Consider the following 72,089-nt stretch of genomic DNA (forward strand, 5'->3'; position numbering starts at 1 on the left):
ACGTGGCTATAATCACGCATAATCGTCTATTTACGCGTCGTTGCGCGTATTTAAATAAAAAATAGAGAGATTTTTAACAGCCCTAAAGTGGCACCAAATGGATGATTATGTTGCTCCATAATTACAAGTGGTGTAAATAAACCCATTTGACTAAAAAGGTCAGAATGCACTCAACGTGGACAAATATTAGCATTTTAAAGCTGCAGCGAAGCACTTTCTCCCGTTAGGACCCATGAAAACGTCACGGTTTATACAGAAATATCGAGATTTATATACACTACCGTTCAAAAGTTTGGCCTCACTTAGAAATGTCCTTATTTTATGAAGGAAAAGCACATTTTTTTCAATGAATATAACATTAAACGAATCATAAAAACACTCTATACATTGTTAATGTGGTATTTCCAGTGTTCTAATGGTACATTGCGTTTGCTGATGGCGTTAGAAGACTATTGGATGATTAGAAAACCCTTGTGCAATGATGTTAAAAGTCATTATTTCTAATCTCGTCAATGTCTCGACTATATTTTCTATTCATTTTGCAACTCTTGGAAAACACAACAAAAATGCGTATAGATGAGCCCACACTTTAGAACAGTAGTGTATGTATACAATAGTTTGTATATAAACAACAACAGTGATGAAGGTATGCACAGAGACAGAACACTTACAGGATACTTTGTCTCTCGTCAGCTCACAGTTGCTTTGATCCATCGCGTCGTCTGTAGATGTTACACGACCTCAGTGTGTCGGAGCACAGGGAGTATTCGCTGTCCGTCGCCTCTGAAAAAAAAAAAAAAAGAAAATCACAGTGGGATTTGTGTGTTTTCTTTTTTAACCTCTGATGTTACAGCACTGGAATCCAATCATCTACCCCCCCCCCCCTCCATTCTCTTCTTTAATGCATATCCTAAAAAGGAGAGCAGGGGCCGAAGGTTGGATTTGGCCGCAGGGTCTGGGTGTGTGTGTGGGTGTGTGTTGGTGTGTGTGTGTGTGTGTCAGTGAGGGTATATACAGACGCCCCATCACTGAAGCAGGTCTGTGGGTTTGACCTCCTGCGGATGCTACAGTGTCTCCTCTTGTCCTTGTGTCTCTCGTCTCTTCTCCATCGTCCTTTTCGTCCTCGACAGCAAACATGACTTTCTACAGACACTCAGGTAAAGACGAGACAAAGACGGTGGCAGATTAGGATGATAATGAAGCTGTGTTCCACCGGCTTCTGGCAACTTATTTTACTACTATCTGCACTTTAAAAGCTTTACATAGTACTTTACTGACTTAGTTCTTAGTTAAAACAGCATATTTATACCTTTTTATTAAGATAAAAAGTAATTTAACTATGCTTTTTGTCAGCTGACGTTCATTTTAATTATGGAAATAATTTGAGACGTAATAAGTTTGAGTATTTAAATGGAAAAGTTATTTTTGGGCTTGTTTTCAGTTGCTTTTTACAAGGTTTTTAAAGAGTCGGGAAATGATTTGTATTCATATGTTGCACAAATCTGTATTTACTCTAAAATGTCTCCTATCATCTCTCATTAATTGACTGGAAGGCAAAAAGAACAGTCTGTTTTAATAATGACATTATACAGTAGAGCTGCAACTAACAAATTAAATTCAAATTAACTTTATTTATATAGCACCTTTCATACATATTAAAAAAAAAACAGTGTAAAAACTTTTTAAAAAAGTGCTTTACATTAAAACAAAGTACTTTACATTAATGATCATTTTCGGAATCGATTAATACGTCTTTTATTTTCTCGATGAATGGTTTGGTCCATAAAATGTCAATCAGTGTTTGTCAAACCTGGAAATGACGATGTTTCTCCAATGTCTTTGTTTTGTCCACAAACCAAAATGATTCAGTTTTAATGATTTCTTTGTTATGTGGAGCAAAGAAACAAAGAAAATATTCACATTTAAGAAGCTAAAACAATCAGAAATCTGGTTTTAATCATGAAATAAATCTTCAAACCGATTATCAAAATAGTTGACGATGATTTTGTGCGAGGGTTAACCCACCGACCCGAGAACATAAAGTCTTTAAAAACGCGTGGCTGTTGTTTTGGCTGATACTCTACTCCGCATCATTCTGCTCTTTAATCCGCTCTGACTCACGTCTCAAACTGGTCTCACTCTGACCTTAACTTACCCCCCCCTCACCACCCCCCCCCCAGAGTGGTACGATCCTCTCCCGTCCACAGCTGATGGTCTGAACATACCACGGCTGTTTGACGGGGGAGCAGCTGTCGCACTTTTGTCTGTAACAAAAGATTAAAGCACTCGACTCGTGTCAACGACTGGAGCCACAATAATATCTCTGCATATCTGCACATGGTCGTCAGCCTGTATGTGAGGATCAGTGTTCACCTGAAATAGAGACTGTAAATACATCTGAATAGATTCATTGTTATTGAAGTGAATCGGTCACTGGATGATTATTGTCTTTCTTTAAAATCAACCTTTCAGATGCATCAAATTCTTCAAAGTTCAAATACAGACCATTGTTTACATATTTAACACTTTAATACGCAGTTTCCATTTTTTGGCCTGTTTTTGGACTTTGATACTTTATATTAGGGAACACATATTCACCATTAACTAGGTGTTTACTAACATATATAAGTCACATACTAGCCCTTTATTAGTAATCATTAAACACATATTAACACCTTATTCTACCTCTATTACGACATGAATTAAGATTTTTCCTACATAAGGTGTTAATACATGCTTAATATTTACTAATAAAGGGCTAGTATGCGACTTATATGCATATTATTAAGCACCTAGTTAATGGTGAATATGTGTTCCCTAATAAAGTATCACCAAAATTTTGAATTTAGCACACAATCTGGTGTTAAATTGTTAATACACTAACTTTAACATGCAATAAACTGTAAATAACTTCCAGATATTGAACGTTATTCTGGGAAATTGGACAAAAGCACTTTTGCTTAAAATGCTTAAAATAAGCAAAAGGGAAAATAGTCCATATGGACATTTTGAGGCTGAGGTGTTAAAGAGTTATATTGACTTGAATTTTAAAAGTTTTGAATTTCTATCTCTTTGAATATCATTTTCGTATGTTAAAATGTGGAGTTAAAAAAAAAAAAATCAAGGCTTAAAATATTAAAATAATGCATTCAATATTCAAAGTGCTCACATTTGACCAGGCCAAGTTCAATAACAAAAATGCCTTTTTAAAAAAAAAAAAAGACTTTCAAAATTCAAAATCAGTTGAGTCCAAGTTGTTGAATCTGAATTTTGAGACTGAGATTTGATGAGTATTTCCATTTTTCAGGCTTAAGTGATTATAAATTGTATAAATTGAGAATGTGGAGGCACAGATTTACTTCTATAATTGTGGTCTGAGTGGGTTCTGTTTGTTTCGGTGTTGGCAGAGTGAGCGGTGAGTCCTGGGGCTCAGTCCAGTCTTTATTCTTCTGCACAGCTGCTGATAATTCTGCTCGTCCAAAAACACACCCATCCATCCACACACACACACACATCCATCCACACACACACATCCATCCACACACACACACACACACACACACACATATTGGAAAGCTCATATCTTTCACATGTCCGTGGAGCTCATCCCACTTAAATAGCTGCTGTAACCTTTGGTAAATATTTACCCTCCTCGTCTCCATGGTTACGCAGACGAGATGTGGTTCCGCCCATTGTTCCCTGTGTCGCTCTGACTGGATTAAAGTTATTTAGCGTCGCACTGGACAAATCACTTGAGCTGAGAGTTCAGCTGCTCTGTCGCTGACATCCTGTGACGTAGATGATGCTTAACCATGTTCACACACACACACACACACACACACACACACACACACTTGTACTTGCTGCATACTGAGGACCAGCATTTCCACTTTATAAATCAACACAATTACAAATATCTACTTCATGAATGACATCTACAAAGAACTACTCCTTGCAGTACCATAAAATGTCTGCAGGTGGAGCCCCAGAGCAAAAAGGGCTGGAAATTTTGAAAAAAAAAATTGACACAAAATTTTTGGTCCAAAATTTGACAAAAACGTCATTCTATACTATGTCGTCCAAAATTAGAAAAAAAAAATTGGGTCCAAAATTTGAAAAAAAAAATTGGGTCCAAAATTTGAAAAAAAAAATTTGGTCCAAAATTTGAAAAAAAAAAAATGGGTCCAAAATTTGAAAAAAAAAATTTGGTCCAAAATTTGAAAGAAAAATTATGGTCCAAAATTTGAGAAAAAGTCGTCCAAAATTAAAAATTTTGACAAATTGAGTATAGCATGTTATAGCAACCTAAGGAAGTGATTTCAATGAAAACAAAGTGAGGACCGGCCAAAATGTCCTCACTCCGTAAAAATTACCTCACTTTGTTGGTTTAAAACCCTCACTGGTCCTCAGTATGCTGCAAGTACAAGAACGAACACACACACACACACACACACACACACACACACACACACACACACACACACACACACACACACACACACACACACACACACACACACACACACACACACACACACACACACACACACACACACACAGGGACCACGTTTGGGACTTGGCACATGGAAAAATGTCTCCACAAAAAAGGTGTTTTTCCAGGGGGTGGTCCACACAAACATAGAAAGACAAGACTATACACATGCACACACACACATCTACATGTCTTTACCATATTGTGGGGACCACATTCGGGACCGGGCATATGTCCCCACATGGAAAAATGTCCCCATAAAAAAGGCTTTTTTTCCAGGGGGTGGTCCACACAAGCATAGAAAGACAAGACGATACACATAACACACACACATATACATGTCTTTAACATATTGTGGGGACCACGTTCGGGACCGGGCATATGTCCCCACATGGAAAAATGTCCCCACAAAAAAGGTGTTTTTCCAGCCGGTGGTGCACACAAACATAGAAAGACAAGAGCACACACACACACACACATATTAATGCCTTTACCACATTGTGGGGACCACGTTCGGGACCGGGCATAATGTCCCCACATGGAAAAATGTCCCCACAAAAAAGGTGTTTTTCCAGGGAGTGGTCCACACAAACATAGAAAGACAAGCACATACACACACACACACACACACATATACATGTCTTTAACATATTGTGGGGACCACGTTCGGGACCAGGCATATGTCCCCACATGGAAAAATGTCCCCACAAAAAAGGTGTTTTTCCAGGGGGTGGTCCACACAAACATAGAAAAACAAGAGCATACACACACAGCAATGTGTTTTTAACACATTGTGGGGACCACGTTCAGGACCGGGCATAATGTCCCCACATGGAAAAACGTCCCCACAAAAAAGGTGTTTTTCCAGTGGGTGGTCCACACAAGTCTAGAAAGACGAGAGCCTACACACACACACACACACATAAACATGTCTTTGCCACATTGTGGGGACCACGTTTGGGTTCCAGGAAACACTGGAATGTTGATGAACAGAGAAGCAAAAGAGCAACAGAACTCACACTTGGAGCCAATAAAGTGACCTGACTAAAATGCAGAGTGGGTGTGTGTGTGTGTGTGTGGTCAGACTCAGTGAAGGAGGTGGTCCAGGTGGTGGTGTGGGGGTGTTGGGGGTGTTGGGGGTGTTGGTTTGGGAGAGAATGAGCCAGACAGTCTAAAAATATGAGCTCTAAGCTTCCCAGTGAGAGGGTGATAAAGTCTGGAGTCCAGCAGACGATAAACAGACGACTGTGGAGAGACTTTTTCCTGCTTTTCTTACGTCATTCTCCTCCTCATCACAGTGGTATGTTGATGCTGCTGCTGCTGCGAGAGCTTTATGTCACTGTGTGTTTATGAGAAAATACTGAGAAAAAGATGCTCTAATTGAGCATTTTAACAGTGTGTTTATTTTAGTCATTGTTGTGTACTTTAATTCACCTAATGGTCTTAAACATTAACATCTAAAGTACTTAGATGTTAACACAGCTCCATGTATGTGTAAAGAAGTCGGGGGGGAGAAGTTGGAAGAAATCGTTTATGTTTTAATAGAATAAGTTAACAATAAATGTTTATTTATGTTATTTTATCTGTTTAAAATTGTGATTTCCTATCTGAACAGAAATTGCTTATGTTTTAAAGAACTCTAAGGTAGTTTCCATTTCTTGACATCAAGACAAAGACTCAAACAAATGTTATTTCAAATATGTTTTATATTGTTCAAATTTCAAATTTAACACAAAATCTGGCGTTTCTGTACAACTTCAATGTTTTTTATCGATGCTCCTTCATTTTAAATTATGCTCTAATTGAGCATTTTAACAGGCAGATGTCAACATGTATATTTCAGTCTGTTAGTCGTCTAATTACGTACTAAGACGTTCATACAGCTCCTTGTATGCGTCAAGAAATCTTTCATGTTTTTTTTGCTCCTTTTAATAGAATAAGTTACCAATAAATAACAGTTTATTTTCAATATTTCACTGTTTAAAAATGTGATTTCCGATCTCAACAGAAATTGCTTATATTTTAAAGAATGTAGTCTAAGGTTTTAAGTTGTATGTATGTGTATTTTAGTTTGTTTGTTTGCGATTTTTGTCGTTTAATCATTGTTTTTGTTATTGTAGTGTTAATTTTTTACATCTTACACATGAACTGGAAAGAGAAAAATAATGGTTCACACACTTAAATTGGTAAAACCTTAACTAAAGTTAGTTATATAGACTCTTAAATACTTAAACTAAAATTCACGTAGATGATTCAAACTATTAAGTATTTTCTTTTTCAGTGTCTGTTGAAACCTCTTGAAAATAACATAGAATCATCACTGTGTGTCCTGTTCACTCAACTCTACTCAAAACTTATTCGGGGTTTAAACTCTGTTGCTATAAAACAAAGAGGCAACACTGACCTCGTGTGGTGACTCGTGTGATGTGACGTTGACTCCTCAGGCCCCAGGTGTTACACCACCTCCACCATGACCGACCGCTTCGACTGCTACTACTGCCGCGACAACCTGCACGGGAAGAAGTACGTGAAGAAGGACGAGAAGCACTTGTGTCCAAAGTGTTTCGACAAACTCTGCGCCAACACATGTGCAGAGTGCAAACGTCCCATCGGAGCTGATGCCAAGGTCAGTGGGTTAGAAAGACATGGATGGATGCAACTATAACATATGTATATATACATATATATATACATATATATATATATATATGTATATATATACATATAAGCACACAAAGTGAGTACACAATGTGTAAATCAGAAAACATACACTATTATGGACAAAAGTATTGAAACGCCTGACCATCACACAAACAGGCACTGTAATTATTCACAGACGTGCAAAATCAACTACTATTATGCGTCATCCTTAAGGTATTTTATATATTTATTTATTTATTTGAATTAGGACAATGCATTTTGAACAAAGCATGTCACAGACATGTTCATTAGGACACCAGGGAACTAATATGTCTATTTTACAGCCCATACAGGATGAATTTGTTCAAATTTATTAAAAAAAAATAATATATATATATATATATAATAAAAAATACTATATGTTTCCATGTGTTGTGCCTTTGTAGATCCACTGTGATCTGTATCGTGTGTAAAGGGTAAATTTGGGCATAATATTGTTGAAATTGCGCCTGTTTTTCAGGTTTTTTCACAACATGTTTTGTTAATGTAAAACAAAGGGAAACATTTGGGCTTTTACTGTTGTTGTTGTTGTTGTTGATGTTGTTGTTGACAGGTTATTATGCTTTTATTTTAGTGGTCACGGCCCACGTGAGACCAAATATAGAAACTCCTGAATTCTAAATAATAATAAAACTTCACAAAGTTTTCAGTGCTCTAGGAAGTATGTATTCCTCTAGTAGGAGCTGAAGAAGATTTTTCAGTTATGGTAATGCACGATAAGGAACGGCTAAAAGGCTAAAATAATACAAACACGCAAATGTTTTGTTGGCTGGCGTGGCTGACAGTCACAACATCGAGCTACGCTAATGCTAATTGAAAATTAAAACATTTGTATTGTGCCTAATGAGGCTGCACAGTGTTGGTATTATGTTAAGCCTATGCTAATGCTAATCGTAGCCTCACTAGCTTTGGAAACAGGTTCGCCAAGATAGCCGCAAAGTAGTAGCATGCTAATGCAAAATAAATACGTGCTTGCGTATTGGTGCTGTCAAAGTGCATCAGGGCAAATGGATCATTTCCTGAATTTCAAAAATGTATTTAAATTATTCCTGAAGAGATTTGCAAATATTTTCAACGGATCCTTGTTCAGGGCGATGGCGACTTTTATGATTAAAATTTTCAAGTGATTCCGAGATAATTAAAATTCCTCCAAAAAATTTGAAAATCAAGGATGCACACACCATCGAGCCATGCTCAATACATATCCAAAGACTTAAGACAGACACACAAACGCAACTTGCTTTATAGATAATAATAATAATAATAATAATAATAATAATAATGCATTATATTTGAAGGCGCCTTTCATGACACTCAATGTCGCCGATAGATATATCCCAGGATTCTGCTTCTTGGTCCAAAAAACGTCTAAAAATTAGGTGGTGATAGACTTTTGCAAAGGAGTATATATAACTATTCTTAGGGCTATTCACAATTGTTGTTATTTATATAAAAAAGTAGGCTAAATTATGGTTTAAAAGTGTTAAATGAATCAAATTGCACCGTGATACCGAGCTAGTGTTTAAACAAATATTGAAAAGACCACTTTTTAACCATGAAACTGACGCTAATATACTATAAAAGTGAAAATAAGAGCATATTTTCATGTTGTACTCTCTCTACGACTGTTCACCGCTCAGTCAAAATGAGCTAAACGTAACAGAAAAAAGACAAATATTATTATGACCAAATGGGCCTTAAACACTTCCTCCTTAACGTTCACCATCTGAGTTCACTAACTCCATCATGGCTGACCACGTCCCATTTCACCTCCTGTAATTCCTGCCACATGCTCTCGTTCCTGCCGTCGCGGCCTCGAGCCTGAATCAACACGACGAGTAAACAAACTCCACGTTCATTTCATTTATTCTGCTTCACTCCCTCCTCCTCCATCCCCCTCCATCCTCCTCCATCCACCTCCATCCCCCTCTCTGCATCCAGGAGCTGCATCACAAGAACCGTTACTGGCACGAGGATTGTTTCCGCTGCGTCAAGTGCTACAAACCTCTGGCCAGCGAGCCGTTCAGTGCACGCGACGACGGCAAGATCATGTGCGGCAAGTGTGGGGCGCGCGAGGACGGCAACCGCTGCCAGGGCTGCTATAAAGTGGTCATGCCGGGTGAGTACGAGTGTTCTAAAACGACAAAAACAACCAGATTATAACAAAAAACACACTATAAAAGACAGTTTAAATGAAAACACAGGGTCTCTGCAGGTTTCAACAAGTCAAATTTAAGACTATTTAAGACTTTTTTAAGACCGATATGAATACAATTTAAGACCCATTTCAAATACATACTGGCAAAAAAGTACAAAAGACATGAAGGAAAACTGGAGCCAACAAATGGTTGAACTTGCATTTATCCATCTTATGCAAGGAATTGGGCTGAGCTGTGGGCTTTCGTTAAGTTTTCTCCGCTGCTATGCTAAGCTAAGCTGTAACACAACGCAGAGCGCGCACAGCACACTAGCTAGTGTGCGCACCTTGATAAATTGTCCCCGGTCAGCACAGATGACCTACTTTAGTTCCACGTTGTAGTTATTGTTGTTATCGCGTCCTCAAAAATAGAAACATTTCAAAGTGAGACTGAAGTTTACGCATGTTTTAAATAAAAGTAACGTTAATAGATTTTTAAGACCTTTCAAAATTGTATTTAAGACCTTTTATGAGATTTTACGAGAATTTAAGACATTTTAAGGCCTTATATTCAAATGATTGGATTTAATTGGATGTCCCGCGGACACCCTGAAATAAGGCTTGTTTTCTAATGTTGCATAACAGTTGTGGTGAAGCAGATTAGCTGGATTTAATCAATAACTTTGACTAAATTAATATAGTTGCAAATGTTTCACCCATTTATTCCCCACTTGGTCAAATGAAGAATACATTTAAAAACACCATGATGCAAATTTGACCAGTTTTTCCATATCTTTTACCCACAAAACTATTTTCTTGGAAGAAGTGGTTTTGACGTCAACTTTTTGTCAATTTTAGTTTATTTGTTGTTGTGGGAATATCTCAGATCTCAAATAACACATTTATCGCTGGAAATTAGTAAAAAAAAAACAGGTGGCTATCTTAATTCTTGTCGTAATAGAGTTAGAATAAGGTTTTTAATACGTGATTAATATTATCTAATAAAGGGCTAGTATGCTACATGCTAGGTGCTAGCTATATATGCGAGTAAGCACCTAGATCTTTTACTCATAAAACTTGACTTTTATGGACTAGGGCTTTTATTTTCTTAGAAGAAAGTGACTTTGACATCAACTTTTTGTCAATTTTAGTTTATTTGTTGTTGTGGGAATATCTCAGATTCACTGTCGGATGATTAAATAACACATTTATCTCTGGAAATAAGTAAAAGTGAAGTGAAGAAAAAGGTAATTGAGGTTCCATCTCAATAAAGACATTGGTTTTATTCTGAAACTCCTGCTCTGACCTCTGTTTCACTTCTGCTTTGCATAAATCAGCGTGTAAATCCCTGTATAAGCTTTATTCACACCCTAAATGTCCACAAATTATTATTACTATTGTGTGTTTTTTTAGGTTCCAAGAACGTGGAGTACAAGAACAAGGTGTGGCACGAGGAGTGCTTCACCTGCTTGGAGTGTAAGCAGCCGATCCGCACGCAGAGCTTCCTCACCAAGGGCGACGACATCTTCTGCGCTCCCTGCCACGACAAGAAGTTCGCCAAGAAGTGCTTTCACTGCAAGCAGGTACAGGAAGCACCGAGTGCATCGCACGTGTCTGCGTGTCGTTACTGTACAGTTTGAGATTATAATTCAACGTCTCTCTCTCTCTCTGTGATCTAAGCCGATCACCTCTGGAGGGATCAGCTACCAGGACCATCCCTGGCACTCCGAGTGCTTCGTGTGCCTCACCTGCAAAAAGTCGCTGTCCGGCGTTCGATTCACTTCCCACGACAACAGCGTCTACTGCGTGGACTGTTACAAGACCGACGTGGCCAAGAAGTGCCACGGCTGCAAGAACCCCATCACAGGTCAGCACCCATTACAAGTTTGCATTCTTTTAGGGAACACTTTAGATTAGAGAACACATATTCACCATTAGCTAAGTGCATATAAGTCACTTACTACCCCTTTATTAGTAAATATGAAGCACTTATTAACACCTAATTACCCTTAATTCATGTCGTAATAGAGGTACAATAAGGTGTTTAATAATTACTAATAAAGGGCTAGTATGTGACGTCTATACGTTAGTTAGCACCTAGTTAATTATATATATATGAATATATATATATATATATATATATATATATATATATATACACATAATGTGTTCCATAATCTAAAGTGTTACCAAATTTCTTTGTAAATGTTTGTTTCTTCTTGCTGTGATCTCTGACAGGATATAATCTCTTTGACAAATTATAATCTGCAAATTCATGAGGATTCAGTGTAGATATAAGACGTTATTGACGCTGAGCTGGGAGTACAGTGGATTTAAAGTCATGAAATAGTTTCAGTGTGTGTTTTTAGTCATTTTAAATGAGTCATTTTAACCTTATTTTTTAGGAGGAACCTATTGTTCCTGTTGCAATTATTATTTTTCTACAACATTGTGCTCATTTTTGAGGAGGTTAACGCGCATAAAAACTCATGAAATTTGGCACAGAGGTGAGGTCGGTGAAAAATGCATTAGTGGAATAAGACACAAACCCCATCGTAGCCCCAGGGCTCTATAGCGCCCCCAGAAGTCAGGTCATGTTCAAAAGTTGTCAGATCAGGACGAAGTTTGGTGGTCAGGCTTCACTTTTTTTGCTAATTTTTGACGCAAAGTGGCCAAAATTACATTAAAAGTTAAATTTTGGTTTTTTTCTTTTGTGTCCAAGTCGCACATAGATGTTTTGATTTTAACCAAACTTGGTAATTGAAGCTCTCATGATACCAAACAAATGTCCAATGTACTTCCATTAGCTCCGCCCACCCAGAAGTCAGCCATTTTGGAAAAACGAAAATGGCTAGTCTATGCATTTGAACAAAATTGTCCTAGCATGTTTGAGCTAGCCACGTCAAACTCGGTACATGTGTTCTAGACAAGTCAATGATTCAAAGTTGTCAAAGGATTTTCTCTACGCCTTTTGGGGAAAAAAAACCCATTAAATGGCAGGAAAACCACTTTCAAATTCCACTTTTTGAAAGCTTTAACGTAAACAGAAGTACATGACATTTCTGTTGCGTGGGGCGAGGGCCCCGTCAGGACTCTGAGTCCTACGAGCGCTTCTAGTTTAGGTTTATAATGTTTTCTGCAGGCAACATTTTAACATACAGACAAAAGTTTATATGAAAATTTAGTTTTTCTGTCAAGATAATTCTCAGTCTTTGCTGAATGGCAGATGACATGAACATCCTGGACAGATTAGTGTGTGGAAGCATCACCTGTTGACCGTTGACCTCTCCGTCTCCTCAGGGTTCGGCCACGGAACCAACGTGGTGAACTACGAGAGCTTCTCCTGGCACGAGTACTGCTTCAACTGCAAGAAGTGCAGCCTGTCGCTGGCCAACAAGCGCTTCGTGCTCACCGGAGATCACATCTACTGCCCCGACTGCGCCAAGAAGCTGTAAAAATCAGACGGGCAAGATTAGCGCAGCGATGAAACGATCACTTTTCAAGTAAAACAAGTCATTTTTGGTGAAATATAACGACAGATTAGGCGGTTATTTCAACTCAATGTGCACTTGCTTCATCATTTATCTCCTTATACATAACTACTGCGACTGTGTGGTGAGATTAGCACGATAATCTGAGATAGGAAGCCTTACTGGAATGTTTTCAGAGAATAACATGCTTTTTTTTCCCTAAAATATTTACAGCTCCTCATACACAGCAGCTTGGATTAACCTTTGATTACATACCTGAGTGGTTTGAGACACAATCCTGACTTTTGTTTGCAGTTGAGTGTAAAACAAGAACAATAATAATAATAATAAAAAAGAGGAAAATAATAAAGACGTGACAAACGAATATTTTTGCCAAGACTTTATTGGTGTAACAGTTTTGTAACAATTCAGTACACTTTAGTTATATTTACAATACAAATTTCATTGTTGTGGACAGGGCATTGTTAAGCTTTTGTAAATCTATCAGTGAACACGCGTTTATTCACACAGTTGCCCTGGTTGGGTGGACTGATTGTCGAGGCTGAGGTAAAGACAAACTTCTTTTCTTTCTTTTGTTTTGTTTCTTTTTTTTACCTGTGATATCATAAAAAGTCTAAATCTCAATCTAAGGCACCGTTCTATCCTATAGTTAAAGATGTTGAGGACTGAGGACAGTCGGCTCACACATGCAGCAGGACCTGAATAAGACATCAGTATAATGATCAAGCAGCAGCTACAACAGCCCCCCCCCCCCCACCCCACCCCAAACAACAGGTGCTATACTCGTCAGTGGAAAGATGAGCGGGGAAAAGAGTTTGGCTTTGGGTTACGAGTTTAAACGCTTTAAAAACATCAAAATAGTGAGACAAACGATGTTTCCTGCGCGGTAAAGCTATGGAATCAGTAACTGTTCTTAAAACACAGCGGGTGAATAATGTGTATGAGCTAAAGGCGGGAGGGGGGGGGGGCAGCTTTTGAGGGTTTACGGCGTCCGTTACATTCTTTGAGCTCATTAATTACAAAGCTAAGCACTAAAAAAAAAAAAAAAAAAACTCCTACGATTTATGTACAGAGAGACTTTAGTCGGCAGATAACGAGGCGAAAACATTAAAATCCATTTAACCACGGGGGAACTTTAAGATTTCAAAAGAGAACAACGTGAGCGTCGCGCGCCTGCTTTGTTCAGTGGATGTACAAAGGAAAAACCATATTAAACTACAGACGGACAGACAGACGGACACTCCCACTTTCTTTGACATCTTAAAATTTCCGATGGCTTTAGACTCGACCGCTCTGGCTCATCATCACAACGTAAACGTGTAGCGCTTGTAGTAACTTTGCGACACCAGAATGGAAACTAAACACACACACACACACAGAATGAGACGCATTACATAGAGTGGGTCCCCCAATTGGTCCCTTGTTTTGCAGAGCGACTGTGGAAGTGGGCGTGGCCAAACCAAACCAAACGTGTCAAAAAAACAACAGAAACTTCAACGACGAGACTTCAATTATCAACATCCCGACACCCACTGAAAACATGGCTTCATTTGCCTAATACTGATATATATATATTTATATACACACACAATACAATAACACTTAAATATATGTAGAAATTTATTTTTTTATATATATAAACAAACCGCCAAATTCCATGTAAAAAAATAATTGAAATGTATTTTTGTTTATTTGTCAGATGCAGCAGCAGCAGCTAGTGCAGAGGTTAATGGGTGAGAGAGAAGAAATGAATGATGAAGCCACAAAGACAGAAGGATGCGAGTCTGCTGTAAATTTTAACGACGTTATTATTAGTAAACATAACATTTAATAGTTATACATAAAACCTCAATGAACCACGAGATCCGAACTCCGACCAACAGATGAAACTTCACGGAAAAACAGGGACGTGAATTCAACTTTTAACTGTTTCTAATGACCAGCGATGAACCCTAGAGGCCACAGGAGGAAGTACAAGATGATCAGATTTTAAAGATGAGAGCGAAAGACGTGAAAGGAAATAAGAGTGAACGGACAGAGGTCTTAAGAAGCGTCACTTCTTCCTGGGAGACTGTGTCACTGTGCATGTATGAGCGTTATTTAGGTTATTCACACTTTGAATGAGCAAGTTGGGAGAAAAAAAATAAAAATAATAATAATGTTAAGGCCATATTGCTAGATGCTGCAGAAAAACAGCTTGGTCAAGTAATTTTAGGTGAAGCACAGAATGCACTAAATACCGTTCCTTCCATTAAACTCACAATATTTGACCGACATGACGAACATGTGTCCTGGAATATTCTCAGACTTCACAAATAATAATAATAATAATAATTACAATAACAAGAAAGCCAAAATTAATAAATTACAACAACGCAAACCCTGACACAACACAAAGCTCTTAAAAAACATCAAAAATTGGACACGACGTAAAGAAGACAAAGTGGAAGAGCACAGAGACCTGACGCAATCATGTTTAAGGAATATATGGAATTTCCCTGAAGAAGAATGTTTTTGAACAACATATATATACGTTTCCTCATGATGTAGGGTGCAAACTTTCCACTTCACCTAGTGCGCCTCCTACTGGAAGAAGGAGGGTGACAGAGAGAAGGAAGCTGGTAGATGACTTTCTTTCTTTTTTGTTTTTCTTAAATGAACTCAGCCTGATAGGAAGTTTAGGAGTGCAACAGTGAGAGGCTTCTCAGCGACAGCTGCAGCATCACATCTCTGCACACACACAGGAGAATAACAGTTAGCATTCGTCTTAAACACGTTACACGTTCACATTAAAAATGAAGAAGCGAGCGAGGCCTCCTCCTCCTCACCTGACAGGGCTTCTATGGGTTGGTTAGAGGAATGCAGGGCGCTGACGGGGGTTCCCTTGTCCTCGAAGGCCACTCTGGTCCCGTCTGAGCTCCCGTCACAGTTGATCAACACCTGGTTGCAGTCGTCCGACTTGATGAGCGGCCGGGTTTTCCCGTGGACGTTGAGGTCAATGAGTTCCTCGAAGCTCCACTGGTTGGATTTGCCGTTCAGACCCGATACCAAGCCCACTTTGGAAGAGTCCTGCTCGTTCAGGAACTCCGAGCCCTCAACCAGGCGGCCTTTGGGGACTGGGCTGGAGAGGAGCGGAGGGGATAATGCGAAACATCGTTAAATGTGGATTTAATAAGTCGCGGAGAAGGAGATCTGATGTTTACTCATGATACATGAGGAACATGAGTCTATTTTCAGAGTGTTGGCAGGCTGTTTGATCAAAAAGGAGATTAAATCAGATTAGTTTGTCCAGACATAACTAACCTATCTGCACTGGTTGCTATGCTATGCTATGCTAAGTGTGATTTTTAAACACAAACAGACAAACCCCATAAAAATGAGACTATGGGTTTTTTTCAGCCGCCCAGACTTTCAAAAACCAAACCGGAGCAAATCTGAACACGAAATACAAAATTTTCTGTCAGTTCCAGTTTCACAGTTTTGCTGAATTCATTGCTTCCTTCTGCAGTTTCATACCTTATCGCCTGAGGTTCATCTGTACTCATGCCATTGTTGTTTTCCTTGTCGTCAGTCTCTGGTATTCCGTTGACTTTGTCGGCCTCGGCGTCGTCGATCTCCGTGTCGTCGATCTCTGCGAAGCCGCGAATTGCAAAACATGACTTTGGACATATGTGTCATATACGAATAACCTTGAAAACTTAAGGATGAGAGAACGCTCACTCACCACTGGTTTCACAGTTCAGGTCGACTGGATCGTCTTCATTTTCCTGGAAGCATTTATCATCATCATCATCATCGTCGTCGTCATCTCTCTGGACAGGAAACACAGACAGACGAGATCTTGTTTACAGAGGAGGTTTTGGCTCTTACTGGTCTGTGTCATCCTGAATATTAATATCTGTATTACCACGCCTACAGCTGTGTTTGTGGATAATTAAAAGCCTATGAGTACGGGGGGAACCAGTCACTAAGGAGTGGGTCAACAGACCTATTCCAGTGCAGTTGATTTCCAAATAAGATATGAACCCGTGGAAGTCATGTGAGCTTACCTTCATGTCACCAGCGTCCCCTTTCCTGGTTCTCTTCATTATTTCTTCAATTCTCTGAAGTGGAAACAAAGTACAGGTCATTTTTGAAGCTTTTTTCATAATTAAAACAAGATTTCTGATAGTTTTAGCTTCCTAAATGTGAATATTTTCTTCGTTTCTTTGCTCCACATAACAAAGAAATCATTAAAAATTAATAATTTTGGTTTGTGGACAAAACAAGACATTGGAGAACATCGTCATTTCCAGGTTTGACAAACACTGATCAACATTTTTTTTACATTTTCTGATATATTATGGACCAAACGATTCATGGAAAAACCTATTCTACATCTCCATCTATCATCTCACCCTCTTCCTCTCCATTCTCTCTTGCTGGTTCTGCTGCATAATGCGCTCTCTCTCCAGACGGACTCTCTCAGCCTCCTCCAGAGCCTTGGCCTCGGCCTCCTCGCGCTCCCTCTGGAGCTCGACCTGCTTCAGCGCCTCCTCTTCTGCCAGCCTCGCTCGCTCCTCCTCGGCCAGAAGAGCCTCCTCTTCCTCTCGGACTTTCCTCTCCTCTGCGAGCTTCTTCTCCTCCTCCAGGCGTTTCAGTCGAGCCTCCTCCGCCAAGCGATCTTCCTCTTCCTTTCTCAGCCTGGGACAAATCGCCAAAAATAATACAGGTCATTTATCCAGGTTAACAACTCAACAATGCCAATTTAAATATATATCCACCAATTTTCTCTATACTTAGTCCTTTGGAGACAACCCTTATCACATGATTTCATGTCCGAAACGAGATTTCTGATTGTTTTAGCTTCTTAAATGTGAATATTTTCTTTGTTTCTTTGCTCCACATAACAAAGAATAACGTTTTTGAACGTTTTCTGGCATTTTCTGGACCAAACGATTCATCAATTAATGTGAAATGGTCACCTCTCCTCTTCTTCCCTCTGTAGCCTCAGCTGCTCTTCTTTCTCCTTCTGCTCTCGCATCAGCCTGCGATTCTCCGCCAGGATCTTGGCAGCCTCGGCAGCAGAGTTGGTTCCCGTTGAGGCTTTTGAGTCTGACCGGCAGAAAGACAAACATATGTTTATGTGACACTCTGACAACCATTATTTCTCATTGCCATGCAGCACAGACAGCTACAGTCTGTGCGTGCAGTGACTGCAGAATGAAAGATATGAGAGATAAAGGACAGAAAAGCCAGATTAGGGGGGGAAGGGCGTACTGTGATAAAGAATCACAGCAGCTGGAAAGTGAAAGAAAGTGGCCTTATGTCGAGTTGTGTGAGAGTCACATGATAACGGTCGTGCTCTTTGAGAAAACTTCTATCAGACACCGTAAGAACACACATCCTCAGGTATTCTGCAATCATAAAATATATCCTTTGAAATATTGTAAATATTTTTTAAATAAATAAAAATAAAAAAGTATATATATATATATATATATATATATATACTTTTTTGTACAATACTAGTACACACATCGCAGTCACACCGAGTATCAGTCCTGGCCCAGTTGCCATGTTCTATTAAACTATAACTTTATCGAATGGATCTTGCACAGCATGACTTTCTCCACAAGGTGGCGACAGTAACAGTCCCTTGGATCTGTAACAGGATGCAACCCAAGCTCCGAGGGGGTGGGGGGGGGGACTAATGGCTCTGCTGCTCCACTGAGATTTAATGCAAACTGAGCGTCTGCCACGTCAGTCTGCAGAAACACATGACACACTCATGTGCGTTTCTCTCGAGCCAAACTGTGTTTTTCATCCGACCACGATCACAGGGGGATGTCATTTTCATCATCTGCTCTCATCACAATCAAAGGGAATTGTTTTTTTTTTTTACAGTCGCTCCATATCAGACTCCATACATTTACAGCAGAAGAGTACAGGAAGACCAAAACGAGTGCAAAAAATTAAAATTAAGACTATTAAAATAGCACAAAAGCCTTGTTTAAAACGAGGAGTGAAGGTGCAGCATCGCTGGTATCAGAGAGGGGCAAGAGTTTAAAAGGAAACAGGGAGCACTGCATTATTCTGATATCCTTGCAAGTAAGCCAACTCACAGAAACAATAACGATTCATTATACAAATATTCTTCTGTCTATTCTGCAGCTTTAACACCCGTCATTCTGTAAATTTAACTATTAAAAAAACATAAAAAACATCCATCTGAAGAAGAAGAAGAGTACTTCCTTTTCCTTCTACCTGTGCTTCTCCTAGAAATCTCTCTCTCTATATATATATACACATCTCTCTATATATAGATATAGATATACGTGTGTAGTAAGTGACAACATTGCACCAGATTATGGAACACCTGTTTCTAGAGTATAGATAGGGTTTTTGCAGAGTGTAAAGTAGGTTGAGGTTTCGCAAAGAACTTCAGTGTTATGTAATTAGGTATGAGAAAAGTGAGAGAATGAGAATGTCACACTGGGCCCAGTGTACACCATGAGACTGACAGCCAGTGTGGATCCACCAGTGCAAACATCCTGGTCGCCAGAAAGAATAACAGCAGAACACACGTGACGACTCGTACCGACTAATTCAATTTTGTCAGTTTCAGTCTGCGGTTGCAGCAGGTTTGAATTTGTCAAAACATGAAGCAGCGGCACACGTTTTCACGTGAGGCTTTCTTAATATTCTTAAAAAATATCTCACCGTCTTTGTCTTTGGACTTGCTCGATTCAGACGACTGTGGAGGCATAGCCTGGAGGGGAAACATATCCTTGGACTTGGAGTCTCTCTTTCGCAAAGTAGGTGGCCCGGTTGGAGTCAGAGCGGGTTTTTGGATCGGCGGGGGTTTGGTCGTCGACGGCTGGGGGGACGGGGGGCGCTGCTTCATTGCACCAGGTGAGGGTGGGCGTGTCCTGGGACTCTGCCTGTCAGAACAAAGTGAGAAGCTGCATTATTTGCAATCATCTAAAGAAACAAACAACAAAATCACAGAAGCATTTAAGACGAGCTGGTCTTACTTGGCTGCTGCTGGGGAAGGAGTCCGCTTTGGACCTGGATTGGGGGCTGGGGATGGTGAGCGGTTGCGTACGAGGTTAGTGGACGGGGAGGCGGGACGTTTCCCTCTGGGTGATGGCGACTGCTTGTCTTTCTGTAGTTTCACAGAAAAGGGACAGGGGTCACACATTCTTTCATGATAATGGCAAACAAAACTAACCTTTGCTTATTGCAAAACCTCATTGTCAATTTAGTGCCATAAATAAAACAGATGTAAATGATGTGTTGAAGTTGTATTGCCCTTGAAGGGCTAGTTTGTTTTTTGAGAAAAAAAATATAGAACTAGGAGCGCTCGTAGGACTCACAGTCATGAGAGGGCCCTCGCCCGACACAAATTTCATGTAGCTCCGTTTACGTTAAAGCTTTCAAAAAGTGGAATTTTATAGTATTTTTCCTGCCATTTTAACGTCAAATTTGTCAGAGCGCTGAACCCATGCCTTTTGACGTAGAGAAAATCCTTTGACATCATTGGTTTTAATCAATAACTTGCCTAGAACAGATGGACCAAGTTTGACTTGGCTAGCTCAAACGTGCTAGGACGAGTTTGTTCAAATGCGTAGACTAGTCATTTTTGTTTTTTCTAAAATGGCTGAGTTCTGGGTGGGCGGAGCTAATGGAAGTACATTGGAAATTTGTTTGGAATCATGAGAGCAACAAGTGTACCAAGTTTGGTTTAAATCGAAACAACTATGTGCAAAATTTAGCATTTAAGACAATTTTGGCCACCTTCTCTTGCGTCAAAAATTCCCCAAAAATTCCTCAAGAAGATTTGGAGTAAGCCTGACAAGGTCACCAAATTTCGTCCTGATCCGACAGCTTTTTTCTGACCATGACCTGACTTCTGGGGGCGCTATAGAGCCCTGGGGCTACAAACGGAGTTGTGCCCTATTCCACTATCACATTTTTCACCGAGTCCGTGCCGTATTTCAAGAGTTTTTATGCACATTAACCCCCTCAAAAATGATCGAAATGTCGGAGAAAAATAATAATCTCAACAGGAACAACAGGTTCAATAATAAACAAATCATCCAAAACTGAATCCCTGACTGAATTATCAACATATATGGACAGCCTGTGAAAACAAAGCTCATAATCCTGTAGCAAATGAAATGAACATTTCTGCATATGCCACTTTTAGTCTCTGACTGGCATATATAGCCATGGCACACGTGGTGTATTACAAGGTCAGGTTTTAATTCATCTATTTTTAATGACCTGCTATGTTTGGCACCGCAAACAAGACGACAACAGGGCAGAGCAAGGTCACACACACACACACACACACACACAGCGCTGCCCTACAACAGAAGCTGTATGTAATCAATGCCAAGTCAGCTAAAATGTATTTTCAGCTCATATAAGAACCTGCAGTCGCCCAGAAACTGCATCTACAGCATCCTTTTGAGAACAGGGGAAACAGTTTCATAACAAGGCATCATACAACTCTAATTAACATGTCACATGACAGGAGGCAGTTGACTCTCTGACTGTAGGTGATTGCAGAAAACGCAAGGCATAAAACCCTGCAGGAAGTGTGGATGAAGTCCTAAAAGACACATCTGAGTGGCTGAAAAATAAGCATGAAGCTGTGAATGTCAATTATCTCAACTCCAATCTGTGCATGAGAGTCAAAGGCCTTTGATATTAGGCCTCGGGATCAGGGTGGGTCTGCTTTGCATCGGATGATCTGTCCCTAATCTGGTGACTGTGAATCCCTTTGTTTAATGCTATGGACAATAAGACCCTTCACAGACACAGAGGAGGACAGTTAAGTAATGAGGGAAATGCAGACACTACAGGCCACCACAAAATGAGAAAATTAGAAGAAAAAAAAAAACATAGCTAGGATTAAAATGATGCCCCGTGTTGTGACACACATCCAAAGTCTGAGTGGCCAGCAGAGGACAAACAACAGCCAGGGTGGGGGGGGATAAGATTTCCCTATTGTTCACATCACCCAGAAGTGCTTTGAAAGGCAAATGAAGGTTGGCTATGCACATATGAATGAGTCACTACATTTACATGACGACCAAATCACTGTGAGTCCAGCTCAAACAGGACTTGTAAAAAACACACAGACATGTGAGTGCTATTAGTAGAGAAAATGCAATATGCAATCTGTTTTTAACACTTTTCTTTGTCAGAAACATCAACATCAACATGGAGGCGTCCTCACCAGTGAAGGGTCGAGGGCTCCGTCGGCCGACACGGACGTGGTCATGCCGCTCTTCTGCCGGTCGATGCTGCGGCTGCGCACAGGTCCACGCGGCGGATGCAGGGGAGTGGCGGAGGCTGAGCGAGGACACATGTGACACTCTGGTAAAGGACACGGTGACCGCGAAGGACCAGAGGAGAAACAACCAACGGGAGGATTGCGACAAGTGGGCAGCAAGGCAGCAAAGGAGCGAAGGAAGAGGGAGGGGGGGGGGGAAAGGAGAGCAGGGGAGGAGGAAAGAGATGGGCAAGGGATGATAGATGATGGTTGAAAGGAAATGCAGAATAGTGTTTTATATGAAGGGGGGGGAAAAAGGCACAAAAAAGCACTTTGTTAAATATAGCACAATAGGCAGGCAACAGCTTGATTGCTCATGGTTTCATAGGGCTGGGGGATTATAGGACACGAGACACAGAAGACACGTCACAAACTCCACAACAGCTTCTGGGGACAACATTTACAAACCAGAGCACCAAGCAGCAACATCCCAACACACACGACACAAAACCTACCACTGGGAATACGCGCACACACAGATATTAGTAGATTTAACACAAAATTAATGTTTATAGAGTCACTTGTTGTGATTGAGGTTAAAACGTTAGCCTTTGTTCAGCCTGTTACAGGCAATAAAGGCGCTGGTTTTGGAACTAGCTGTGTCAAACTGAGCGATTAGCGCGGTAATCTGGAAACTCTCCGTGCCATATTCTGGGCCACAAACGTGTGCCGATAACTCATCACGACAGTAAACTAATGCAGCTATGGCGACTGTGAAAAGCATCCTGCCGCTCTGCAGCTTTGTGGTGCAGATGTGTCGTGTTTCTGATCGCGCTATACTTAGCTGAAGATCTATAGCTGCTAATGGGTTTGTAATGGCCAGTCAATAAAGCCAAAACCAACACTGCAGTTGCAGCTTTTAGAGCGTCGTCAGTGTGGTGTAGTGTGGGGCTTCACTGTTCGCAAGATTCATAAAGAATTATACTGCATATACATACACTACGGTTCAAAAGTTTGGGTTTGAAATTTCCTTTTTGTAGGAAAAGCACCTTTTTACCAATAAATATAACATTAAATTAATCAGAAATACACTGAATACACTGAATACATTGTTAATGTGGTCAACGACTATTCTAGCTGCAATGGAATATGTACATAGGTGTATAGAGGCCCTTTTCCAGTGTTCTAATGGTACATTGTGTTTGCTAATAGTGTTGGAAGGCTATTGGATGATGAGAAACCCTTTGAAAACTCTTGTGCAATGATGTTAGCACAGCTGAAAACAGTTTTTCTGGTTCTTAGGGATATAAAAATCATTATTTCTAATCTTGTCAATGTCTTGACTATATTCTCTTTTCATTTTTCAACTCTTTTGATGAATAAAAGTGTGACTTTTAATGGAAAACGCAACAAAAATTGTATCGGTGAGCCCAAACTTTTGAACGGTAGTGTACATATATGTGTAAATCTGTTTTCAATGATTGCCTGGAGTTGAAATTGCCCTAATAATCTATGCAAATGTTGGCAATTAATATTCGAGCGCCACGCACTGCAGTTATAAACACCCTGCTCTGACTACGAGAACACATGTAACAGCACGACCGTCTTATTCTGACGCAACAACCGCCAACAGGTAAGCAGCTTAGAGCAAATCTCCCAGCGTGGACTCTGACAAGTCTTCAGATGCGGAGGAGAACTGCTCCTTACACCGAGCTGGCCCGGCCCGGCCCAGCTCAGCACACAACAACCGATTGTGTCCAAGTGGCAAAAGTGCACGTGAGGCTGGATCCACGTGTGCGCGTTATTTACAGAGTAATGTTACAGTCTCACATGAGTGAGGCTTTGCTGCGTTTAATCGCTGATCATGACTGCTGACTGTTACAATAGTGGCTTTAAAACGCGTGGAACTGCAGCAACAGTCTGTGATGCCTCCACCATGAGGTCAGCGAACCTTTTAGTCGAACAGATTAGCAAAAAAATCATTCACAAGTGGAAAGAAGCACCAACATTTGACTGAATGTACCTCTTGGGTCATTCCAATGAAAAAATACCATTAGCCACATAAATTTCCAACCGTCTTTTACGTCAGAATTTCCTTTCCTGGGCTGATTTCAGTGATTTCGGTGTCAAATGATGAGGTAAAAATGTCTAATTTATAAATCCTTCCTATATCTCTTTCTGCCATATACTCTTCTCATGTTCAGGTTATAATTGGTTATGTGACAGTAGTACAGTAGTAAGCAAAGGATTCCGCTCCTCATGAGCAAAGATATTGACAATTTATTGTACATTTATAATCAACATTTTGCTGGAATAATGTTGTGTTTGTGCATATTTTTGTACATTATTTCAGAGTAAATGGCAGAAAGAGCTATAAAAAGGATTTCTGATTTATAAATTAGAATTTTTACCCATCGTTTGACACCAAAATCAGTGAAATCGGCCCAGGAAATGAAATTCTGATGTAAAAGACGGTTGGAAATGAACATGGCGAATGGGATTTTTCAAATAAATGACCCAATAGGTACATTCAGTCAAATGTTGGTGCTTTTTCCCACTTGTGCAAGATTTTCTTGGACAAAATGCAATAATCTGCTCTACTATTTGGAAGGACTTGAAACAGGACACTCCTCTGGGATGAGCTCAGATCTAGTAACGTGCAACAACAAATGAAGGCTAGGAGGACCACACTCGGTGTCTAGCCCCCTCCTCCTTTTCTATCAGGGTCTCCTGTGTGGAGGTTACCTGGAAAATCTGATCCTTCAGCGGACAGGACGGCGGCACTCTTGCTCCTAGCTAGTGAGGCCTGGGTGGGGGTGAGCAGACGACTAAGGAGCCCTCCGTCCACAGTGCTGGCCGGTGGCCTGTGAGCTACACCGGCCGAAAAACCACCCGAGAACAGCAGAGAAGAACAAAAAGACCAAGAAGGAAAGAAAGTGGGCATAAATGTGGGGATGACAAGGCAACACAAACAAAGGAGAACGGGGGGAAGGGGGTCAATATAGTTAAGAAATGTCACCATGTGATTTAACCAACAGGAGAAAATCAAAACAAGATCCAAAGGTTACAGCATGTCTCCGGAATCTTACATGGGCTCCTTTTATCAACTGTCTTTTTGTCCTGTTAATAAAATGACGATTTGCTGGTGAAAAGACAGAAATGGAAAGACACCATGGAAGAAGACCAGAGACAGACCCGAGATCTGATTCAGTCTGGTAACTGATGAGCATTATTCCAAGTAGAAAAATTAGGTCAAATCAATGGTTCCCCTGGGGCAGAAGAAAGGGTGCTGATGGGGAGGGAAAAACAAACCATTAGTGAACTTTAAAGACAGTGGAGGCATACGATTAGGTGGGAAGACGAGAAGTGAAAGAGACAAAGAGACAAGAGCTCTTTAGCTTCTACTGTCCAGAGTCTCCAACGCTGATGTAAGGGAGGAGTCAAATATCATGAATAATTTAAAATGATGAGGCCCGACTATACTATACTATACTACAGCCAATTCTGTGCTGAGCACATCAGCGTCGGTGTCAATATGCCAGAAAAGCACTATGGTCCAAACTGATGTGGCAGCAGAAATAAAGAGCTCTTGCTTTGATGAAGAAAAAATAAATAAATAATCCTCATTTTGGCCACCAACGCAACAGATTAAGGATTGTTTGCCGCAAGTTCCTTAAATGCTACTTTCAAACACAGATTTCAGAGTCAAAGCTCTTTTTGGAGCCCCTTATTGAGAGGACATCTGTTGTCGACAGACTGGTTCTTGTTAGCTGATAAGTACTAGCCCTTGGAGCCGGCTGCTCAGCACCAGTACGCATGGCCAACTAGGAAGGATCCGGGTAATTAGTCTGTGATAAGGTTGTATTTAAAGTCCTAAATATGAAAGATTGTCACTGCATTGTAACATTGCTAAAGGTTAATCAAACAGAACATACATCGCGTACAAGACAGGAACATTTCACGACACGTCGGCACCGAGAGGAGGCCCGACAAAGCCTTAGGACAAACGAAAGCATTGGTGGTTAATGGTGATGATACACGGAGCGTTAGCCGCAGAGGTCATTTTCTGCACCCCGAGGGGAGCCACGGTATCATGGCACAGACACGCCACAGTGAAGCACGAGCTCAGTGACTTAAAAATCCAGCCATGATGTCATCTGGGAGGGAGAAAACAATCAACACTTTGTGGGGGAAAAGAAACAATACACAGTGTTAGTCCAGACACACGCCACACAATAAAAAAAAAATCAGTCCAGGGATTAAAAGTTGAAAAGAAACCAAGGGAAAACACAGTTAAAACGCACTCAGCTCGGCACGTGCGGGATCTGATAAGGTAAGACTGGCGCACACAGGACACAGGAGCAGGGTTGTAGATTGCAGGGAAATGAGTGAGCAGAAATTTAGCAGCAAAAAGACCTTTGCATGAAGGACAGAGGGAATACACACACGGTAAAAAGGAACCAGCAGAGAAGACCGCTGCAGTGTTCCATGACAGGAACTACAGCAAAATGAGAATGTTATCCCAAAAGCTGCAGATAGTATTATTGAGGGCTTTCATGTAAAAACAAACAATTCATACGGAGCAAGCCGTTAACAATACATCAGAGCCGCATGCTTGTTATTCAAAGATGGAGGCCGTAGCAAACGCAGAGAGCAGCATGAAAGAAACGACTGCTGATTGTTCATGCTAGCCACCTTGATCATCCGTCGTCCCCTTATCAGGCTTGGCAGGGGTCTGCGCTCTGCCCACACTTACTCGAGTAAGGGAGGAACTTCTCTTCTTCGCGGTATGGCCTACGGACATAGAAGGGAGTCAACAAAGACTCTCCGAAAGAAGGCGGCTTACACACCATGTGAACTTCATTTGGCTTCATGCGAGTCACCAGGCAAGGGTGGGCTGACAGCAGCAGATGCCCCAGTTTCATGATAGATGATTAAAAACACAGGCAAGAGTTTCAACTCCATCATCTGATCCCTTAAGACACATTACTAAAAACAGTAATATTACAACAGGGGGGACTGTAGCTCTAGCGTAGCGTTTTAACTGTTAGCATATACAAAGCCAACTTCCAATGTGGTTACAATGGCGGTCGCAAAGGTAACGTTGTATTCTCCATGCCCTGTTGTGGTTTGTAAACGTTGCACTGTACACAGTCTTAAGTTAAGAAAGTGCAGCATGGGATAAAAAGGGGATCTTTTGCCATCTTCCTTAACTGGCCTGAGCAGCAAAGTTGCCATGGCTAGGCAACCGGTAACAAGACAAACTCTTAGGCTTAACACCCGAGGGACAGTGATGACACACGCACTGGTAAATTTAGACAGCAGCGTCTCTTGGTATAGTATAGAAGTCTCTGAGACCTTTTTAAAATGTACCAATGGGTCTGGAAAAGGAGGAGTGAGTTGAGAATTAAAGGAAAAATGGCAATGGCTGCTTTTAGAAGCTGTGGGGAGATAGAGATCGGGTGCTTGTAATGTGTGGGCACACAACACGGGGGAATATTGTGGCTTTCTATAGAATATTACAGCTTAATTTAAGTGACAATTCACTGTTTGGGATTGAGGATTATACATGTATTAATTCACTATATTTGTAAAGGAGCTAGTGAATGAGGCAGCAAAATTTAGAGATGATGATATGAAGAGAACAGGGGTCAGAGTTCACTGTGACCTTAAGAAATGGTGGTGGGGGTGGGGATGGGTTTATTCCAGATTATTAACAGATCTGTCACTTTAAACGTTTCACAGATAACAGTTGCTTAAGACAGAGACCTGGGATACAGAGGGCAGGGAGAGTAGGGGGGAGGGGAATGGGATGGGAGGAGGAGACAGGGAGCAAATGAGGAAGCAGGGAAGAACTTACTTTTGTCAGGAGATTTGACGAGGGTAGCAGAGGAAGAGGAGAGGCGTTTGCTGATGCCAGTCTCAGACGACTGTTTCAAGTTCATGGTGGACGAGGAGCGCTTGTCCACTAAGAGGGAGGAGGAAAGACAAACAAGGGGAGGCGGGGTTTACATCGGAGGCATGCCGATAGGGGAGGGCATGACAGGGGAGTACAAGGTCCTGCAAAACCCTCATACGCTTGCTTTGCATGGAAGGATAGGTGCCTTCAACAACTGACCAAAAATAAATGTGCATAAATAAACACAATATACAATCTATATTCACCCACCTAATGAGTTACTAATGATAGTGAGTGATGACAATGTGCATATTTTCACCCAAGATGCAGTGTTTTCAGAGGCAAACCTTATAGTTAGTAGTCAGGAGATGCTTTTTTTTCACTACTTCCACTAATTCACATTCTGTAGGCAACTTTGCATGAATTTGTGAATGAGTGACAAAACCCGGAGCTTTACTTGTAGTCATTTGACAAGACCAAGGCACATTCAGAAATAAGCCCTCGTATACAAAAATTAGTTAGTGAAAGACAGCCAGTTAGACCACAGGAGGTGCATGGTGTAGAGAGGGGAGGGGGAGGGGGGGTGTGTGTGCCGGTCGGGAAGAACAGGAAGTGATCATGCTATCTGCGGTAGCAGTGCTAAGTCCAAGCCGTGTTGCTACACTGGTGAGAAAATAAACAATTAATCAACAAACAGAACCTTGTCGACTCCGCGGTGGCTTTTCTGGCGAGGCAGGGGAGATAACTATAGTTACTGGAGATGAGGCACTGGCATCTGAATCTCCTGTGGAAAACAACAGCTCTCAGGGAGGAGCGCTCAAATACAGGATGTGCTACAATCTTTTCACACAAGGAAGCAGTCTGTTTTTTTAACAATGGCTGACAACAGTTTAATACCTAACATCTAATATTCTTAATACAGTTAAATCTAATAATCATCTAATCATTTTAGTGATGAGATTTTAACCTGACTGTAAGTGGAACACAGAAATGTACTCATGTGTGTCTGGGTGTAAAAAAAAAAAAAAGGCACAATCAGATCTTTGTACTGTATTGTCTAGAAGAACAAAACATGTATTGTGTCTTTTTCAACAGAACCCGCTCTGACCGAGAACCTACATCTACATCTCGACAGGATATCTGGTGTAAGGAATCGGTTATAAACTGCAAATCTTTTGTTTTATAGACGTAAAGAAGTACTTGTTTATCCTAAACAGTGACTTACTGCTAATGCACACATGTGAGTAGAGGATTAAAAAGTCATCATAAGGACTTCCTACCTGCTCGACCATCAGAGTCTGTGGACAATCCTCCCCACGACCATCTTTTCTGCCTGTGCTCCAGTCGCTGATTACGCTCCAACGTCCGCCGCATCACGGCCTCATAGTGCTCCTACAGACCAAAATAATCATTATTATCTGCATTTCACTCTACCTCATTTTACTATACCATCTGTGCTAATATTTCCTCAACGACGTATGATATTGTGATACCTTTCAAACGTAATTATCTATAGTTACAAGAGTCAAATCGTCCAAACAATAACCGTCCAAAGCTCAAAAACATCCACACACACGCTACAGCTACCTTTTCCTCTTCCTGTTTCTGCTTCCTCTTCTCCTCCACGGCGTGTCGTTTCTGCTCCTCCTTCCTTCGCTGTCCTTCGATCTTTTTCTGCCGCTCCTCCACCTGACGCTCCACCTGGAGCTTGGCCTTGCGCTCGCGCTCCATGATCTGAGAATCTCGCAACGCTAACAACACACACACACACACACACATAGTGTAAAGGCCACAGTATACTTCTCCGTTATCCGACTGCGTAACCACGGAGACCCCTCGAGCCTTCATAGTTATCGACTAGTAGTCGTGGTGCCGGATACACACTGCTATTTCCCGCCTGATCAGTAGGGGTCGATACGCAAGGTTGTTGTGCTTTTGGCTACAGTGAGCAATGGTGTCCAACATTGAAACAGTGGCCGTTTCTGGCCTGAAATAAATGTTTTTCTGTGTCCCAGAACGCAGTTTTAAGATCATTTGAGGCGAGAAATTAGCCATTTAGAGTCTAAACATGTGGTTTGTGTATTAAGATATGACGTATTTATAGTTTGCCAGCAACGTTGTCGGCGGTGATCGGGTGTGCACAGTGGCCGGCACAGAGCAGCGTTATCTCGGCCTGTCCCGAGGACCAATCACAGACCTTGCCGTCTCCGTTGTCCCTTGACGGAGCGACGGACACTTAAAAAAATAGTTTGTGCACCCGGAGACGACGGAGAGGCTCTCCGACAGCCTCTCCGGCGACATACAGGGGTCTCCGCAACTGACGTAGAGCACTTTGCGCGGGAGTATACATTGGGCTTAAGTGCATACACAAACAAAGCAAAGTAAAAGTACATTCATTACTAAGTTGTTAAATAACAGTCAGTACAAACAAAGCAAACTAAATTTACCGTCAATAACTTCAGAGAAATTGCTGACACTATAAATTGTTGGCGTTAAAATGATATGATTTCCTATTCTAAGAAAAAATATTTTGTTATCAACGCAACAAAGAAAGAGAAGACGTCACACACATAAAATGTATTTCACTTACCTTGTTGTCTCTCTGCCTCCTCTCGTCTCTCTTTTGCCACTCGCAGTTTGTCGTCTATTCTAAGTGTGGCACCGTCTATGACTGCAAACACACACACACACACACACGCGATTACAATCTAAAATGTGTGTAGCAGCACATACCGTGAAACACAAGGGTGGATTACAACGCAGCATAGATTTACAGCGGCTTTTGAATCAAGCAGATGTATGCATGTGACATGCCATTAATGGGCTTTGTCATCTGCTACAGTAATAAGATGATGACTAAGGTTTACCTGCACTAAGCCACACTGAGAGGGCGGTGGATGTGGATTGTGTTGCATCTAATGGTTCAGATTATGGACGACAATAAAGTCGTGACGGGGCTGAATGTGTGAGAACCAAGCCGTATCTGTGTCAAGGTGTGGTGTCATTTACCTGGCCTACTCCCCTGAGGTTTAGCTGATGTGTTGGCTGTTGGTTTTGGACTGTTCCCTGCTACGCTGCGCCGCTCCTCTGCTTGTGCCTGTGCGGCTGCAGCTGCACGTAGGAAAACACAGAGACACACGACAGTCACATAACGATATTTCTGACACAGCAGATGTATAAGATAATTTATTTACACACTCATCTAACTAAATTCAAGTCAGATGTTTCTTTTTCTCTGTGATTAGTTTGCTCTTCATAGGAATGCTAGTTCAAGAGGAATCCAGCTGATTTGAAGCAACAGAACAATCCAACTATTGAGCTGTCAGACATACCTCCCCCCCACTCATGGTCAACCCTGTAGTTAGCCATATACTGCCTTCTGTGGCAAGAGGGGAGGGACAGGCTGCTGTAAGAAATCTCTGGAATCAAACCCACATAAGCTATCTCCTCATATACAGCAAATATGGCCAGAAACGCAATTTTGGATTTAATGACGTTACTTGGGTAAAACCGGTCAAATATTCACACATTCATAACCACTGCTGCACCTCAAAGAAGTCAATACCATCAGAGGTTTAACAGCTTTGTCTTTAGCCAAAACATTCCCCGGGAAAGTCACGGTTAAGGGAGACGGAGGCAGAAAGGAAGGAAACAGTGGGGACGTGATCCAGCCTTATGAAGCCCAGTATCAGCCTTTTTCTCCAAGAGTTTTCCTTCTGCAGTGGTGTGTGTTCAGCATTTCAGAACTGCTGACCAAGAGGCAAAAGCAACGGTCCGTCATGTGATATTCACATTATTGATGAAAACTTTGAACTGTGCACTGCAATTCTCAGTCCCTACCTCAATACCTGTAACCTATCACCCTGCCTCTGCACAAATGAACATAGACATCTCCATCGATCTATATCCTGTGCTTTGTATTTGAGCAAAAGCTGCTCAAATCTTTCCTTTACAGGGTACAACAATAATCAGGCAAATTAGTACAGTATCCTTCCAGTATATAGTAAGTATATACTGGGACTTGGTATTGGCAGGTACTCAAATTAAAAACATCATCTGCTCTGGACCGGGGGCCAAAAACTTTGTGATTCTCATGCAATAGATTCTTCACATTGTTTGACATGACTGTTGTGTATGTGGTCAAAGTAGTTTGTGGTGTTTTAGTCTATTGTGAGGAGCTGTCATTTCTTCTTGTATGTACGAACACTGTGTTTTGCCTTGGTTGGTAAGAGCTATGGATGCACATTATAAGCACAATATCAGTATCAGCTGATATTGTGCTTTAAAAATTAATAATCAGATATCAGCAAACACACCAAGATCCCATGATATGACTGATACAGTAGGCAGAACTGGCTGCTACCGCCTTGATTATTGCATTTGTTGTCCAATATTGTGCATCCCACTCAAACTGCTGGGAGCTATTAATGGAAGTTTCAGATTAAATGTCACGCCCAAGGACGTCTTAACACGTAGACTGGAGGAGCCTGAATTCTCACCATTGATCTGATCAGTAAACACCACTTTTTTTTAATCTCCTGAGCCTCAGCAGGCTTTTACGCTCAGTAAAAGCGTCATTCGTTTATTCCTACAAAAACAGCACACAATCACACAATATGAAATAAGAATTATAGAAATATTAATTCGATTACACATGTTTTTTTCCATATTTGTGCATCACACTGTGTGTAGCAGATAGATTGCAAACTGTGAAGAAACGGCTATTAAGTACATAGGAAAAATAAATGGGGCACAATCAAACGAGCTGATCGCTAATCATTAGATAAACTATAATTTGTCTACGTTCTACCTTCATGTTAAGATTAAATGACGGCTTAAACAAATAATCACAGAGTGTTCTATTTGAGATGGTAACTGTTGCCCGGAGGCATAGAGCAGCGCCGTATTCAAGTGCTTTTAAATATCTTTGACACAGGCTAAGGCCTGTACAAAAGAAAACACGGAATCAGATAGGACTCCTGTTGTCTGATCATCATCAGACAAGAGTCACCTTATGTGCAACAACTATTTCCCATTTGGACTGAATATACAGTACATTTATGAAATTATACAAATATCTCAAAAACTATGACAGACAGAAGATTGCATTGTGTGGTCTTGAGGCAGACGGAAAAGCAAACAGATAAAATTCTGTTTGGCAAAAGCCACACAGATTATTCCTTTTATGAGCTGTAATAATATACAGCTCAATACGCTTTTCCATCACAGACACTGATGCTTTTAAGATTTCCCTGGGTGTTTGTGAGCCACAGGAAGTGGATGAACTCAATGAACTTACTGCTCATCTAAGAGTAAAATGAACACAGTCTCCACAAACTGACACAACTATAGTATGCATTGATTAAAGTGCTGTAATGAGATAGAGAGAAGAGCATGTTTGACAGATCCCAAGAGGGCCAGGTGTGCTCACAGAGTCAATCAGACGAGCTGTCTCTCATCATACCATCACAATGGAGCAAAAAAACCCGAACAAACATCCTCACTGCCACGTCAATAAAGTCAGATTTAAAAGGTCAGATGGACAAACACACTCGTACACATTCAGGCAGCAAACTAATTGATGGAATTGTCCAGTCTGTAGGTGGTAAATGTCTCAAAACAAATTATTTAGGGGTCATTCACATGCAGCACAGGTGTTTTATTTAACCAAGGAGGTTGTTGGGTTGCGCCTCAGTCTCATCCGTTGTTACCAAGCAACCAAAACACGGAAGCTGCAGAGAGACTGAAGTTGATGCAGCGTCACAGACGACAGATTACAGGCACTGGTTTTTCCCTCACTCTTGTTTCTCATACGTGTGAAGAACAAACCACTTGTTGGTCCGTCTGGATAATGGGAGTCTGCACTGTAGTTGAATTTGTGTATGCGTCAAAAATGCAGTCATAAAAATGACGTATTTTTGTCTGCGATATTTATCTAGTTGTTCACATTTTGATGTAGATAGTTGTGCATTTCTGTGGCTATAGAAACCAACAAGGGCTCTGGTGATGACCTGCATTTGCAGCCGATACAAAAACACAACAGGAAACCGACCAGCCAGTATTACAATCTACAACTTCTTGTTGAATGCTACCAATGATCAAATAAATAACCAGCATGATCTTTGGGTCTCAGTGTAGCAGAGAAGATGACCTATGGGTCAGTTTTTTTTTCTTGTTTGTCCTCCTTCCAGCTGCAGCTTTTAACTGTGTCCTGCAGCATAATTAAGGAGCTTGTTGCACAGGAAGTGGCTGTACAGCTTAATGCATGGGTGGCTGGGACTTCCATTTGGCAGTGAACAGCAATACTAAGCAGCTACATTTTAGGACAAAGGTCAAAAACAGGCTGTGCAAGTGATTATTTCATTTCCTCTGCTTCATTTTCTCCATTTAAGTGCGGTTGCCTTACATGATGTTTGGCTATGCAGAAAACATGAACAATCCTGGCTTACAAATTCAATGACTACCAATTTGTTGTCTCAATATTTCAGGTTCTCAGATAACACTGCTGATGCACGCTGACAAACATGCACACTCATGCACACACAAACACACTTGATCTTCTACGGGATTACACGAGACCTGTTCATGCAAAGGTAAGCCTGGGCTATTTGCAGTACTAGCAGGATAACGACGTATCCCAGTTTCAAAGGGAGTCTCCTCTTCCAGATGGACTACATTTGTTTGCAGAGATGGGCTTCTTTCAACGTCCAAATAACAAACAACAAACATATAGTTCTAGCCTCTTATTTGTTTCTTTGCAACCCATTCTTAAGTGGTCCAACGACTGCCTTTGACACAGTGACCTTAGCTATAGCCTATACAAACTAACATGTTTTGCTATTCAAATGTTTGGTGCGTGCACAGACACACCGTCAGTCAATTTATAACACTGAAATAAAACAGGGGAGGAGGTTGTGCTGCAAAAGCAAAGTGGACACATCCAAGACGCTGCTTCCTCTTCTGGTTAAATGCAACCACTTCCAACATATTTTTCGTGTTCTTCGAGCCAACATCAGGGTAACCTTGTGGTGTTACTCGCAGTAGTGTGATCTCCCTCCATAATAGCAGGGTACATTTTCTCCTTGCTCACATTCTTGTGGAACTGACCATGCACATTAGCTAGATTCCTGACATTATTTTATTATTGTCAGTCCTCCGCTCAAAAGCGAGGCTCAGGACATCCCGTTGTTCTTCACAAAGACGGGATCCCAACATTTCACACTGCTTTAAATATGTATATTGTGATAAAACAACACAATTGGGTGGCTGTAAAATTCCAGACAGAAATATATGGAAAAGTCAAAGGGAAACAGGAACACGCACACAGTGCCGAATGTGGTCCTGTTGCTCTGCTAGGAGTAAAACAAGCCTACACCCAAAGTGGGTATGCAGAAAACTCTGTCATACCCAAAAAAACACTAAAGAACTGTACAACTGCAGCTCGAGTCATAACAAACAGTGCATTGACATTGATGCCCGCAGATGTAGACTCAGTAAACAGCCTTAAAAAAAGCTGGCTGAGGTATGTATGATATGCAGTTATAGATAAAATTGGCCCATATCATATCATGTACATAAAGTATTATGGATTTTAATGACAATGTCCTGTCACAATAAATGCAATTCATGATATTACAACCGATTTAATATTTTTGAGTACAGGCAAGAGTTTGCCTGTACTCAATCTTCATTTTGTTCATATTAAATACGGTTTTGTCTGCAGAATCTGCAGCGGTAGGTGTTTGCACTGGACCCTATACAGATGAACGTGAGCATCCTCTTACATTTTGTGACCCACGGACCACACTGTGCATACTTCCTGCACTGTAAAACGCTCCACTCCAGTTGGTGGCGCACTCATGTTTTGGTCAACGATGAGACAACAAAGTAGACGACAACCATGGAGGTTACGCGATGAGGTCAACTGGTGGTACCCATACCTACAAAAGCCCTCACTCAAACAATAACACAAGGACATACTCTCCTGGCAAGAAATCACCACTACTGGAATGGAATGCGAGATTCAGGATATAGAGTGTGAATGCACGGAATGCTAGTCTGATGTTCAGACTTGACGGGTACCATGTATGGCCATTGCAGTCAGAAAACGCTGTGGCATGGATGCAGCCTTATTTTGAGAGCGTTTATCGCAATATGCGTGTGATCCCTAGCTAGGTCAGCTGAAACACAGATCCATGCAGATATACAGTATGTTGAATCAGACTGTGTCTGGCAATGCTGCTTTATCTGAAATCCAGGTCAGATATCATTGTGGTCGCCCTCCCTTGAGAATGGAGGGGGGTTATTCCATATGTCAATAAATATGCAGTGGCTGGCTGCCATTGGATTAGGAGATGAGGGAGCACTTTTACTACAATTTGGGCTATAAAAGTGCTAATTTAACAACCACCGGTCTGATAGTATATGCGGGCGGTTGCTACTGAATAAGCATCAGCACACAGACACGAAGAGATGAGCGACGCGCTTCCTGATCTCTTCCTGAAAGGGATAGCAGTCAGATCACTAACAGACAAATAATCCCCGAGTGATGAGCGACGTTATCGAAACCGCTGCCCTTTATTTTTACAGATTCGCTGCAGTTAGCTGCGTTTACGTAGCAGCTAGCATTGCGGTGTTTAAACCTCAATGTTCACACAAAAGTGACTAAATAATAAAAAAGTGAAACAAAACTAAAGCAGGAGACAAAGATGAGCTCACGCGTCAGCCAAGTTTTAGACGTGACATGTCACCCGATGTACGTTGCAACTTTAGCTAGCCGCAAGAAGCTACTTTACTTTTACACCGCGCAGCGTTAGCACTCGCCGGCATGTGTTCACATACAACGAGCACGCAAAGCTGGCACATTGAAACCGTCGTAAACCGTTAAAATGCTGGGATAAGCCGCAGTGTTTTCCGCGTCCATTGTCGGCACACAGCCCGAGCTGGACAGCGAGCTAACGTTACTAGCCGCCGGAGAAGCTGTCCGCGTCACAACACTTTCAAATAGCCCGGTTAGCCGCGACAGCTGCTAGCAAAAAAAACCAAACAACAACAACTTAGTGCTTCGTATCCTGTTTAAACACAAACAAGTTAAAAACACACAACCCCGCTGCAGTAAAAGTTATCTCTTACCCATCTGGGCTCGTAAACCTTTCAGGGTTGATGTCTCCGCCATTGCTAGTACGAAGTTTTGGAGCAGGAGGCGCGTAACCGCGAAATCAACCAGCCGGTAGAACTCGGACACCACGGGGACGTGGATTACAAAGAGCGGTGGTGGGGAGATAAGAGGTGTCACTCTGACGCGTTTTTGCGCGACCGGATTGCGGGGCCACCATGCTTTCATGTGACGTGATGGAAACTTTTGCCAAATAATAATAATACCTGTCATAATAATAATAACAGTACACTTTGACAACAAAGCAAAATCAGCAGTAGGAGAGTAGCCTGAATGCATCATTTGAAAAGTAAGTAGCAATGAGGAGATTTTAATAAATAATATAAGGACAGATAAATTATAGTAAATTGATATAAAAAAGCTAAATTATTAAACCACACACACAAACTTAAGCTTACTTAATAAATGTATAGTAAATGTTAGAATTTCAGAATATAGGCCTAATGTATGTTATTATAGTTTTGCACTGCAGCTCGGTAAAAAGGTGGGTAAATAATGAATGTTTACTAAACATTTAGTTGACTAAAGACGGGAATACAAGCTTGAATTGAATTAGACCACTACTTGAGTAAAGAACCCCAAATGTGCCAAATACGAGCAAGTAGTGATTCGTCTTCGTCATATACGATCTAACGCGGGACACGTCTGAAGAGCGACTTCTAGCGGTTTTAAAATGTTATTGCATGTCAATAAATTGAGAGTTAATGTATATTATTAACATTAGTATTATTATTGTTATTATACTGGCAACACTGTGCATTTTAATAAAGCAATTAAGTTAACACAAACGATGCATTCACGGGAACAAACGTACATATGATGTCACACATTACATATTAAAAGTCGGCGTAGAAGGAAGAATTAACCGAGAGAATATGTTAATTACATTCCTATGAGGTGGTTTTGTTAAGTAGGCCTTAAAAACAAATGAATCAAAACCTTAGAAATTACCTTAATGTGCTGGAGAATTAGCAGAGCTGAAGATCAAGCAAAGTGATCAGATGGCAAAACGTCTTCCCAGTGAGAGAATAACACACTTTCTCAGGGCTCTATGTTCTGTCTATTGCCACGAACACTGCTTCCTCTGTCCTGGCCCGGCTCACATGCCTGAGCCCCGGGACATATTTTTCTATTTTACACGGTAAACAGGAAGCAGCAGCACATGTAGGGTTTGGTTAGTTGCACTGACCTGGACATTGTGTTATTTAACTTGCAAAGCGAAGGGATATCGACAAGTAAATCGATTTATACAGACCAGACAAAGTAAAGGTCGTCACATGTGACTGAAAACAAAGAATGTCACGTCTCATAGCACAGCACAGTGTCAAGTATATTGGATGAAGTGGCTGCTTTACAGCGTCCATCCTTGGCTTCCAGAGCGGTCACTTGTTGACCACGGCTCTGTGTATCCTAGCAACAATCTCGGGGTTGGGTAAGAGTGCAGCAGCCTGAGCCAGCTGAGGCAGCAGCGTGTAGGTGGACGTGCGCAGGTACTGAAAGAGGTCCTGGAAGCCCCGGAGGTGAGCGAGCACCTGAGGCGGGACGCCCAGCGTACGCCCGAGCCTCCTCAACGTGTTCCTTCTGTCTGCAGAGTCCAGCAGGAGAGACAGGTCCTGGACCGAGTCGTAGTCCAGCATTTCAATACTGTGACCTGGACACAATCAGAATCGCCACAAGTCACAATTGTTTAAAAACTTAAAACCTGCTCCGTGCATCGATTTAGGACACTTTCAATGTGCATTGTAGATGTTATGGCTTGAGGATAACATGCATACATACTTTGAGCCATCTCCCAGATTGTCTGCAGCTTTTGCTCCATCTGTTATTGACAAAAGCAAAAGGACGTAACACAACAACACAGTAAAATAGTGCACTGCCTTAAAGATGTGATTTAAATGGTGTTATGTGATCATTTCCAAATGTATGGATTTTACATAAACAATTTTTTAAATTGTGATGTTATTTATTTATCTGTGATGTACAGCGCTTTGTTTCAGCTGTTGTTGTTTGTAAAGTGCTTTATAAATAAAGTTGGATTGAATTGGATCGGATGTGCTCGGTGAAACTATTTATTATAGTTTCACAGAGCGTGAACGGTTTCATGTGATTTGAAAGAAAATGAAAACACTGATAAAGTTTGGGATCTCATAACTCATATTAGCTATAACTAAATATAATATAACATCATATATCGTTGTTATAATGCTTTCATGATCATGTTTTACACATAGAACGACGACAGGAACATGTATTATACCATACATCCAGTGTTATATTATAAAATCCTTATTTACTGTACTTAAGTACAGAATTCGCATATCTGTACTTTACATTATTTATATTTCTTGCAAGTTTGACTTTTACTCCGCTACATTTCCTCTAACTATCTTTGTTACTCGTTACTACTTAAATAAAATCAGTAGAAGAAGAAGAGTTGGTCACAGTCTGTGTTTATATACAGCTAACACTCACTTTCTGAAAATACTTTTACTTCTAAAACTACATTTTATATCAGACAATTACTTTTGATACTTAAGTACAGTAGATGTCATATATTATATTTTCTACATTTTCTATTTTTTACTGTTTTATTGTTTGTTCTAAGGTCTAATAGGTCACACGTTTGTATGTTTTATTTATTTATCTCTGATGTGCAGCACTTTGTTTCAGCTGTTGTTGTTTGTAAAGTGCTTTATAAATAAAGTTGGATTGAATTGAATTGGATGTGAAAATATGAATATGAATCCTTTTGTTTGATTAAAATAAAATTAAAACACTGAGAGCAAGTTAAAGGATAAAGTTTGGGATCTCATAACTCATATTAGCTATAACTAAATATAATATAACATCATATATCGTTGTTATAATGCTTTCATGAGCATGTTTTACACATAGAACGATGGCAGGAACATGTATTATACCATACCATACCAAATAAAATCAGTAGAAGAAGAGTTGGTAACAGTCTGTATTTATATACAGCTAACACTCACTTTTTTGAAAATACTTTTACTTCTAAAACTACTACATTTTAATATCAGACAATTACTTTTGATACTTAAGTACAGTAAATGTCATATATTTTCTATTTTTTACTGTTTTATTGTTGTTCTTAGGTCTAATAGGTCACACGTTTGTATGTTTTATTTATTTATCTGTGATGTGCAGCACTTTGTTTCAGCTGTTGTTGTTTGTAAAGTGCTTTATAAATAAAGTTGGATTGGAAAAAAAAAAGAAGAAAAAAGTCATTTTCTGGTAAGATACTTGTACTTTTACTCAAGTATCCCTTTTAGGTACTTCATATAAGACATGTGTACATGTATGACCCTGACAATAAGACGTATTTGACCACTCGTATACCTCTTCTGTGGTGTAGCAGCTTCTTCGCTGAGCCTCCTCTGCAGCGTCCTCTGTCTGCTGACTGCAGGGCTTGATGTTGGTGGTGACATTAATCACAATAGAAGTCGGAGGAGGAGGAGGAGGAGGAGGAGGAGGAGGAGGAGGAGGAGGAGGAGGCGCCTCGTTCTCATGACTCGGTGAGTTCAGGCTCCTGAGGAGAGACGTATCGTGATATATAACAGAGATATAAACTGTACATGTGCAAGCCTTCAAAATAAAGCACCTGGAGTGTTGTTCAGCTGCCTGTGAACAGACGTCTGATCGTGTCACTGCTCTGTCTGTGAGGTTTGGTGAAGTCGAAGCAGGAAGTTGTTCCTCAGGCCCAGGACTACGCTCTGGAACCTGCTCTGATTATAGCAAAAAGAGAAAGAGAGAGAGAGAGAGTGTGTTTTAATTTAGGAAACATGTGACCGATGGGAAAGGAGAAGCAGAAACATCAACCCCATGATGTAACTCACTGAATCTCTTTGACGTCAGAACGAAAGCCCACAGCAGCAGAGCGATGACAAACATCGAGGAAGCTGTCGCTGAACCAATCAGGACCACGGACATGTTTTCTTCTTCTACTCCTTTATTGAATGGAAAAAACAAAAACATTAATACACTTAAGTTTGGGCTCACCTATACAATTTTTGTTTATGTTTTCCATTAAAAGTCAGACTTTTATTCATCAAAAGAGTTGCAAAATGAATAGAAAATATAGTCAAGACATTGACAAGATTAGAAATAATTCAAAAATAATCATTATGACCTTTCGTCAAAGAGCCAGGAAAACTGTTTTCAGCTGTGACAAGGGTTTTTAAATCATAATAGTCATTAGCAAACACAATGTACCATTAGAACCCTGGACATGGGCCTCTATACACACTTAGAAATACAATGGTCCTTCTACAAGGGCTGAGGTTCTACCTGGAACCATTACCAAGGGTTCTTGGTAACACTAATGGTTCCAGTAAGAACCATTTTGATCCAGAGAACCCTTTAAAACCCCTTTCCCGAATAAAGGGTTTTAAAAGGGTTCTTGGTGGAATCCTCCAAAAGGGTTCCAGGTGGAACCTTTATAAAAAGGTTCTACCTGGAGCCAAAAAGGGTTCTCCTATGAGGACGAAGCCGAAGAACCTTATATGGTTCTACTTAGCACTTTTATTTCTAATAGTGTACACTCTTAGAAATAAGGGTTCCAAAAGGCTCCTTCTACAAGGGCTGAGGTTCTACCTGGAACCATTTGCTTCTGAAAAACCCTTTCCTTTTTATAAAGGTTCCACCTGAAAACCTTTTGGAGGGTTCCAACAAGAACCCTTTTAAAACCCTTTAAAGGGGCTTTTTATTCAGGAAAGGGGTTTTAAAGGGTTCTCTGGATTACTTACTGGAACCATTAGTGTACCCTTGAAAAACCCTTTATTTGGGAAAGGGTTTTTCAGAAGCAAATGGTTCCAGGTAGAACCTCAGCCGTTGGACCCCTTTGGAACCCTTATTTCTAAGCGTGTACACTCTTAGAAAGAAAAGTGCTAAGTAGGTAAGGTTCTTCAGCTTGTCCTCATAGGAGAACCCATTTTGACTCTAGGTAGAACCTTTTATAAAGGTTCCACCTGAAAACCTTTTGGAAGGTTCCACCAAGAACCCCTTTAAAACCCTTTATTCGGGAAAGGGGTTTTAAAGGGTTCTCTGGATCAAAATGGTTCTTACTGGAACCATTAGTGTTACCAAGAGCCCTTTTCAGAAGCAAATGGTTCTCCAGGTAGAACCTCAGCCCTTGTAGATGGACCCTGCGAGTGAAAGGGAAGGAACAACATTGTCTGAGTAAACTCACTCTTCTCCTCAGGGTCTTTGACATTTCCTCTGGACTCAGTGATGTCATTCTCTGTCAGAGAAGAAGAAAAAAAGAAGAAGAAAAAGAAGAAGAAGAAGAAGAAGAAGAAGAAGAAGAAAAAGAAGAAAAAGAAGAAGAAGAGCATCAGTGGAAAAAAAGAAAATCAACCACCAGTAAAATCTAATGATACATAACAAACACCACCCTTTCACCCAGTCTGTGGTTTATCTGCATCTTACTTGCTTTAAAGGTCTGAGATTTGAAAAGCAAACATTCTTTATGGAGCGTGTCGTGCCTGTAACAAGGGACGCAGAAGAGCGCCACCTCTCTGGTCACGCTCCTCAGCTCATAGAACCTGCAACCACATCACTCACATTATCACAGATGCACATCATTGTCAGATAAATTAGGATTAGACACTGTGTGTGTGTGTGTGTGTGTGTGTGTGCATCATACAGTATCTTACCCTGAGAGGCACTGCCCACACAGGGCGTCTGCAGTGGAGGAGCACGGCGTCCTCTGCAGGCGGTTCAGCAGATGACACTTGGTGCATCTTGAGCAGGGAGCGACACCTGAATCTGAGCTGAACTTCCCGTCTTCACACGGAGCACAGACGCCGTCAGCACCGTCTCCAAATCCACAATCCTGAGGAGGAGATGGGGATGTTTTATATTTATTTATTATAGTTTTACTAAATTAATCATCAACTATTTTGACCATCGATTAATCGGTTTATGATTAAAACAAGATTTCTGATTGTTTTAGCTTCTTAAATGTGAATATTTTCTTGGTTTATTTGCTCCACATAACAAAGAAATCATTAAAACTGAATCATTTTGCTTTGTAGACAAAACAAGACATTGGAGAACATCGTCATTTCCAGGTTTGACAAACACTGATCGACGTTTTTCAACATTTTCTGGTTTATGGTGAGTTGCAGCTCTGGTGATAATAACAGTGATACCTGTGAGAGCTGCTGTCCAGGCTCACACTCAGGACAAGCGACACACGAGCCATTACGGTGTAAGAACTGTGTGTGATCACAGCTCTGCTCTGACTGCACCTGCACACAGCAAACCTGAGGAAACACACACACACGTCATCCTGCATCAGAAAACCTTACTAATACTTTTAATATCAGCCGAATGTAATCAAATATCAGATAAAGTAAACAAGCAACAAGTCAAACAGGAGCAGCTGGTTTAAATATGCCCTAAAGTGTCAGTGTTGTAAAAATAAAGTTACAGGTAGTAACTTTAAAAGGGTTCTCGAATTATGAAAATGAACAAACAAGTTAATGAATATATTATTATATAATTATTTGTTTTGTCTTCAGGGATATGGAGGACCAGACCTGACATAACAATAAATAAATAAATAAATTAATTAATTAATTAATTAATTAATTGATTAATTAATTAATTAATAAATGCTTTACATTTATTTCTACATTTATGTTCACGTATTTATTTATATATGCATTTATTTAGGTATTTATTTATTTCTGTATTTCTGAATGTATTTTTTATTTATTTATTTATTCCTCTATTTATTTATTTATTCATGAATTTATTCCTGTATTTATTTATTTATTTATTTATTCATTCATTCATGAATTTATTCTTGTATTTATTTATTTATTGTTATGTCAGGTCTGGCCCTCCATACAGGGACACTATGACAAACTAATGTTACGCAATAAAAACTTTTACAACAGTATATATATTATACCGACTACTTTATCATCATTTTGGAACTAATGTGCAGATATTTTTTTTTGGTCACACTTTATATGAGGGAACACATATTCACCATTAACTAGGTGCTTACTAACATGCATATAAGTCGCAAACTAGCCCTTTATTAGTAAATATCAAGCACGTATTAACACTTTATGTCAGAAAAACCTTAATTCATGTCGTAATATGAGGTAGAATAAGGTTATGTAGAATAATACGTGCTCACTGATTACTAATAAAGGGCTAGTATGCGACTTATATATGTTAGTAAGCACCTAGTTAATGGTGAATGTGTGTTCCCTAATCTAATCTGCTACCCTTTTTTAAAAATTATTATTCAACCTTTATTTATACACGGATGATCCTCGAGCGTGAACTATATCGCCTCAGATATACATGTATATATATATTATTACATATTAGCCGTCAATCATGTTCAGTGCAAGTGTGCGTCAAAGTCAAGTGATTGAAGGGTCGGACTTACCAGAAGTAAGGCAGCACAGATACAAGTCCTCTTGTGCAGGGTGTCCATGCTCTTTCTTATTAAAGGATGCAACAATATGAAAATGTATTATTATTATTATTATTATTATTTGAATGCAGTGTTCATATTAGAACATTAAAATAGCTTCAGTCTAGCAGAGAGAAGTAGTCATATATATATATATATATATATATATATATATATATATATATATATATATATTAGAAGTTTGTCCAGCGTATTAGCTCAGTTGTGCGGTTGTGCCGTGTCCTGCTTCCCTTCAGCCAGGCTAGAGAGAGAGAGAGATGGGGAACGTTTTTTGGGAATCCCCCCCCCAACCCCCTTCGTCATTCTACATCATCATCATGTGACGCAGGCGAGGTTCCCCCTCAGCGAACGTCCGACCAATGAAAAAGGCAGCGTCTGTGCGAGACTTAGCACCTCACGTCACACCTGGTCTTCTTATGTTCCCTCTGGGGGAAACCTCTCAGACATGAAGGGAAGGAGGAGGGGGAGGAGGAGGAGGAGGAGGAGGAGGAGGAGGAGGAGGAGGAGGAGGAGGAGGAGGGGATTAAAGTGCATGAATAAGACTCTTGTTCACCAAAAATCCTAACAAAGATGCTTTGTGTGCATGTGCCGTGACTCCGGTGAGGTTGTTGGTTGCAGGTTGTGGGTGATAAATCCATCTCTCACACAGAGGCAGACACACACACACAGTAATTACACGGCGACAGTATACTGTCTGACCTCTCTGTGGTAGCATAGAGCCATAAAACTAAGAGAAGCATCACGTCTGAAGCTCGTTCGTCCACACAGGATATTATGGGTATATAAAAGGTGGCTATTGTCATACTCTGTGAATTGTTTGGGCTGTGCCATGTATAGATTACATGTGCAGCCAGAGCTTCACATATACTTCACCTCAAACAGAGAAGATAATTAGATCTTGTTTGAAGGACTTATCTCGGGGATAATGTAAAGCACACGAGATACCAGTGTTTGCAGACTCGCCCATGCGTGCCGAACACAGAAGTACACTATTTAACCTTAAAAAGAGAAAGATGATGATCATGTCTCCGTCTGTGGAATATAAAAGAGGAACCTTACACAACAGCCCTAAATATAGCGTCATTGTTATATAGTGTCATATCTGTGTCAGGAAGGTGTGTGTGCCATGGACGACTGTTTCCCAACACCTCGACTCGTCTGTGTGTGTGTTTTTTAATTCTTTTTAAGCTTTGCAGAGAAAATGATTCCCATTAAAAGTGTCTTTAAGGACCAACGTGAACAGCCAGGACTCAAAAGCTTGACTCTTTAAAAAGATTCACTTTTGGCACAAAATCACGTCTCTAAATGTTATCGCTCTTGTTAGTTATGTTTATTGCCGTGTGATTAATGAGTAACTCAAAGGAAGCAGAGCGTGAGGGCGTGGAGGTCTTCTTATAGAGAAATAAGGTGACAGAGCAGTCAGCACTCATGGCTCAGGCAGCGTCTCATGAGCTGATGTCCTTTTATCGCACGTTTCTTTTAAAAATATCTGGATTTGATCACCGCAGGACAGAGACAATGGTGAGTTTGAGTTATTTATTTATTATGAAGTCCATTTTCTCCTTCATAGAATGGTGCTGAAAATATCCTTTTGATGATTGTCACCTTTCAGCAGCTGAGCACCTGAGTGACAGTCCTGGGATTAGTGTGTGCTGTCATGGACGCCCGGTCATTTCTGATCGTCTGTCTGTGTCTGCAGCTGTCTGTGTGTCTTCAGGGTTCAAGTAAGACTTTAAACCTAGGAAAAGCACTTTTTTTCAATGGATATTACACATTTTGAGGAAAAAATAAATACAATTTTGAGAGAAAAAAAAATGTTGAGTAAAAAATTATTTTTGAGAAAGAAATTCAAATTTTGAGGAAAAACATTTTGAGAAAAAAGAATATGAGAAAAAAAATACATTTTGAGAAATGTCCTTATCTTTGAAGGGAAAACTTTTTCAATGGATGTAACAAATTTTGAGGGAAATTTTTTTTTAGAAAAAATAACATTTTGAGAAAAAAAAATTGAGAAAATGTCTTTTAGAAAAAAAAAATTTTGAGAAAGAAATTCACATTTTGAGGGACAAACATTTGAGAAAAAAAAATTTGAGGAAAAAAAAATTTGAGAAAAAAAATTACTTTTGGAGAAATGTCCCTATTTTTTAAGGAAAAACACATTTTTCAATGGATATAACGAATTTTGAGAAAAAAAAAATTTGAGGAAAAAAATTACATTTTGAGAAAAAAAATTACATTTTGAGAAAAAAAATTACATTTTAAATAGAAAACCCTTGAAAACCCTTGTGCGATGATGTTAGCTCAGCTGAAAATAGTTTTTCTGGTTCTTTGATGATTATTTCTAATCTTGTCAATGTCTTCACTATATTTTCTATTCATTTTGCAACTCTTTTGATGAATAAAAGTCTTGACTTTTGATGGAAAAAACAACCTAAATTGTATATGTGACCCCTAACTTTTGAACAGTAGTATAAGTCTATGTCTTTTCTCTGTAATTCCAGCTGCTGATACCAGCTTGTGGGGCAAAAAAGTGCAGTTCTTTGGCCTTCCATGCCTGTGTCAGCTCCAGCCAGACATTGCAATACCAGCGCTCAGTGAGCTGAGTGCATGCGTACTCTTACGCTACAGCATTGCAACACAGTGGACAGGTTTTGTCTACAAAGCTCCGGGGGTCAGACATGTAGAGCTGGGACTTCAGGGCACAAGCTCGCAGATGTCAACGTGGCTGTTTGGAGAGAAACGGACCCTGGATCGGCCGCTTCAAATCAATCAATGGTATTGGGCCTGTGTCACCTGGTCAGGCACAGCTCGTAGGCTGAGGCTCTACATCAACGGAAGCCTTCTGCAGGAGGCCCATGTGACGCCCAGCTCACCTCAGCAGCTGACCCCGAGGGGCACGCTGACTTTGGGGGGCTCTCATTTCGTCGGCTCAAACGGAGACGTGCAGCTGGAGAACGGGCATAACCTGGTGGGCGACATCGGTCGCTTCGGGATGTGGTCCAGAGAGTGGAGCTCTGAGGACCTGAAGGAGCGGAGCTGTGTAGACGGAGACGTGGTGAGCTGGGACCTGAGGCAGTGGGAGAACACATGTCCTGTTTTACCTGACAACAGCTTACACTGTGGTGAGTGGAGTTAGTATCGTGATATCTCTACCTAGTTTGAAGATGACATACAGCTACAGGTTAAGCTCCAAATGCACACTACCATTCAAACGTTTGGGGTCACCTATACAATTTTTATTGCTTTTTCCATTAAAAGTCACACTTTTATTCATCAAAAGAGTTGCAAAATGAATAGAAAATATGAGATTAGATTATAAATAATGATTTTTATTCAAAATACAAGGGTTTTCTAATCATCCAATAGTCTTCTAACACGATCAGCAAACACAATGTACCATTAGAACACTGTAAATGTGCCTCTATACACCTATGTACATATTCCATTAAAAACCAGACGTTTGCAGCTAGAATAGTCGTTTACTACATTAAGATTAAGATTAAGATTAAGAAGATTAAGAACCCTTTAAGTCCCGCAAGGGGAAATTCAATTCTGCAGTGAGTTAGTGAACACACACAGCACACAGTGAGGTGTAGAACATGTAACCCAGCGCAGTGAGCTGCCATGCCAGTGAGCGGCGCTCGGGGAGCAGTGAGGGGGTTAGGTGCCTTGCTCAACAGCACTTCAGCTGCGGACTGGTCGGGGATTGAACCGGCTACCTTCCGGTCTCGAGCTCGAAGCCCTAACCATTAAGCCACAGCTTAACAATGTATAGAGTGTATTTATGATTCATTTAATGTTATATTCAATAAAAAAAGTGCTTTTCCTTGAAAGAATAAGGACATTTCTCAAAATGTAAATTTTTTTCTCAATTTTTTTTCTCAAAATGTAAATTTTTTTTCCTCAACATTTCATTGTTTTCTCAAAATTCATTTTTTTCTCAAAATTCATTTTTTTTCTCAAAATTATTTTTTTTTTCTCAAAATTATTTTTTTTTCTCAAAATTAATTTTTTTTCTCAAAATTAAATTTTTTTTCTCAAAATGTAATTTGTTTTCTCAAAATTTAAATTATTTTCCTCAAAATGTTAATTTTATTTCTCCAAATTTTGATTTTTTTTCTCAACATTTTAATTTTTTTATAAAAAGAGCAATAGAGTTGGCAGAAAACACTGTACTTTTCGAGCAGGAGCAGCTAAATGTAGCTTAAATGCTCATATTATTAGATAACATGTCAGACTGTTATGACTCGTCAGGCTGTTGTCACAAGAAAAAGAATCATTTAAATTTGGATTAAGGAGGAAAAGAAAACTGAAACTACGACGTCTCTATATTTAAGAAATGAAACTGAGTGGGCAGATACTCGTCCTCACTTTCCACAGTTTCCTCTCCATTTTAACGCAGCCTCTTTTTTTTTGTCATTTTCTCTTTGTCGTTGTTGTAGCCTGGCCATTCTACAAAATCCAAATGTGGATATTGGCTGATGTTCCCACGACTGATACTGGACAGTGTCCCGGGTCAGTGAAGGAAATGACAAGACACTGGGTATGAAAGAAGCACAATAAACATAATAATAAACAGTCAAATTTGCCTTGAATTAAACAAATTTACTGTTTTTCTGTTTTCATCACCAGCTGCAGAGCATTTTCCCGCGCAACATTTCCGTCCATGACATTTCTGTGTCAACTCCAAGGTAACACAAGTAAAAACAACAAAAGCATGCAATCAATGCTTTGAAGTAAAATGCACTTAAAATGATAAAATGTACAAGGCAGTGACTGACAGAAGGTTATAAACAGTCTATTTTTGAACAGGTGTCTGTGAGTAACGTCTTATCTGTGTTCCCGTACAGCCACGACTGCCGTGCGGTTAATAATTCCGCGGCTCTACAAAGGCAACAGCGTCAGGTACGACACGGTGAAGGGTCCTCTGCTTGATTTTCCACAGAGAGAAGCTGCAATATCCTCAGATACCAGCTGATTAGAGAGCAGACAATGCTATTCTCAGAGTAAATGAATGATGTGTGTGTGTGAGAGAGAGAGAGTGCACTGAGGTCAGTTATAATTGAGTAAATAAAACCATACAAGCTTCGTTTGTTAATAATAATACATTTTGTGTTTTCAGGGATCCAGAACATGTCGCCTATGGTAAGATTAACTCGTGCACGCACACGCATGACCCACACCTGTAATAGTTTCCATGTAAATTCACGGTCTGCTCCCAGTTTCAGCTCTGAAATCCACGTCAACGCGGTTCCCGCCGCCGAAGTGGAAGCGATTCAGTCGGACATAACTGCACGGCTGAGTCTGACCTTCACCTCCGACCTCCTCAATCTGACAGCTGACCCTGGAAGCATCAGCGTACATCCAGTGGGTATGTTCACTTTGTTTTGATCGTTTATTAACATTTTCCTGAGGAGTTAGCGGTTCCAATCCCTAGTTGTGTGGGTCTTCTTCAATAGCACACTATAGATTATGAAGTATATTGGCAAATATGAGTGGACTCCAGTGTAAACGGCAGCTGGTATCGTCAAATTTTAAAGGCGCCATATGTAAGAATGTGGCCAAAAACGGTTACTACATTCAAATTCGAAATACCGAGGTATTTTATGTTTCGTTTTCTGACGTAACTGGCAACCCGTGGTTGCTCGGCAGCTGAGACTCTACTGACTGCAATGATTGGTAGACGGCGGTAGGTGGCGCCACATGACGCCAAAACATAGCATTTTTTTTAATGCAAATATTTTGTCTGTACTGTTGTTGTTGGTGAGTTCAGTTTGTTATATGAACATTATTCCTGAGTCTCTGTGACATATTAGGAGGATTTTATCATTTATTACATAATGCACCTTTAAGGAAAATGAGCCTATTTGTCCCCACTTCAATCCAAACGTCAGTTAACACTTTCCTGAGGAATGAATGATCTCAATCACAAGGTTCAGTTCTTTTTACAACAGTACAACAATACTTATATTTGGGACTCTGAGGCTCTATGAGGAGGCAAAGTGTGTTTTCGTGTGTTTTCGTGCTCCACCTCAGTCTCCGTACAGGAGATAAAACACGTCATGTTGACTTCCGTGTCATTGCTACGTCAATAGTATCCGGAAGAACGTAAGTCTGCGAGGTGTTCTATTCTTGTCTGCACAGTGCAGCACAGAGTTCTACACAAACTTCCAGCCTCAGAGGATTTATTTACAGTTTATATACAGTATGAAGACAATGTGCCAACTAGAGTCTGCAAATGACGGCTTTTCCAAATGCTAACTGCTGTTAGCTGTTAGCTGCCGGAGCCTCAGTGACGCTGACGTAGTTTCCTGGGTCTCATTTGCATATTTAAAGAGACAGGCCCTCAAAACAGGGCTGTTTTGTCAGGGTGATTGAACTGCTGTGGTGCTTCATCCTTAAGGTATTTTGACCAAAGCACATCACAGACATGTTCATTAGGACACCAGGGAACTAACTTGGAGAAATAGGGTCTAATATGTCTACTTTAAGGTTTTGTAATCTGAGATTGTGTTTGTTTATTTCAGAGTTACTCTCTGCGGCCACAGAATCACCAACAACAACAACAACTACAACAACTGTCAGTACTGGTGAAACGACTTTAGGTCAGCAGACAACAAAGAAAGAATCATGATGAATTTGGTGGACTGTTTCAGTGGTAATAGCAGCCAAATCCATACTATTTTATTTCACAGAACCAGGTCCAACACAGAGTCTTCCGGCTCCTCCCACCGACATGCTGACGACAACAAGAGATCCAGCGGATATCAACGAGACGGCTGGTCAGTTCACCGAGCCGCTCACAACAGCCGCAGTTCTTATTACAACATTTAAACAACAGAAAAACACAACGAGACAACTGGAATAAGTGCAGTTTTAGCTGTTCTTGCATAACTTTGCATATCTGATGAGGCTGAGTAAGGTGTTCCAAGATTTTGGTGCATTGAAGCTTAAAATACTTCGTTTTTCCACTTCCTCTGTGGGCTTTCATCAGTAAAAAACGAGGCGTTTAAAACCATAAAAATAACTGAATAATGTAAAGCGCGGACGTATCTGGAGGCAGGAAAAGCAAAGGAAAGATCTGCCATAAAACAAACACTCAATCCTTCACATGGTTTTTATGAATGCTGTCATGATCGTAACCGTTGTACAATCACTGAGCTCAGAGGTGACTCATCTCATGTGTCTTCAGCTCTCTGTGGGCAAACTGAAGGACAAACAAAGCCTTGTTCTCTGATAGATTGTTTCCTCAGTGATTCACCGTTGTCTCGTCTGCCTTTTTCGTCCCCTGCAGCTCGACCGGACGCGTTCTTCAGGGTTTATCTGAACTTAAGTTTGACAGGCGGCCTGACCAACCCAGAGGCGATCGTCGATAAATGGGTCAGTAACTCTCACACACTTTCAAATTAAACACTGAAAATGTGCTCATCCACTAACTGTATAAATATGCTCCGGCACAAGGTGAAAGAAACTCTGGAGAAGAACGGCACCATGCGTGTGCTGAATCTCATCATCAAGGAGGAAGACGGCAGGTGGGTTTGAATGGGGTTAGTTTATTTTGTGTTAGTTTATCACGTAAACATGCAGATTGGTTCATATTCATGTGTCATATTTCACAGGAACATGGGCCAAAGAAATGGACGCAGAGTGAGTATGAGCCTCAGCTTGGTATCAAGTTCAAAAATTAAAGAAAAAATGGTAACACTTTAGATTAGGGAACATTCACCATTAACTAGGTGCTTACTAAAAGTAGCATACTATACACATACATATATATATACACATATATGTGTATATATATGTACATACATTTATACATATATATGTAAATATATATATATATATACATATATGTAAATATATATATATATACATATATGTACATATATACACACACATATAAACATACATATATGTACATATATACACACATACATATATACAAATATATGTACATATATACACACATACATATATACAAATATATGCATACATATATACATATGAACATACATACAAACACATACATATATACACACATACATATATATGTACATATATACATATATGTACATATATACATATATGTACATATATGTACATATATACATATATGTACATATATACACTTATACATATATACACATACATATACATGTACATATATACACATATAAACATAAATATATACACATAAGCATACACATACATACACACATACATATATATGTACATATAAACATACGTACATATATATACATAAACATACATATATACACATAAACATACACACATACATATATATGTACATATATATACACACATACATATATACACATACAAACATACATATATACATACATACATACATATATGTATATATATATATATACACACACACATATACACACACATACACATATATTGTACATATCTGTACAAACATACATATATATATACACACAGTATACATACATACACATATACTAATAAAGGGCTAGTATGCTACTTATATGCATGCTAGTAAGCAGCTAGTTAATGGTGACTATTTGTTCTTTAATCTAAAGTGTTTCCAAAAATAATGTTTTTTATGACATATTGTTATATTAACAATTCACACTCTTTTCCATTTTCTTTTAGATTTCCAGTGCTCGACAGAAACAGTAGGTGACCTGCGCTGCATTTGTCTTGTCACTTTATTCACTGCGACGCTAATTAAAGTGTGTTTCCATCATCAGCATCATGGACACATATCACTGCATCTTCCAAATTCAGGACAACAGCAGTAAAAGCTTGGAGGAAATGTTTATCGGCATTTTCAAGTTACTGAACACAAAGTACGACAACGGCTCCATCGTTATTCAAGCTACGGACGTGGTGGTCAGCCACATAAGTAAGGACTTTCTAGGATTACTAACTCAAATAAACGGGAGATGTGCTTATTATGTGGCAAAAATAAAGACATTCTCTTATTATTATTATGACTTTCCAGTGCCGGAGAGCTGTTTACAATCAGTTACATCAACAATCTATGGAAACTACACCTGGCCGGAGACGTTTCCACAAGTCAACCAAGTCATGGAATGCAAAACGCCACAAACAGAGAGAGCGTACAGGCTTTGGTAAGATGATGCTGTTACGGCATAAACACAACACAACACCAGAGTGTTCGTCCATATCATAATGATCTATTATTATTAAGACAAAAACAAGGTTATTCTCACTATCTTGTGACTGAAGTGTGCTGGTGACGTCGTATCTGCGCTGCTCTGTGCTCTTTATTGGTACATCGCCTGTTCATCTTTGTGAGAACAATCTGTTTCCATAGCGACGGCTCAGCGCGATGAGATGCTTCCCCTCAATTACGATGTCCTGTGGTAACCAGCAGACCTCCCACTCTGCACACAAGCTCAGTCTTAATCCGCCAACTAATCACCTGCCGGCCTTCTGCTCAGGCCCAGAAGAAAAAAAAATCTATTTCTTATCAGGGAATTATTAGCGTAATGATAGACTTGTTTTCATTGTCACCGGGTAATGACCACGTAATACGGGTAATCAGATTTATGATTTCCGAGTAAAGCATCGGATCAATGCTTACTAAGCAGGGTTCGTTGCGGAAACAAGCGACTGATGCCGAGGTTACAAAACACAGTGTTTGTCAGAGAGAATGTGACCTGACGCTAACATCTGCTCCTCTGTTTTCAGTCAGTTAGACATCGAAGGTGACACGACCAGATGGGCGGAGCCTGACACGAGCAGATGTGACCAACTCGTGACCATTTCAGACCTCGAAAATATCACCGTCACAACAGGTAAGAACATAAGTCACGTACAGACTAACATTCAGGGAACACATGAACCAATGAACACGGAATTCATGCTAGCTCCATGCTAGCATGCTAGAGGTCCACCGAATTTCACTAAACTTGGTGGGAAGATGTTATCGACCAAGACGAACAAAAAAGTCGACCGTAACCATGGCCTCAACTCAACAGGAAGTCGGCCATTTTGAATTTTACCTGCCATTTTGGCGATTTGCACCCTACGCAAATGAACAAACTCATCTGAACGCGTTTCTTGCACCAATTTGTGCTGGTTATTATTATTATTAATGTTCTGCGGCTTTGCTGTCATTTTTGAGGGGTTAACATGTATTAAAAAAGGAAAATGCAATATGCCCCAGAACCGTGTGTAGCTCAAGGGCTCTTTAGCGCCCCCCTCAAGGTGAAAACAGAGGCAAAATTGAGTCCCACCAAATTTCACTAAACTTGGTGGGAAGATGTTATCAACCAAGACGAACAAAAAAGTCGACCGTAACCATGGCCTCAACTCAACAGGAAGTCGGCCATCTTGAATTTTAGCTGCCATTTTGGTGATTCGCCTCCCCACGTAAATGAACATACTCATCTGAACGCGTCTCTTGTACCAGTTTGTGCTAGTTATGATTATTATTGAGGGGTTAACATGCATACAAATTAAAATGCAATATGCCCCAGACCCATGTGTAGCTCAAGGGCTCTATAGCGCCCCCTCAAGGTGAAAAAAAATTGAGTTCCACCGAATTTACAGAAACTTGGCGGGAAGAAAAAAATCAACTGTAACCATGGCCTTAACTCAACAGGAAGTCGGCCATTTTGAATTTTGGTGATTTGCACTACGTAAATGGAAAATAAATAAAAAAGAAGAAGCTACAATTTGTACTAGTTCAAAAATAATAACAGTAACAATAAAAAACAACAAGTATTAATGGAATGATTGATTTCCAGATAACGCAGCTGAAGTTGTGGACATAATTCAGAGCCTCGTGGACATTCAGTTGGGTAAGAGTCCAGAGCTGTCGTTGTCCGAGCTGGAATCGGTGGTGGAGAAGCTCAGAGAGGTCGTGGACATCAGCGTCATCGACCCCGCTGTCGGCTCTGAAATCGTCAACATCATTGCCGATATTCTTCTGTCCAAAACCGACATGAGACCAGTGGCTAATATGTGAGTAGAGAGAGAGAGAGAGACAAGAGTGAGAGTGTCAAACATGAGAAAATACTAAGACATAACCTTGTTTTTACGCGTCAAAAAGGGTCCTCAGACTGACAGGGAAAATGGCGGACAATATGGTTATTAAGAATGAATCTGCAAGTGTAACAGCGCCATCACTGGCCATCTCCATGGTCAACGCAGACGCAGAGAATTTCAAAGGCCTCACCTTCGGGGTGTCCTCCATTTCTCCTCTGCTGCTTCCACAGGTGAGACATCACAGATGTGGTGATGAGCACAAAAACACCAGCTCGGTTTCCGTCCGTCCATAAAAAGCAGCTCCACTTTGATTTGAAATGCCATTTTTTAGTTATTATCACCACGTTATGTTACATGTATTATTTTCTGTTCTTTTTTCCCCCCAGACTTTTTTAAACCACAGTTTCACGAGCGGATCGCAGCCAGACGCAGTTGCAACGATCTCTCTTCCCTCTGAGCTCCAGTCCTTTTTCAGTGGCAACACAACTCGCGTTCAGTTCCAATTCTACGCGACAATGGAGCTTTTTCAGGTGCTGACGTTTTACTTCCTCCCTCTCATTTGTATTCATGCACTCTTGATGTTTATGGGCCATGGCCTACTGTGAACTGTGACATTAACCATAAAGAAATAGCACCTTTTTTGGCCAAAAAATAAAAGACAGGAAAAAGGTGAAAAAAGCAATATAATTTGCAAAACTTGCAGTGAAAAAAAAACTGATTTTACGTGTTGTTTTTTGTAAGTTTAATAGACTTGATTCAGCACAAAAGCAAGCTTTTTTGGGCAGTCTTTTCAATTGTGTATTCCTTTTTCCATTATTTGCAGTTTAAATAAAATTATATTATGTGATATCTACTATATCTCTGTAGCACATTTTAAACAGTAAAATATTTGATTTGAGTTCATTTTAAATGTGTTATCCTCCCCAAGGATCCCAACCCTGATCCTTGGGGAACGAGGCCATGCCATGTTTTAGATTTTTCCCTGCTCCCAAAAAAACACCTGATTCAGATGAAACATTCATTTTTGATTGTTCTTTTTTTTTTTTTTTACATAATTATTATTATTATTTTTAAATACATTTAATTTTTTTTTTTTTTTTTTTTAAAGACAAAAGTTGAAAGATTACATTTTTTGGAATTTTTTTGACAAAAGTTAAAAAAATAAAAATATTTTGAAAGTTGAGCTTGATGATGAGCTGACGATTTATTCGTATCAGGTGTTTTTAGAGCAGGGCAGCATGTAAAACATGGCAGGGCTGAGTTCCCTGAGGACCAGGGTTGCCTTACAGTGAATGATATTGGATATAGTATATACTATATTGTCCACCTTATTATTGTATTGTATATTTGAGTAAAATAACCACATTTAATCAATTTTTTTAACAGGATCCACACTTAGCTAACACAACAGAGAGCAGCTTGACGTTAAACTCCTACATCGTATCGGCGAGTGTAAACAACAGCCATGTGGTCGACCTGGGGAAGCGAGTGTTGGTGACGCTGAGGAACAATCAGCCCAAACAGGTGAGGAAATGATCCTGGATTTTATCGAATGAAACGACAAGAAACGATTGTTTTCTGAAATCCTCGTCTGCTTCTCTTTTGCAGACAGAAGACAAGGTGCGATGCATGTTCTGGGATTTCGCAAAGAACGGTGAGCGACTCGTCAGTCATTGTGCAATCAAGGGTTCAAGACATCAAACATGATGTGTGTGTTATTATCTCCCTCTCTGTGTGTGTGTGTGTGTGTCAGGTGGACAGGGCGGCTGGAGCAGTAAAGGTTGCGAAACCTTCTCTAATTCTTCTTATCAAACCAGCTGTCTCTGTGATCACCTCACACACTTCGCTGTGCTCCTGGTGAGTCACAGATCCTGCTTTTTATATAGAAATGAAACCGGGGAACAAACAACTGCGTAATGTGCCAACATAACATTCTTTATGGCAGCGACGCAAGACGCTATTAATAAACCCACCATGAAAACAACGGGAAAAAACAACAATGTTATGTAATTGGAACGTATGGCATAACTATTGTCTTGTCCAGGTATCAAAATCCCTCACGATAATAGCAAATCAAATTTTAAACAAGCTATTTAAAGGAATCAAACAAGCCATTAGCATATGCTAATATGATTTTGTTGCTTAATGTTTTAAGTTTTATTCCTGCGTTTCAGGACGTGTCCAGAACCCCCATCGACGAGGCCAACAGTCACATTTTGACCATAATCTCATACCTCGGCTGTGGTTTATCCTCCATCTTTCTGGGCATCACTATTCTCACCTACCTCGGATTTGAGTGAGTCAGTTAGAGTTATCTGAACGCTGTCGTTGTGCAATTAAATGTTCAAATATTGAAGTTTCCAAAACCTTTTCTTGGTCTGGATAACAAAAGCAGTTCAGTTCGAGATATTTTAGATCTGCTTTCGCTTTGCCCATCATCCCTCAAACCCGTGGCTCAAGCTAGGCCTGCTTTGCAGTTACAACGGTGATATTTTACACTCAAACTATGAGATAAAATGATCACTAAAGTCAAAATAAATCCTACTAAGAAACATAAGCACTGCTATAGATAGCTAGCTAGGTAGATCCAGACAGACAGACATACAGACACTTGGCTAGCTAGCGGCGTTTTCTTGTCATCTAAAATGATAGCTTGCTAGCTAGATAGCTAAGCTAGCTAGTTGAGATAGATAGATAGATAGATAGATAGATAGATAGATAGATAGATAGATAGATAGATAGATAGATAGATAGATAGATAGATAGATAGATAGATAGATAGATAGATAGATAGATAGATACTTGGTGAGCTAGCAGTGTTTTCTTGTCATCTAAAATGATAGTTTGCTAGCTAAAATGATAGCTTGATAGATAGATTCTAAATATTCTCAATACAACACAACAATATTTGTGGCTTTAAACACTGCCATTTCCAGTTTTCAGTTATATTATAGATATTTTAGATTTGACATTTTTGAATAACAATTGCTTTGTCATACATTTTAGGAAACTGCGTCGCGACTACCCGTCCAAGATCCTCATCAATCTGTCCTTCGCCCTGATGGGGCTGAGCTTGCTCTTCCTCATCAACGCTTGGCTCTCCTCCTTCTCAAACTACGGCCTGTGCATCGCCACAGGAGCAGCGCTGCACTACTTCCTGCTGGCATCGTTCACCTGGATGGGCCTGGAGGCCGTGCACATGTACCTCGCCCTGGTCAAGGTCTTCAATACCTATGTCCGGTCCTACATCCTCAAGTTCTGCGCAGCAGGATGGGGTGAGGCTGAGCACGACACTCCTTGACATGATATAAAGGTCCAGTGTTTACAATCTGCAGCCTCACCATTAGATGTCACTATTTCTTACACTCTGGACCTTAAATGGACGACCGTAGGTGTCTGATTCTGGGTAATATAACGTGTGCGTGTGTGTGTTTTCACTTGCAGGTATTCCTCTGGTCATAGTCAGTCTGGTGCTGGCTATAGATAAAGACGCCTATGGTGACACTGCGGCCGAAGAGGCTAAAAACATGGATACGACCACTGATCAATTGTAAGATTTGAGCCAAAGTTGAAATCTAGACCGCACCATAAATCACAAAAAGTCATATGAAATGTTGTTGGTGATTGAAAGATTGATTTTAGAATTAAAAATGCTAAAATTATTAGAATAATACACCAGAGGTAACTTAACAAAGTACACAGAGCAACACACTACGGGCCAATTCCTATCTTAACCCTCAAGATCAACCCTTAATCTTAACTGGCCTCAAAACCAAGTGTTGAGGGTTATTTTGTCACTCAGAAATGGGACACCCCTTAAATGCAGATACGTCTTCAGACTGTAGGGGGCAGAATAACGCCAAAGCTGCGTCAAAGTCTGTCAACTCCAAAAAAGAAGAAGAAGAATTATTAGAAATATTCAGCTGACAGTTACCACACACCACGACTTATTGAAAAGTAAACCATAGCAAACGAGGGTAATACAATAATACAATGGTTTTCATAATTTAATCTCTAAATCTCTATTAACAAAGAAAATACTTCATTTGTAGCGTACTCGTTTCGCCGCTTTCGGCGCCATCTTTGTTATGTCAAAACACGCAATGCATTCTGGGTAGCCCTTGCTCCTAAGGGTGGTCTCGGAAAATCTCAATATTGAGGGCGATACAGCCCTTAAACTCGCCCCTCAACTTAATTTTTCTGAGAATCGGGACAGAACTTGCACTAGAGGGAGAACATTTTTGAGATTGAGGGTTAAGCAAGGAATTGGAATTCCCCCTACATCAAAAAAAGGTAAAGCAATAAAAGCAAACAAATGAAAAGACAGAGAGTCTACGCAATAAAACAGAGAAGATATAAAAGAGTAATTAAAGGCGGCGACTGGCGTCGTGTCATCCTGACTTACTTCCAGGGCGACGTCAACACGATGGTGGACGCTCACTTCAGCCGCGCTCTCAGTCAAGTCTGCAAAGTCACGTCTCCTGTAGCAAAGACAACGTGGCCATGTTTGTCATAAAAGACCAGAGAATAAAACAAACAGAAATGACAGCGTTCATCAAACATGACTGGACTAACTCTACCTCTATCTCTCTCCAGCTGCTGGATTCAAAACGACGTCTTCTTCTACGTGACGGTGGTGGCGTTTGTCCTCCTGATCCTGTTGTGCAACATCTCCGTCTTCATCGTGGTTCTGATCCAGATCAGACGACTCCGGTCCAATAAAACAGCATCGTACACCAGCGGCTCGCTGCACGATTTGCGGGCGGTGGCCAGTCTCACCGTCCTCTTAGGCCTGACGTGGTTAATGGGCTTCTTTTCCTTTGGCCCCGGCAAAGTGGTCATGATGTACCTGTTCTCCATCTTCAACACTCTGCAGGGTAAACGTTCATTTTCAACACACGGTGTTGTTTTTGTCATTGTTTGGACATTTATTTATCACTTCATCCCACAAACCCATGACTCGAGCTAGGCCCACTTTCAAGAGTGTAGTTAACAGTAATATTTTACACTAAAACTAAGATAAAATGATCACTGAAATATAAATAAACCCTACTAAGAAACATAAGCACATAAGCACTACTATAGCTAGCTAGATAGCTAGCTATGTAGCTAGCAAGGTAGATAGCCAGACAGACAGATACTTGGCTAGCTAGCTGTGTTTTGGGGCCATCTAAAGTTATAGCTTGCTAGCTAAAATTATAGCTTGCTAGCTAAAATGAGATAGATAGATAGATAGATAGATAGATAGATAGATAGATAGATAGATAGATAGATAGATAGATAGATAGATAGATAGATAGATAGATAGATAGATAGATAGATAGATAGATAGATAGATAACTTTAAGCTAACAGATAGATAGATAGATAGATAGATAGATAGATAGATAGATAGATAGATAGATAGATAGATAGATAGATAGATAGATAGATAGATAGATAGATAGATAGATAGATAACTTTAAGCTAACAGATAGATAGATAGATAGATAGATAGATAGATAGATAGATAGATAGATAGATAGATAGATAGATAGATAGATAGATAGATAGATAGATAGATAGATAGATAGATAGATAGAATTAATTTCTGTTAGAAACAACCCAATTTAATGACTACTTTACCCTTTACAACAATATTTATATTTATTTCCACTTTGTATATTCTGATTTATGATATTGAAATATTGCTGTAGTTTCCTCTCTCTCTCTCTCTCTCTCAAAACAATTTCTTTATTTGAATTATTTAGAAGTCGTGTCTTGCTTTGAATATTAATAATGTTGTTTTAAACTGAATCAAACCGGACATTTTAGCGCTTGTATTTATAAGTTCACTTGTGTGATCTCCATATCCTGTGTTATTTATTAATCCAGCAGCCTCCATCATGCTGCTGTATATAAACAGAATCAATATAATAACAGAGGACTTTGTTTGCTCTTGTGTCGCAGGCTTCTTTGTTTTTGTGTTCCACTGTTTGATGAAGGAAAACGTGAGGAAACAGTGGAGAATCCACTTGTGCTGTGGCCCCTTCAGACTCACTGATGACTCAGGTACTAAAATGAACCACTTGTGTGACACTGATGAGATAAAGAGACATTTAAACAGTGCATTTCTGGGGGTTTTTTTCCGCCAGATTGGAGCCGCTCTGCGATGGCGGGCGGCCACTCCAGAAAGAACAATCTCATCAACTCTGACACGGTGGCCTCTAACAACACCTGCTCCACCAGGAAGGTCTCAGAGTTCTCCACTAACTCAGCAGCGAATCATCACCACCACCAGAGGGCGTGAGCAGCCTTTAGATGACCCCGTCCTCGACTGTATACATGGTGAAGATAAAGGAGGAGCTGCTCCATCTCTGACATGAGCTGCTATTTATTCTGTTTATTGAAAGTGTAAAACCGACATAACTCACAGACAAGTCACATGTTTTAATGTATTAAAATATAAGTGGAAAAATAATAATTTTTGTTTATAAGATTAAAGATTTAATTTATAAAATATTTAGGAACATTTGCTCGTTTTCCTTTTAATAATTAAGTATTTACCTTTCAACAATTAATCTTATTTGTGTTGTTGTTGTTTTTTTGCCACAATTTGTACATTTATGAAACAAAAACTAGACACTGAATGTTACAATAAAACGACACATCTGTTGTCATCATTTTAACTCTAACAGCTGAGGTTAGATGATTTTACTCTGAATTGAAATCTGTATTATTTAACATGTCTGTGTTATTGTATTAAAGCTCAAGGTGCTTCATATTTACACTACCATTCAAAGGTATGGGCTCACCTATACAATTTATTTGTGTTTTCCATTAAAAGTCACACTTTTATTCATCAAAATGAATAGAAAATAGATTAGAAATAATGATTTTTATTCAAAATAATCATTTTTGCTTTGGTCAAAGAACCAGCAAGGGTTTTCTAATCATCCAATAGTCTTCTAACGCCATTAGCAAACACAATGTACCATTAGAACAGTGTAAATGTGCCTCTATACACCTATGTACATATTCCTTTAAAAACCAGACGTTTGCAGCTAGAATAGTCGTTTACCACATTAACAATGTATAGAGTGTATTTATGATTAATTTAATGTTATATTCATTGAAAAAAGTGCTTTTCTTTAAAAAAAAAAAAAAAAAGGACATATAAGTGACCCCACACTTTTGAACGCTAGCATATGTCTCAGTACGTCCATATTCCTAAGGCTGTTTTTAAAATCTTATATAAAAGTAAGATTCATCCTGCTGTTGAAGAGCTTTTTTCACAGAGTGGCTGAGGAATGTTTTAATAAGGTGTCATTCACTTTCTGGAGGAACTGGCCGGATGACATTCTGCTCATAGCTGTCTGTGTCCATGAAGCATCACACGCCCTCAGCACAGCCCAACACTCCAAGTACATTCAGGAGGATCTGAGATGTTTCGCCTCTAAGACTCCGACACTCACTTGGTTCTTTCGAATGTCTTTCCATGACTTGGATGTTTAGGCCGAACGCAGGGTGAGATTTCCTTCTCAGGTCTCTGCTGCTGCTGCTGCTGCTGCTGCTGCTGCTGCTGCTCATCTTCGCTTTGATCGACCGGTCAATGCAAGAACACACTGCCTGGTCCTCTCCGGTCAATCATCAGGTCAGGTAAGGGAAGCAAACGACTGAGAGTAACAGATGGAAAACATCAATATGTCAGGTTTTGGTCACATATTAGTAACTCGTTGTAGAAAACCAACTGGAGTTCAAACATTTAAACTACTTCAAGGGGGGGATTCTTCAGTTTAAAACCTGAGTCACTGACGTGCTCTCTCAAAGTCAGTTTTTCTTTCTGTTAGTCTGTCACGACTGACCCATGGAGGACGAAGCAGAAAGCCCGAGAGCCGTGAAGGTGGAGGAACACTCGCGTTGTGTCATCCTGACTTACTTCCAGGGCGACATCAACGCCATGGTGGACGCTCACTTCAGCCGCGCTCTCAGCAAAGTCTTCAAGGCCAAGGCTCCTGCGGCGAAGACAAAGAGGATCCGTAAAAGTGTCAAAATTGGTAAGCAAAAAAGTCTGTGACTTAAAGGTGCATTCTGTAATAAATCTAGAGCAACTGGACATAAAATCCTCCTAATGTGTCACAGAGACTCAGGAATAATGTTCATATAACAAACTGAACTCACCAACAACAACAGTACATTGTTTTGGCGTCATGTGGCGCCACCTACCGCTGTCTACCAATCATTGCAGTCAGTAGAGTCTCAGCTGCCGAGCAACCACGGGTTGCCAGTTAAGTCAGAAAACGAAACCTAAAAGACCTCGGTATTTTGATTTTGAATGTAGTAACCGTTTTTCGCCACATTCTTACATATGGCACCTTTAAAGGTGAAGTCAGTAGTTTATAGTGCCATCTAGAGGAGAGGCTGAAACTTACAACAAAGAACTGCTCCTCTGCTCACCCCCTCCCTTCCCTGAGCGATACGGTGTCCTCAGCCGGTCAAATGTCGTCCTCGTCGTCTTTCTCCGTGTCAGCAGATGAGGTTCGTGAGGCGAGGGAGAGGGCGGAGCTACCGCGGCCGTAGCAGATGAAGCGGAGAGAGAGGAGGCGGGACTTCAGCTACAAGTAAAGCGACGCTTGATTTGTTCTCTCGCGTTTGTAGAAACATGGCGTCGTGGCAATGCAGTAGCGGCCCGTGACCATGTTATTTTACATGACTTTTTGAAACACTACGAAAATGAAACAAAGAATATTATACAGCGACTAGACAATGCAGGAGCACATTATATGTATAAAAAAGTGGATTTTGGGTCATATAAACCCATAAATGGTACACAGTGTCCCTTTAACTGACTTCAAACAACAACAACAACATTAACATTCTGTCTCCGTCGCCTGCAGAGGACGCCAACTCCTGCCAGTCTGTCGACCCGTACTCAGAGTCACAGGCGGCTCCAGGACCGGGTCGTCTCCTGACCTTTGGCCCCGCCGACGACGACGCCCCCTCCGGGTCGTGGCACTCGTTCCCCAGCAGGGCGGGCGACGGCCCGGGTCTGCCGTCCATCGCGTACTCCCTGTCCACGGAGGGGCTGAGCCTCACGGGGCAGCAGTACGCCACGTCCCTGCTCAACCTGCTGCACAGCGACAGGAGCGAGATGGGACCCGGCATGGCCTCCGGCTCCAAGCCGGAGCTGCTGCCCAGCTGGACGGTGCCGCCCGGCTTCAGAGAGTCCGTGGATCCGGCCGTAGGATTTGAACCTGGTGAGTGTGCAGAACAACATCCGCAGAATCCTGTGTTCGGCGTTTAAAAAACTAGACACGTTATCTTTAAGCTACTACACTGCCAACAATAACACTTCCTCATTATGCACACGTGTCCTTCCAAGTAAAGCAGAAAATCCCAAAAGTCAACAGTTTCCTTGTCATATTTATATTCTTTGATGGTCGGAGAGCATATAAAGCAGCTTCGATGCCTCCATTTCTTCACTTTAAAGCAGGAATAATGAGCCACTTTGCAGCTGATTCAGAGTTATTGATTATGTAAGGTGTTATCATGAGAGTTTTGCATTTGTAAAGAATAAATGTGAGTTCTCAGACTAATTGGAAACCCCTGACTTTCTTTATCGTCTCTATCAGAACGCCATCTGGACAAGAAGGACTTATACTGGTATTGAAGAGAGAGAGAGAGCGACTGGATTAGCAGAGAACGGTTTCCATCACATCACAACATCGAGCTGCAGAGTCGCACGAGAACTGACGAGGGAGAATCGTCTCTGCGTCTGAGTCTCTCTATGACCTCAGTATCTCAGCATGTCCTGGAACTGGAAGAACCTTTTTCTGAAAGAGAACACTCTTTGACAAACCTGTTCTTCCACTCTGTCATTCCTCTTGTTCTCGGAGCGCTGCCGTCTATGTTGTTGCCTTCCCTTTGCGGTGGAGTTGGATAAAGGGCATTCTCCTGTGTCTTAGTGGACCTGCACCAGCAACTAGACCAGTATTACGTGATAACATTGTGAGCCTCTTTAAAATGTGTACATTGTGATGTTAATATCTGTCTGCAGTTCTGTCTGGACCGACCTTTAGTTGTTTTTCATTTGTAACAGAGCTGGAAACAATAGTGTTGTGTATGGAAGAGGTTTAGGCCCACATGAATAAAACAGCATGAAGACAGATTGTGATTTTTCTGACTTTAATCTCAGAATTCTGTCTTTTTTCTCAGAATTCTGACTTTAATCTTAGAATTCTAACTTTAATCTCAGAATTCTGAGATTAATCCCAGTAAAGTCAGAATTTTTTCCCCTCAGAATTCCGACTTTAATCTCAGAATTCTAAATTTAATCTCAGAATTCTGAGATTAAGCCCAGTAAAATCTGAATTCTGACTTTTTTCTCTGAATTCTGACTTTACTGGGATCAATCTCAGAATTCATGTCGTTTTATTCTTAGTATTATGATTATTATTATTTTATCTTTCTTTCATTTTATTTTTTTTACATGTGGTGCCAATACTCTTCCGTAGATTAAGTATTTCTTAACTAATATTTGGTTGATGTCATTTTGCCTATATAGTGTCACTGACTTTGTACTGGACAATGGAAACACCACAAAGCAAACAACAGTGACACCTGTTGGCAGATGTATAACATGCATCAATACATCAACAATCATTATCCAAAATTATGAAATAAATCCAACAAGGGCTGTTCAGCACGATAAGTTATTTTAGTTCAAATTTGTTTCCAGGACAGAAAACAGGGAATACGGGACTTTTACTATGCATGTATGGGCTATATATACACACACACATATATATTTATATATATATATATATATATATATATTAATTTTTGTGTAACATAGTGTTTTATTTTGAAATGTTTTAATTAAAAGGATTTGAATGAATTATGTTCCAGTGCATATGATTCATCATCATGGCCTTTTACTCATTTATACTGTGCAGTAGTGATCAAATAAATGCAGAAATGAGACATGAATACACATGTGATTAAACACATACACACTAACACACATATATATGTTTTAGAACTTCAGTATTTAGCTCTATATAAATACAGACTATTATATGGTTTATTTAAGTAGTAACAAAGATAGTCAGAGGACACTTAGTGGAGTAAAAGTCAAAGTTGGTAGAAATATAAATAACAGTTTTTCTTGGGAAACATTTAATTGAAGCTTTTTTCAAACATTTAAAGGAAAATGTTCATTACATTATTGATCGCTATTACTTTGTATTACACTAGTGGCTCTGTTACATGTAAAATGGACAAAATGATGACGTTAGTGGTTGCTACACCTCCTTTGGTGTGTTCCTTTAGTTAAAAATGTGGATTACAGCTGCCTAAAAAGTAACTTCACTAAATTGTGAGCAATCGTGAGTCTCGTTTACACTGTTATCGTACACGTCTCAAAATAAGCTCCATCATCAAAGAGAAGCGAGCGAGTATAAGTAACTTATGGTGATGTTTGCTGTTTGCTGTTGTTATTATCTATTCCGTTTAATCTCCATGAACGGAAACTATACTGTGAAACTGTGGTTGTCGCTGCAGAAGGACGACAGCAGGTGAACAGGAGGAGGAGAAAGAACCACAGTTCTGTTCTCCACGAGGGAAGACATGGATTCAGCTGCCACTCAGGCTTGAAAAATACAAGCCCTCTGTCTCCCCCCCCTGGTGTCAGGAATTATCACTGATCTGAGACTCATATGGTATGACGGTGTGGTGTGTGTGTGTACACTCTTGTACTTGCTGCATACTGAGGACCGGGTTGTTGACAAAGTAAGGACCAGCATTTCCACTTTATAAATCAACACAATTACAAACATCTACTTCATGAATGACATCTATATAGAACTACTGCGTGCAGTACCATAAAATGTCTGCAGGTGGAGCCCCAGAGTAAAACGTGTGTGAAACATCAGGGCTGGAAAACGGGTTTTTGTACCAAATTGAGGACCTCTGTTAAAAACAGAGTATAACATGTTTACAACCTGAGGAAGTGATTTGAATGAAAACTAAGAGAGGACCGGCCAAAATGTCCTCACTTTGTAAAAATGACCTCACTTTGTTGGTTAAAAACCCCCTCACTGGTCCTCAGTATGCCGCAAGTACAAGAACACACACACACACACACACACACACACACACACACACACACACACACACACACACACACACACACACACACACACACACACACACACACACACACACACACACACACACACACACACACACACACACACACACACACACCAGCAGCGACCATTATAACTAATACAGGGATTTCAAACAGCAGAGTGACATCACCTCCAGTCATGTAATCGCTCTCCTCTTATTTCTCAGGTGCATCATGGGAGGTCTTTATTGTGTTAGATTAAAAAAAAAAAAAAAATGTTTGCATTCTTTCATTTGACAACAAAGAAGGAAAACATTTTCTTTCTTGTAATGTATTTTAAGACCTTTTACTAAAGTAAACCTATCAAACCATATCATTTTGAAATGTATATAAAGGCAACACGTTGATTATATTGATGTTTTTTTTTATCCCGGCGGTCATTGTCCTTGGTGTGTTTATTATCTTCAGCTCAATAATGTCATCAATAACTGATCTCAAACGGTTCTCGGTGAGAAGAAGTGAATAAAAAATACACTTCAGTGGTTTACTGAGTTACAGGTTAATTGATTGGTGCACTTTTTAGCTTGTATTGTTTGTACTTATGCGACTGTGTAATCAGAACTTCATTGATTGAACGTTGGCGTCACCGTCAGAAAATAAGATCTTTGTGCGTTGGAAGCTAGGAAAGCACTAAAGTGGTGGATTTAGTGTATTTGCACATGAGCAGTGGGATGGAAATAACTTATTATAATAAGTCAAAGAAAGACAGGTATGTGTGTCAGTAAGTGAGCTGCTGCTGGTGGGGGTTGTATTTGTGATCATGGTGCAGCATGTGTGTATAAAGACGAGCACCACGAGGGTCAACTCCTGACACTTTAATGACAGCAGCATCATCTCCCTCCTCTCCATCATCATTCTGCTATGGTCGTCCCAACGCGCGTATGCAATTTCAGCACCACAGACAGCTCCCTGTCCGGCTCCAGCATCAGCATCATCGCCTCCGCCGCCGCCGCCGCCGCCGCTGCTCCTCCCCCGGGTCCCGGCGGGCTGAGCCGGACCGGCCACACGGTGGTGGCGGTCTGCCTGGGCTTCATCCTCGTGGCGGGGATCCTCAACAACCTGCTGGCGCTGCTCGTGTTCGCCAAGTTCCGCTCGCTGTGGACGCCCATCAACCTGATCCTGCTCAACATCAGCGTCAGTGACATGCTGGTGTGCGTGCTCGGGACGCCGTTCAGCTTCGCTGCGAGTCTGCAGGGCAGGTGGCTGATCGGGGAGAGCGGCTGCAAGTGGTACGGGTTCGCCAACTCACTCTTCGGTAAGTGGCGCGTGGAAAAAAAAGTTTCTTCACCGCTGATCTGCACGCGACAAAGTTTACAGTCATTTTGGTGATCTCCGCTTTTTCTTTACCAAAGTACATTTGGAGTCACGTGATTCTCTTAAAAGTGATCCAGTAAAAATAAAATAAATATTAAGGGCAATTTTTATAAAAATGAACTCATCATTAGTTAATGTTTGATACACGAATGCAATGAGTAGACAATCCTTATGATTACTTAATAACTAATAACTAACTAACAATTAACTGAATGTAACTTTAATAGTTAACTGACTACTAGTTAAGTATTAACAATGACTAGTTAGTCTTTAGGTAATGCTATCTAATGATTGACTAATTGTTAGTTATTGTTTGGTAACGAGTACTCAAAGGTAACAGGTATCAGGGCAAATGGATCATTTCCTGAATTTCAAAAATTCAATAAAATGATTCCTTAAGAGGTTTGCAAATATTTTCAACAGATCCTTGTTCAGGGCGATGCCGACTATTATGATGGTGAATTTCAAGTTATTCCGAGATACTTTTTGTTTTTTCAAAGAAACTCAGCTCACTGTCAAAGTGCATCAGGGCAAATGGGTCATTTCTTGATTTTCAAAAATTCATTAAAATTATTCCATTAGAGGTTTGCATTAGGGTAATGCCTACCTAATGATTGACTAATCGTTAGTTATTGTTTGGTAACTAGTACTCAAAGACCATGCAGGTAACCTGAATGATTATTTGATGATCACCTAATTTAGAATTAACTATAGTTAACCAATCATTTAATAACTCTAACTCTAACTACATAATGATTATCTTATGAATCATTAGTGTTTGGTACATAATAAACAAAAGTCCTGGGTAGGTAATCAACACAGATCCTGGATGATCACCTAACTAATTAGTAACTGATCACAAGGTAATGATCCTGAGAAAATAATAGGTTCTGCCTCATTCCTGACCAGGTTTTGGTCTCCATGAGTTACTGCTGGTCCTGAAGAGGCCAGTCCAGTGTGTATAAAAGGTCCTAAAAGAGACAGCAAATACAAATAGTAGGAACTAATCTACTGTAAAAACTATAGCCAGAGTCTTTAGGGTCACAAAAACCAAACAAACACTCCAGGTGCTGGGTTTATGTCACGCTTCAGTTCATCCAGTGTGGCAACATCAACATAAGATAAGATAAGAGAGTCCATTATTCGTGCCACGGTGGAGAAATCTACATCTACATTTCCTCGACTTTCCCTCAGTAAAATGACTGATTCTTTCCATGTTCTTCTCGCAGGGATCGTGTCCCTGGTTTCTCTGTCGGTGCTGTCGTACGAGCGGCGCACCACCGTGCTGCGTTCCTCCCAGGTCGACATCTCAGACTTCAGGAAGGCCTGGCTCTGCGTGGCCGGCTCCTGGATCTACTCGCTCCTGTGGACGCTGCCTCCGTTCCTGGGCTGGAGCAGCTACGGGCCCGAAGGACCCGGCACCACCTGCTCGGTGCAGTGGCATCTGCGCTCGGCCGCCAGCGTGTCCTACGTGCTGTGTCTGTTCGTCTTCTGCCTGCTGCTGCCCTTCCTGCTCATGGTCTACTCTTACGGGCAAATCCTGGTCGCAATCAGGAGGGTGAGTGCACACGAGAGCTGCTGTGTGTTTGTTTCTACTGGCTGTAAAACTAATTGCCCCCCAGGGTTAATAAAGCTTCTTGAAACTTGATATTACAACCAACATTAACCCTTTAACAGCCTCAAAATGTCTGTTTTTTTCCCTTATTTTAACCATAAAACTAACCACAATTTTCAATATCTGGCAGTTATTTACAATTTACACTGTAGTCGTACATGAACACGTGCGTTAAATTTGACATTTAAACTAGTGCTGTGCAATAGGTTAACGCACGTTAACGCATGACAAGATTCCATGATGACTGAGTGGAAAAAGACGCGTATGACGTCATGTTTACGTGCTGCGATGCCGGAAATCGAAAGGAGCAGCGCTACAAATAACCTAGCGTACCTGTGTACTGCGTATGTGTGCCTCTGTTTTTAAAGTTCATCGTTACTTTAGGGACTCATTTTAACAATCGGGGAGTCACGTAAACATGACGTCACGCGCGTCTTTTTCCGGTCAGTCGTCATGGAAACGTGTTGTGCGTTAATTTGCGTTAACCGCCACTAATGCCGCTAACTGCCGTTAACATGTTAGCGTACTGTTTACCAGTTAGCTGCGTTAGCTCCTTTAGCACCGTTAGCGCACCTACAGTCGAACTGGAGTGGCCTGTTTCTTAAAGGAAAAGAGCAGCGCTACAAATAACCAGCGTACCTGTGTAACTGTGTATGTGAGCCTCTGTTTTTAAAGTTTAGCGTTACTTTAGAGACTCATTTTAACAATCGGGGAGTCACGTAAACATGACGTCACACGCGTCTTTTTCAGGTCAGTCATCATGGAAACACGTTGTGCGCTAACGTGCGTTAACGTTGACGCCGTTAAACGCCGTTGACGCGCTAACGCTTGACAGCACTAAATTTAAACGGTATAAAACACATTTTAAATAAAGTGTTTTGAGTTATATATATGTATATATGTGTGCGTATATATATATATACATAGATATTTATACTGTTTGTATATATACAAGACTCAGAAGTGGTCATGTTACAGTAAATCTACAGTAATCTCAAACATTTTCTATCTACACACAATAGAACCATTTCTCTCAAATATTGTTCACAAATCTGTCTAAATCTGAGTGAGTGAGCTCTTCTCCTTTGCCGAAATAATCCATAATCCAGCCTAAGGCAAAACCTGTGCAATATTCACGCTGTCTAATCAGCATCTCCATACGCCACACCTGAGAGGTGGGATGGATTATCTCAGCAAAGGACAGAAGTGTTCACTGACACAGATTTGGACAGATTTGTGAACAATATTTGACAGAAATTTTATATTTTTGTTCAGTGTAGTTTCCATTTTTGGCCTGTTTTTGGACATTGAGTCATAAACTCAAAAAACTTTATTAGAAAATATGA

General features: G+C 40.4%; 4 protein-coding genes across 5 annotated transcripts in view; 2 read left to right on the plus strand and 2 right to left on the minus strand.

The window, feature by feature from the left end:
- Window positions 1-994: 994 nt before the first annotated feature.
- On the plus strand, window positions 995-13,095 carry fhl1a (four and a half LIM domains 1a). Of its 2 annotated transcripts, none has more exons than XM_083891178.1 (6): window positions 995-1,157; window positions 6,937-7,118; window positions 9,134-9,311; window positions 10,743-10,912; window positions 11,010-11,196; window positions 12,630-13,095. In XM_083891178.1, the coding sequence occupies exons 1-6, from the start codon at window positions 1,136-1,138 to the stop codon at window positions 12,782-12,784; spliced, it is 894 nt and encodes a 297-aa protein (XP_083747304.1). In that variant the 5' UTR covers window positions 995-1,135; the 3' UTR covers window positions 12,785-13,095. The 2 variants fall into 2 exon arrangements, with proteins under 2 accessions (XP_083747304.1, XP_083747303.1); XM_083891177.1 differs by lacking the exon at window positions 995-1,157 and adding an exon at window positions 5,649-5,792.
- A 523-nt stretch (window positions 13,096-13,618) lies between these two features.
- map7d3 (MAP7 domain containing 3) lies at window positions 13,619-37,161 on the minus strand. The gene is made up of 18 exons (XM_083891183.1): window positions 37,117-37,161; window positions 30,994-31,095; window positions 30,575-30,655; window positions 29,572-29,735; window positions 29,265-29,376; window positions 28,685-28,768; window positions 27,946-28,053; window positions 26,781-26,879; window positions 22,050-22,165; window positions 19,837-19,967; window positions 19,523-19,743; window positions 17,785-17,914; window positions 17,218-17,503; window positions 16,870-16,923; window positions 16,545-16,632; window positions 16,337-16,451; window positions 15,649-15,941; window positions 13,619-15,550 (listed from the first exon to the last, which is right to left on the minus strand). Exons 1-18 carry the CDS (start codon window positions 37,157-37,159, stop codon window positions 15,543-15,545), a joined length of 2,235 nt encoding a protein of 744 aa, XP_083747309.1. The 5' UTR covers window positions 37,160-37,161; the 3' UTR covers window positions 13,619-15,542.
- A 1,380-nt stretch (window positions 37,162-38,541) lies between these two features.
- On the minus strand, window positions 38,542-44,639 carry LOC310928735 (uncharacterized protein; the record flags this gene model as incomplete). The annotated part of the gene is made up of 10 exons (XM_083891375.1): window positions 38,542-38,810; window positions 38,939-38,978; window positions 40,520-40,588; window positions 40,814-40,905; window positions 41,017-41,127; window positions 42,369-42,419; window positions 42,608-42,723; window positions 42,835-43,013; window positions 43,333-43,446; window positions 44,592-44,639. 10 exons carry the CDS (start codon window positions 44,637-44,639, stop codon window positions 38,542-38,544), a joined length of 1,089 nt encoding a protein of 362 aa, XP_083747501.1.
- A 24,036-nt stretch (window positions 44,640-68,675) lies between these two features.
- Window positions 68,676-72,089, plus strand: part of tmtops3a (teleost multiple tissue opsin 3a) — a gene marked incomplete at both ends in the record, with an annotated part of 9,637 nt that continues 6,223 nt past the window's right edge. Inside the window, 2 exons of the mRNA XM_083891376.1 lie at window positions 68,676-69,069; window positions 70,358-70,686. Of these exons, the coding sequence (XP_083747502.1) occupies window positions 68,676-69,069; window positions 70,358-70,686 (723 nt within the window). The remainder of the gene's footprint in view (window positions 69,070-70,357; window positions 70,687-72,089) is intronic.

The sequence above is a fragment of the Microchirus variegatus genome (genome assembly GCF_963457635.1).
Source record: "Microchirus variegatus genome assembly, chromosome: 6".
In the NCBI taxonomy this organism is placed as follows: Eukaryota; Metazoa; Chordata; class Actinopteri; order Pleuronectiformes; family Soleidae; genus Microchirus; species Microchirus variegatus.

What these genes read in the sequence shown, in the direction of transcription:
- fhl1a (XM_083891177.1), top strand. Translation starts at nt 5,672, where the DNA reads ATGAGCTCTAAGCTTCCCAGTGAGAGGGTGATAAAGTCTGGAGTCCAG. An exon ending in TTCTCCTCCTCATCACAGTG is followed by an intron (nt 5,793 to 6,936) that starts GTATGTTGATGC and finishes TTGACTCCTCAG; the next exon opens with GCCCCAGGTGTTACACCACC. An exon ending in CTGCAAGAACCCCATCACAG is followed by an intron (nt 11,197 to 12,629) that starts GTCAGCACCCAT and finishes CCGTCTCCTCAG; the next exon opens with GGTTCGGCCACGGAACCAAC.
- map7d3 (XM_083891183.1), bottom strand. Translation starts at nt 37,159, where the DNA reads ATGGCGGAGACATCAACCCTGAAAGGTTTACGAGCCCAGATGG. An exon ending in ACCTCAGGGGAGTAGGCCAG is followed by an intron (nt 30,656 to 30,993) that starts GTAAATGACACC and finishes GTGTGTTTGCAG; the next exon opens with TCATAGACGGTGCCACACTT. An exon ending in CAAGTCCAAAGACAAAGACG is followed by an intron (nt 17,915 to 19,522) that starts GTGAGATATTTT and finishes TCTGCCGGTCAG; the next exon opens with ACTCAAAAGCCTCAACGGGA.